This window comes from Prionailurus viverrinus, chromosome F1, assembly GCF_022837055.1.
Source record: "Prionailurus viverrinus isolate Anna chromosome F1, UM_Priviv_1.0, whole genome shotgun sequence".
Taxonomy (NCBI): Eukaryota; Metazoa; Chordata; class Mammalia; order Carnivora; family Felidae; genus Prionailurus; species Prionailurus viverrinus.
The window spans coordinates 41,434,460-41,490,942 of record NC_062577.1 but is presented as its reverse complement, the minus strand read 5'-3'; the positions used below and the strand labels follow the sequence as shown (position 1 = coordinate 41,490,942).

The following is a 56,483-nucleotide window of genomic DNA, read 5'->3' as shown; positions in this document are numbered from 1 at the left end:
TCTCTCTCTCAAAAATAAATTAAAAAGGGGCACCTGGGTGGCTCAGTCGGTTAAGCGGCTGACTTCGGCTCAGGTCATGATCTTGCACTCCGTGAGTTCAAGCCCCGTGTCGGGCTCTGTGCTGAGAGCCCGGAGCCTGCTTCGGATTCTGTGTCTCCCTCTCTCTCTGCCCCACCCCCGCTCATGCTCTGTCTCTCCCTGTCTCAAAAATAAAAATTTAAAATTTAAAAAAAAAAAAAATTAATTAATTAATTAAAAAAAAAAAAAGCTCTCACACTGGTTTGTCACTATAAAGCACTGCACTTACCGGAATATGCCCTGTGGGTGCCTGGCTGACTCAGTCAGAGGAGCGTGACCCTTGATCTTGGGATTGTGAGTTCAAGCCCCACTTTGGGTGCAGAGATTAAATAAAACTTAAAAAAAAAAAAAGAATATGCCCTGTAACTGGAGTTCATGAAGGTGACTTCCTTCGGGCTAACTTTAAGAGGACAGTGTGTGATGAAAAATCAAACAGGAAAGATAATTTCTGCCAGACGGAAAGCGTTGGTGTCGAGGAGGTTTTTGGAACGTCACAGTCGATGTTATGATTCCCATGTGCTTTTCAAAGCATCATTGACAGAAACCCCACTCTTGTCAAGGCCACCTTCCATGTTGCCCAGTCCAGTGGTCGATGTTCAGTCCTCATCAGAATTCATGGCAGCATTGGTTACTTCCTCCTCCTTGAGATACTCTTCATGGTGCCTTCCAGGAAACCGCAGTCTCTCCTGAACTTCCTCCTCCTTCCGTGGCTTCTCTCATTTGCTCTGCTGGACCATATATATATTTTTTAAACCACTGTTGAAGAACCCCAGGGCTCAACCTTCTAGTCATATGTTCTCTCTCTAGGTGGTCGTCTTCAGTCCCACAGCTTTAAGCTCTATAGGTATGTGACCATGAAATTTATATCTTTGGGCTTGACGTTGAAGCTCTGTGCATTTATACTTACTAGCCTTCTTCACATCCGAGATACCATCATGAAATGAACATGTGCAAGACAATTGTGGAGCACCTCCTTCATCCTCCAGTGTTCACTGGCCTCGTCATCTAGCCAGTAACTCAAGTCAATGCCTTGGGGTCATCCTAGATTCCTGTTTTTCTCACACCCATACATACCCACTCCAGCAGCAAATTCTATCCATTCGACTTTCGAAATAGAGCTTGAATCCAATCGCGTTCACTACTTCGGATGCTACCAACATTGTCCAAGCCACCAACGTCTCTTGCGTAGTTTAGGCAGTGGTGCCCTCGCCAGTGTCCCGGTTTCATTCCTGCCCCCCAGTTTCTCCTCCTCACAACAAGCAGAGTGTTACTTTTAGAAGTGTAAATGAGACCACGTGCCCTGCCTGCTCGCAGCTCCCAACGATTTCACATAAAAACAACAGAATCATTTCACATAAAAACAACAGAATCCGTGCTCCCGCCATGGCAAGTAGGATCTGGCCCCTCGCTGCCACTCCCGCCTGCTTCCTGCTCCTGTCACCACCTTGCTCACTGCATTTAAGCCTCACTGGCCAGCTTGCTGCCTCTCAGGGACGGCACACGAATGCTGGCCGATGCCTGTGCACTCACCCCTTCCCCTGCCTCCTACGAGCCTTCCCTGGGACTTGGAGTCACTGCTCCCGCCCATCATCTGGTGCCAGCACAGACGGCACCTCCTTACGAAGGCTTCCAGGAGCATCTGTTGCCAATCCCTCTTCCCACTCCCCTGCTTTATGTTCCTCTGTGGCACTCAAGTATCCTTCATCTCCTGGCGTGGTCCTTTCCTGTCTTTCTGTCTTCAACTGCAGTGTAATCTGAGGCAGATGCTTCTATCTCATTCTCTGCCGATTCTCTGCACCTAATCGGTGCCTTGGACATAACAGGTGGCTCAATAAATCTTTTTTTTTTTTTTTTTTGCTAAAGATTTTATTCTTAATCTCTGCACCCAGCGTGGGGCTCAAACTTACAACTCGGAGATTAAGAGTCACATGTGCTTCTCGACTGAGCCAGCCGGGCACCCCCTAAATCTTTTAAAAACGAATAAATGAATCAATCCTCTAAAAGACCGCTCGGTCAGTCTGTCTTCCTTTAGTGAATCTGGCGTACAGATGGATTAGATTCCTGCCTCCAAGCAGCAGACGGACATCTGGGAACAGGGTAATCCCGTTGCACTCTGAAATGTCACACTCTTCAAAGGAGATCAGGTAAAAAGCCCCACTTGCTCTGGAACTGATTTTGAAGTGGGGTTTCAAAACCTCTGCCTTCCCTTATTCTGATTATACGAACGAGGGAAATAGTGATTCTCAGTCGAACAGTTTTGTTTCTTCTAAAATATCAGCCATGTGAACCTACACTTTGAGAGAGACCTCTCTTTGGAAAATATTTGGTCATTTGTTTCTGAGCTGCATATAAAAGGCTCGATCGTCCATAACGGATAACACACTTGTTAAATTTAAAATATTTTATTTCAGGAAAGGTACACTTAGATTTGCTTCAATCTTGTTTTCTATATTCTCAAATTAATCATGATCATCTTAGATAAAGCCATTGATCCTTCTTTGTAAATCTGTATAAAAAGGATGCGGGTTTTGTTTGTTTGTTTGTTTTGAAAAACCACGAGAAAAATACAGCTACTTTCTTTTTGTCCAGGTCAGTCACTCCAGTTAGATTGCACATTGAAGTCCGGCAGCCATCAGCTATTTTTAAGTATTTACAGGCATAGTTAAAACTACACCCTTAGACCATCAGCCTTCAAAAAAATTGAGATCTGTTTGACTTAACAATAATTGTGTACCAAACATACGAACAATTTCGAATCTGCTTATGAAGAGGTTTTAAAAATTGCTAGCATTTATGAAGCAGTTTCTAGGTCAGGCATACAATAATTGCTTTAAACAAAGCCACTTCATTCTTTCAGGATTCCTTTGAGGTAGGGTAAGTTCTTTTAGAAATGTCACTTCGATTTAACAAGAACAAGCAAGGCTGGAAGACCATCAGTGAGGGACCCGCCCAGGGCCGCACAGCTAGAGAGCGAGGCCAGCGCCCGCTCTCCGGCCAGGGCCCCGTCACCACACAGGATATGCTGGCAGACGCAGCCGGCTGACTTGACAAGGCCACCGATCTGGGGTACGCTGCTCAGTGTGGGGTCTGCGGCTCAGGCTACAGAGAACCTCGATCCCCTTTTTATAGCCACGCATGCACGTTCGTACATAACGCAGAGAAGCTTCAGGTAAGCGCACGGACGGTCACCGTCACGGCCATTTTACTACTTACAGACGCCTCCGTGGTCTCACCCTTTCCAAGTGGCAGGCTCTGTGCCCTCTCGGTTACTAGGGGATCTGCTCGGTCGGGAGAGTACCCTCCTCCACACTGCTTTCGGTGTGCTGCTCCCCCCGCATCGCTCGGCAGTCCCAGCTTTTTGTTAAGGAAACCCACCTGACGTGGTACAAAGAGCTGTTTTCCTTGACAAAAGATGTAAAGTTTAAATCAGGTATTTTTGAGAATTCCTCAGTGCTGTGCCTACACTTCGCATAAGCGCGGTCAAGTAAAAGAAAACCGGAACCTTCATCCCATTCTCCCAGACGGCTTCTGAGCCCGTTTGCACTGATCGTTAGCAGTGGGGTACTTGCGGGTAGATGTTTAACAACTGGCTCTCCGGGGGGAAGAGAAAGGGGAGGATGTGTAGCCTCTGCCAGTTTCTATGGGGTGAATCCTCCCACGTGGCTGATCTCGAGCCACCAGACACGTTACCACTGAAAGCGCATCTGGGAAGAGATGGACAGAGCCACACCTCCGTATCCTATTTCCCCTGTACAGGTACAATACGCTTAGATACCTTCAAGGAAGTGATGAGTTTTGAGTGGTTCTTTCCCTTGTCTTTAACGGAATTGTTAACTTTCTATAAAATCTCATGTTTAATACTGGCCGAGTTTTAACAACTAGCTCTCAAAAGGAAATGTTAACGACCGGCTTTTATCAGCTAGTACGAGCCAGCCCAGCATACCACTGAATTAGTGTCCCAAAGATAGCAAGATTCGACTTTTCCTTTCGATGTTTTAGATTTTAAACGAACTACGGATATCAGCAACGGGAATTTGAGGGACCGTGGCTTACCAAAAAGTAAAAAGCACATAAATCATTTGAGCATGCCGGGAACTAACTGGGGGTTTGTTTTGACTGATTTCAAATATATCTACAGCAAGCAGTGATCATCGAACTTTACAATTTCAACCTGTTCTTTCAAACTTCAACGAAAAGTGATATTCAAACCCAGGGGATGGTCCATGCAGGAGGTGGTCGGTGGCCAATGGAGTGAAGCATATGGCTGTCTTCTTCCTTCCCATCGGGGTATCCTGGACACCTCTTACCAAAGGTCCGAACCGGGGGAGAGGAAGGTAACTTGAATATCCATCCAGTAAACTGCTAATGATTTTCCCAGTCCGTTCAATTTCTTCTACCTAACCAAGTATTTGTGGAAAAGATCCGAGCCAAGGCGTGGAGAGATCGCCTCCAGGGCGACCCCCAATTTCTTGAACACTTTGGTCTGTGCTGGTGCTCGAGAGGCCGGCCGTCTTCGCCTGCCCCCTTCCCCCAGTTTTACCTCTGGTAGCACTCTGGGCTTTCCATTCCCAGTGCTTTGTCCTGGGTAGGAACTACAACAGAAAAAACAGGTAGCATGCGTCAGCAGCTCTGATGAGCCGCGGCAATTATTCATTCCGAGAGCTTCCCCGGGCTTTTGCTTTTCCCATCCTATGGCTCCATAGGGAGAACAAGCAGAAAGTCAGACTTACTGGTTCTGGCAAACTGTCGGTGGAGGGAGTTCGTTGAGACTCGCGTCTGGGGCTCAGGGAATATAGGTTTCTTTTGGTCTCCCACCAATAGGGAACTCATTGGGTGTTACTCATTGGATATTCACCACATAGTTCTCGAATGTGTGGCCTAAATGAAGGCTCCATGCTGAGTGCTAGGCTAGACACCAACTGGTACCGGCCACCTTGGAAGCGGGGCTACAGTTAGTGCTGACCGGGATGTGGGGCGGGGGGCGGTGGCGGGATTGCTCTCCTGGGCTTTAAACTGAGTGGTCGTCTGAGAGATTGGATTGCAGACACCCATTCCTTCAATTGTTTGGTGATCATGTTGCTTTTATGGAGAGGATGAGGGCTCCGCTCGGGCCCCTTCTCTTAAGAACTGGCTACGTGCACAGCTGATACAGTGCCTGGGACTCTGAGATCTCTGGGCAGAAAGGCTGGGAGGCTCAGGGACATGAAAATAGCCTCGGGACACCCCCTGCCTTGGGTCTCCAGGAATGAGACTATTCTTAGGAGGTGTCTCTGCCCCAAAGGAGCTTTTCTTTGCCACTTGGCCTGGAGGACCTCTTTTTGAAAAAGAAATTGGGACTAGAGTCAAAATCCCAAACTGCAAAGAGATGGCCAATTAGGCCTCTGGGCCGTGGTCCAGCCAAGGAGGCAGAGGCCGCCTTTCAGGGCCCCACACGGGCTGGAAAGGGAATCCTGGCCCGTGGTCCCACGGCATGGTGGGATGCAGGAAGCCAAGTTCACGATCCGTGCCCCTCTCCTGATGGAGAAACCATGAGTCAGCCTATCCCATTCCCTCCTGCCCTAAGAGTCCAGTGCGGACAATCGCATGGCAAAGCAGGAAGAGGGGAAAAGGAAGCTGTAGAAAAATAAACACTTCCTCGCATTTTACTTGGAACAGAACAGTATTTGTGGCGTGCTACGATCTACAGCATCTCCCACAGCCTCGCCTCACTTTGTTTTCCTCCTCTTGTGTAGCAACAGATTCTTTCCTTACCTGACGAGAGTCCAGAGTGCATCCTGTGGAAAAACAGGAGCAAGACATAGAAGGTAAAAGCCAAGCAACCAAAGATCACGCCACAGACCAGGAAGCTATAGCTGCCCTGGGCCTGGAAAATCTGCCAGAGGGGAAAACACAGAGACGCAGGCCGTCAGAGCCTCACAGGAAGGCGCACTGGAGGAAGCAGCTTTCCCCGACCCCCGGCGGGCTCCGCAGTCAGGTTGAGGCCCATCACACCGACGGGCAGGGTGGTGAGTAGGAGGGACGTCTTGGCCTCGTTTCAAGGTTATGTGTCTGGAGGAGGCAGAAATCCTGCTCGTGACCCCTGCGGTCCCTTTTCACTCTGTATCTGGAAGCTTCTGAAAATCTCTCCATCTTCCTTAAAACTCCGGTCAGACCGTGTCTATACCCACAGGGCCGAACCAGAACTCTGCAGAGGATGTGTATAGACCTGTGTCTCTCTATCATGGAAAATTTAAAACACAGGCCAAAGGAGCTTATGGAGTTCCCCTGGGCCCGTCACCCGACTAGCAATTAGCACCTCCGTGCCCCTCCACTGTCCCCTGCACTAGATCACACTGAAGCAAACCCCAGACCTCACGTCATTTCCATGCGGAGTGTTATCAGGAGGTGTAGCTCTCCTCCCGGCAGGGCACAAGATCAGGAAAGGAGGGTTGGGATTAGGGGCATCTGGGAGACCCAAAGACCTAGGTTTGAACATCCTGTCAGTTTTTAGAAGTATGACTGACCGAGGGCAAGTTGCTCATTTATCTGAGTTTCAATATCCTCCTTTGTAAAAGGGGGCGTAGCAACAGCGCTAGAAGCTTCAAACAAAGGCAGATGTATTTTTTTCCTGGTGCACCCGGGAGGACGGGTACGTCTGAAGAGACGCGGGAGGGCTGGCCCTCGATGAGGGCAGGACTTGGGCAGGAAAGCTGGGCCCTGTGTAGGGTGGCCAGAGGCTAGGGGAGCTGGGGTGGGGACGGTAGGTTGAGAAGGGGTGGGAAAAGAGCTCCCACCCGCCACTCAATCCCATCCCAGGCTCTGGGAGCTGAACGACATTCCCACAGGGCCCCGCTGGCCCCGCTCCCAGACATGACTCGTGTTTGCTTTGGACCGTACCGCACCTCCCTTCACATCTCCAGGTCTCACATGCGGAAGCAGAAACAGGTAACGGAGGGGGGGCCCTGCCTGCTGTGTGGGACCCCCAGGGGAGGGACAGCTTGGGTTCAGAAGGTGGCTGGCTACGTCTTCCCACCTGCTTGGGGGGGGGCTCCCCAAACGCTGTCCCCTGCCCCTAGGGTCTCCCACATACCGAACCAACCAGCATCTGGAGAACCATCTCGCCAATTCCTGCCCCTGTCACCAGCACCGTGGTCGCACAGCCTAACCAAAAGAGAAGGATTTGGGTTAGTAAAAGCAAGTTAAGGAGACAAGTCAGCTGGTACAATCCCGGCTATTTCTGGGGAGACCCTGGAAAATGGTGTGACTGCCTAGAGGACGAGTTCGAATTCCTAAGATTTCTCAGACCTCAGTCCTTAACTTTGCTTTGGGAATGCTTAGGTCCTGCTGTCAGTATAGTTTCACTGTTCTAGAACCTTCAATCACTCAGGGTTGTCTTCAGGGTAACTTCCAAATTGCTTAGCCTGGCATTCGGGGTCCTTCCAAATCTGACTTCCCCCTACGTTTCCGCAAAGATTCCCTGATCTCCTCAGGCCAGCCCTCTCTTCCAGGCAGACCAGTGTCCTCGCTGCCCTGGCATTGTACTGAGCAGCCACACCTCCGCTCACTCTGGCAACAGGGCACAGACCCCCTGAGCCCAAGCTTCAGAGTCAGACTCGGGTCCCAAGCCCAACTGTGTTACCTACCAGCCGTGTGACCTCAGGCAAGTTCTCCCCCTTCTGTAGGCCTTGGTTTCCTTTCTGTAAATGGGCATGGCAACACCTTCTCCGCAGGGTTGCCGTGTGGTGAATCTGATACACCACTTACTAAGTGGTAAGTACTTAGCACAGTGCTGGACACAGTGAACTCCCGAACCCCTGCCAGTTCTCTGCTTAACCCCTTCAACGCTGCCTTCAGGATAAAGTCCAAATGCTTTCATGTGGTTTGCAGGGCCTGGTCTCTGCTGAGAGCTCAGACTCCCATCATACCCGCTCACCATCCACCCTCCCGCCAGGAGGACAGTCTCGCTTCCTGCCCTGCACACTCGTGCTCACCGCCGGGTTCTGACGCTTGCGTTGCCTCCCTCCCTCCTGAGCGGTCCTCTTCCTCCTCCTCTTCGTGGGCCGAGCCCCTGTTCATCTTTGAAGTTTCTCCTTTAGACTTCCTCCAGGAAATCTCCCCCGTCCCTAACCCTGCGGTAGCTGCTCTTCGTGTCCCGCGGCCCTCCACCCTTCCCCCAGGTACCCCACTGTTTGCAGGGTAGCCTTCCCCTCTGCGCTGCGAGCCCACGAGAGAGGACTGTGCCCTGAATTGTATTCAGTGGCGTCCACTACTGCTTATTAGCCCAGTGACCAACATATGATACATACTTAATGTTGATTGATTGATTACTAAAACAGAGATTATCATTCCCTGCTTTAGGCTTCAAGTTCCTCTTTTGGTCTGGCTCACGTGTACATTAGTCTCTATGCCTTTGCTGTCACTTTGTTCACTGCCCCTGCCCCACTCTTCCTTGGAATGTCTTCCCTTTTTCCTTCTGCCTTTCCAAATCCTGGGCCAGCTCACGTCCCATCTCCTCCAGAAAGCTATGTGTGGATTCAACACTGGTCACTCCCTTCTCTGAATCCCAGTAGCACCCACTGTCTATTCCACTCATTCATTCAAAAACCCTCCAGTACTTTCTGGGCATCAGGTACCGAGCTAAACACCGAGTAGTCAGATGAATAATTAGAGTTAACGTATGTTTTGAGCACCTGTGAGTCAGTTAAGCTGCTAAGTCAAGTGTTTTACATTTTGTCAAACGCACAAACAATCCTAAAGATAGGTATTTGTGCCCTCGTTTTGCAGATGAGAAAGCTGGGGCTCAGAAAGGGGAAGAAAATTGAGAAAATGGTCTCAAGGCCAGAAAGTGTGCAGGCAAGACTCACATCCAGGTCTGCCAATGACCTCAAAGCCTATGCTCTTGCCCTCCTTCCCTGCTGGTGCCCACAGGGAGCACATTGCTGAGGAGAGGGCACAGAGAACATAGGTACAAAAGCCATGAGGGTCAAACGAGAGAGGCAGGTACAAAGGAGAGGGACACATCTTTCCAGGGGGAATCAGAGAAACTTCCGGAAGGGGTAGAGAAGGAGGTACTTGAGGAGGCAGGTAAAGGGGCCAGATGGAGTAGAGTGGGCACTCCAGGCAGAGCACAGCTTTTGTGCCATCAGGGACTAGCAAGTAATTCAGCATGGCCAGGACGCAGGCCCTGAGTACAAGAGGTGGGCAGGGGAGGCAGGTGAAAGGAGAGCACCACCGGAATATACAGAGGCCGTGACTGTGTGTTTCACGGGGACCCCTGTGCAGCAGCTTGGAGACCCGCCGCTAAGTGGTCCCACCTCGGCTGCACTTCAGAGCCTCCCAGTGGCTCCGGGCCAATTACGCCAGGTGTCATGGAAACAAAGCCCAGGCCTCTGGTTGTGTTATACGCGCTCTGGGTGATTTTAATGTGGGACCAGCACTGAGAACCGCCACCGAGGGAGGCAAATCTGAAGGGCACAGGCCAAGACCTGCGGAGGCAGCGATGGAGGTGATCAGAGACTGGAAAAAACGGGGCACCATGAAATATTCCAAGCAGGCACGTCATGGGAAAGGCCTGAACTGCGGTAGGGATGGTGGGAAATGAGAAGAGAGCAGATCTGAGTGACCACTTATTATTATTATTCTCCAACATTTGGCTTACTTAATGAACTTATTTTTAAGTAGGCTCCACACCCAATGTGGGGCTCGAACTCACGACCCCGATGTCAAGAGTCACATGCTCCGCGGACTGAGCCGGCCAGGTGCCCGTGTCGTCTAACATTTGTTGACCACTTAAAACTCTGGGATCCACCGCGTGATGTGTGATACCAACGTTAATTCACTGCTTTCGTCTACTCACTGGGGTTTGGAGATCATCCTTAGATCTCGCGGATCCAGGCCTGCCATCTCTTGTTACTGGGGATAACTGCGCTGGTTTTGGCTTTAACTGCTTCAGACCGCCCCCCCCCCCCCCCCCCCCATACACCATTTCCTCACTCCTCCCTAAAGAAATCACTCCTCCTCAGTGTTGGTTTTCCGACACCTCAGGGCACTCTAGCTACTTCTAAGGGTAATGTTAAATGTTCAAAACATAATTATTTTTAATTAACCCATTTAAAGAAAAAAAAAGGATCATTGCTCATTGCTACACGCGGTGGGGAGGCTATAGCAGGGGAGGGAGATTACTGCAGAGAATTTGAGGTTTCCGGCATCCAAGAACCCCATCAGGACAACCCCCGATCAAGTGTGGAGCCGCTGTTCTAATTCTCCGTGCTTCCAAAAACAGCCGCAAGAACAGCAGAGCAAGGAGGTACTATTAGTGATAAGTTATAAACCCCCTTCCTATGCCCTAACTTTTCCCGCGCAACTTTGCTGGTCTCTGAACTTGGGATTTCCAGCACACCCGTGTTCCACAAAATGCCAGCTGTGCCTCAGGAGGCACTGCCGTGGGAGAAAAGAAAACGGGAAAGAGAAGCTTACGGCTTCTCAGTGGCCTGAAATCACAGGACACGGGCATACTGTTGAACGGGGAACTCCAAGGGGGTCAGAACTTTGCGAACAAGTTCCCACCCGAGTCAGGAGGGCGGGGATCTGGCTGGAATACCACAGAAAAGATGGGGCGTCGGGGGGAGGAAGCCGCACCCAGCCAAGGGGGGCGCTCTTTGCGCCCCAGCACACCCACCTTTGTACTGCAGAATGTCCTCAGTGTAGGCCAGCATGCTGGGGAAGGTGCTACTGAGGAACAGGCCCAGGCTGGCTGTCCCCACGAACAGGAAGACGACGTTGTAGGAGAAAACGAGAAGCACGAGGAACGTCACCACCACGCCCACCTTTTAACAGCAGAGAAGGAGGCTATTAGGAACTGGGAAAAGCTGGGCGTCCCGCTCCTCACTTGGAGAGCTCCTCTCGGACCCCAGAGCAGCGCTGTGTGACCAGGGCGCCTCCCTGTGGACTGTGTGGGAACTGCACCTTCCCCAGCCGGGTCTCGGCCAAGGATGCCCTAGGGGATGAGCCGCCAAGACCGCTAGGCAGAGGGCGGGCCATACACACTTGAAAAGCGCTTGGTGAGGCAGTACGGCCTGTCCCTCAGGTCTTATCTCAGAGCACGGGGAATTCCAGCCACGCCACCAGCTCTCTGCCCTCCACTCCTCATGAAGAGGAGCTGCTTTTCTGGCCCTAAAAGCCATGAGTTTGCAGGCAGCAGGAGGGGCTGGCTGGGGAGGGTGTGGGTGGCTGGGTCCCCACGCTCTGGGAATCCAGGGAAACCTCCCAGACGGAGGGTCCGTGACTGTGGCCCGGTTCCTCGGTTTCACCTCAGACTCCCATGAGCAAATTCCAGCCTGTGGTTAGAGACTCTTGTGATGGATTCGGGGACCAGAGATCTTCCGGGTTCAGTAAGGGTCTCTGTCACATGGGCATATTTTTGTTAAGTGTCGCTTTTTCTGAATTCCTTAAAAAGGTTTTTATGTCAAGGGGCGCCTGGGTGGCGCAGTCGGTTGGGCGTCCGACTTCAGCCAGGTCACGATCTCGCGGTCCGGGAGTTCGAGCCCCGCGTCGGGCTCTGGGCTGATGGCTCAGAGCCTGGAGCCTGTTTCCCATTCTGTGTCTCCCTCTCTCTCTGCCCCTCCCCCGTTCGTGCTCTGTCTCTCTCTGTCCCAAAAATAAATAAAAAACGTTGAAAAAAAATTAAAAAAAAAAGGTTTTTATGTCAATATTGAAAAATTTCTAGGCAAAATGCCTCTGGGAGGAAACTTAGGCAGCCCGGGTCTGGAGGCAAAAGACCGAGTCTGGGGCTTTGACGTCCTTGTTCTCTCTAGCCTCCTAGTCCACGAAATGGGTTACAAAATACATGGAAGAGTCGTGGGAAAATGATGGCATCGCAGGGTCTCCTCAAGTGTGACTCTTGCGACAAATATCAGTCTTAGTGTTTGTGTGTGCGCCCTCCCTGATGTCTCCAGACACAAGGATCTTGCACAGAAAACCGTGGTTTTCAGGTGAGCGTCTCCTGGGTGAGTACCTCTGTTTCCAGAAAAAAGGAAGATAAAATTGCATAGCAGAGGGCTAGAAGGTGTGTAAGAAACCACATCCACCCCCACCCCCACCCCGGCCGCTTTACAGATGACCTGAGCGTGCCGAGGGAAGGGACGGTCACACTCACAGGCAGATGCCGGGGACTTGCTCCAGCTGGAAGAACCAAGCCAGTGGTCGCAACCCGTGAGCCCCCTCCCTTTACGCTTCTCTACCAGCCCTTCCGTCTCTGCTGCAAGATCTCTTGGTCCGAGACCTGAGACCTAGCGAAAGACTTGCTGCCCCGGAGGGGGGTGTACCACAAATGGCGGCTGAGGGGCAGACACCCTCTTCACAATGGAGAAGCAGCGGGAAAGACTTCTTTCACGCAGTACAAACGCGACAGAGGCGGACATATCCAAGGTTCCAAGTATAATGTATTTCTTTGGCACAGAAAATGGCCCCACAGCTTCACTGCTCTTTCTTCCTCCTCTGCTCAATCTTTAAATGTTGGCACGGCCCCAGACCCTTCTGGCTCTTTGTCTGTGTTCCCTGTTGGTCCGGCGCCATGGTTTCAAATATCTCTACGCCCAGCCGCTTAAATCCATCCCTCTGGCCATGACCTGTGTCCAGAACTCCACTGGACGACTGACAACCTGGCCAAGACAGAGCCCGGCCTTGCCTCCAGCAAACACACTTCCCCGCATCGGTGAAGGGCATCCCCATCCGCCCCGTGGTCAGGCCCTGTCGTGAAGGTATGTATGTCCTTGATCTTGTTTCCTCCTTCTTTCTACCTTCAGGCCAAGGGCAAGTCCTGTCAACTCCGCCCCCAAAACGCTGTGCACCTTTGTACCTCTCCACACCCATCCCGGACCACTCTCTTGTGCCTGGACTATGGGAGTGGCTCTTCATTGTCTCCCTTCTAGATCTATCCACGGTCATACAGCACAGGGCAGCGTGCTTCAAAGCAGATCTGTGCTCGCTTCGGCAGCACATATACTAAAATACAAAGCAGATCAGGGGCGCCTGGGTGGCTCAGTCGGTTAAGCAACCGACTTCAGCTCAGGTCATGATCTCACTGCTTGTGAGTTCGAGACCCACGTCGGGCTCTGTGCTGACAGCTGGGAGCCTGGAGCCTGCTTTAGATTCTGTCTTTGTTTCTCTCTGCCCCTCCCCTGCTCACACTCTCTCTCTCTCTCTCTCTCTCTCTCTCTCCAATATAAACATAAAAAAAATTTAAAATAAAATACAGAGCAGATCATGTCCATTCCCTGCCTAACACCTTCTAAAGGCCTGCTTTTCTCCCACTTGGAATAAAACCCCAAACCTGGCTTACAAGACCTTCCAGGCTCTAGCCCATGTCTGCTTCCCCAACCTGCTCCCTCTCTGCTCCCCACCACAGACCCTGCCCCACCACGCTCTCACCCAGTGAGCTCCCCTCTTGGGCCTTGCAACCAGCAGTGCCATCAGCCAGGAACCCCGACTCCTCTGCCGTTCACACCGCTGGCACCTTCTCAGTAGTCAGCTCTCAACTTAGACGTCGGGGGCAGAGCCGGCGAAGATTCTGCTTTTGCTCCCCTCCTGCTGCCTTGGCACCCCCTTTACACACCACACGTTTGCAGGCGGGCCTTGATGAGCCACCCTGAAAATCTCCAGACTTGGGCGAGCTTTAAAAACACCTCTTATTTTAGCCGGGGTGACCTAAGACGGAGCGCGCATGCCCAGGGCGAACTAGCCCCTCCTCCCACTCCTCCCACTCCTCTCGGCTCCCCCCACCCACCCCCCACCTGCTTCTCACCTGCTAACCACGTGCCTGCTGACCGGGCCTGCAGGGCACGCTCCGAGACCCCTCCCCTCCCCTCCCCTGCCCTGCCCCTCTTCTTCCCCAGCCCCCTAGCCAACCATAAGCTCCCCGAGGCAGAGCCCCGCCTTGTACAACTTGGTACCCCTGCACTTGCCCACAGGCCCTGCACAAAGTGCCTGTTCCTTCACCAGGAAGTGGTTGTCGAGACCCAGGAGAACAGAGAGCAGGGTGACTGTTAGTTTAAAACCGAGAGGAGTGAATCGGCAGCATGAGGGGAACTTGCTCGCGGCTGTTTACCTGTAATCCTGCCAGGGTGCCCGCCAAAAGCACCTGAAAAGGTCTGAAAACAATCCAGGCGCCAAGGCCCCTCTCCACACCCCGAGTCACAGTCTCCGGGGGAGGGGCCCGGGAATCCGTATCTTCCCAAACCACCACTAATGTATTTGGGAGTCACTTGTTCTAGGACACTGTTTTCCCAAATCTGCTTGGTGACATGAACCCCAAGCAGTTGGGGTGTTGGTTAAATATACAGATCGCTAGGTACCTCCCCTGGACCTTCCAGTTTGTGAGGTCTGGGTTGGGCCCAGGAATCTGAGTTTCCTTTTAGAACCCAGCAGTCCAGGGGCGCCTGGGTGGCTCAGGTCATGATCTCACGGTTGGGGGGTTTGAGCCCTCCGTCGGGCTCTGTGCTGACAACTGGGAGCCTGGAGCCTGCTTGGATTCTGTCTCTCTCTCTCTCTCTCTCTCTGTCCCTTCCCTGTCCATGCTCTGTGTCTCTCCTGCGCGCTCTCAAAAATAAACATAAAAAAAATTTAAAAAGTAAAAAACAAAACCCAACGGTCCGGGTGAGTTTTTCTCATCCGCGCCTGTCATGTGGGTGCTTCAGATGCTTTTCTTCCTCCAAACTCAGAGTCCCGCCCCACCCTCCTCTGTCTAAGCAGCTGCCCTCGGGTCCTGCAGAGGCCCCCAGTAGTGCACGTACCCGGAGCCTTCTGCACCCCAGGACTCGTGCAGACTTGCTCCTTCCCGGCAGTATCATGTTGGCCCTCTTCTTCACTGAGATGACACTCCCTTCTCCACTGCTCTTCATCCCCTCTTCCCTTTGCGGGGGGGGCCCTGCTCTCTGACAATGGGACCCCTCCCTCCAGCCTCCCTCCTTTTCTCCTCGGCCTCCAAACAGGCTCCTGTCAGACAAAACTCCCTCCAGCTCAGGACCATTTGCAACGGTCACACCTCTGCTTCCTGTCCGGCCCTCAACCTCTTGAGTTCGGCTTCCACTCACACCACCCCCCCCTCTATGTCGAACAGAAATTTCTTTCAGGGGCATGGGTGGCTCTGTTGGTTGAGCATCCGACTTTGGGTCAGGTCACGAGCTCACTCTCTCTCTCTCTCTCAAAATAAATAAAGAGGGGCGCCTGGGTGGCTCAGTCGGTTAAGCGTCCGACTTGGGCTCAGGTCACGATCTCACTGTCCGTGAGTTCGAGCCCCGCATCGGGCTCTGTGCTGACTGCTCAGAACCTGGAGCCTGTTTCAGATTCTGTGTCTCCCTCTCTCTCTGACCCTCCCCCGTTCATGCTCTGTTTCTCCCTGTCTCAAAAATAAATAAAACGTTAAAAAAAATTAAAAAGAAAGAAAGAAAGAAAGAAAAAGAAAAAGAAAAACTGAAAAAAAAAAGTAATTTCTTTCTTAAAAGTCATCAACCAGCACAAGGTCAGATATAAAGGCTTTTCTTGGCGCTCACGATCTTTGGTGTCTGTAGCCCCAACATTATTTCCGAACCCCCTTGCCGCTAGAAACTTGACTCAGGGAAGTACTTTCTGGCAGTGGATCGGGCTGCCTGGAAAGGGAGTGAGTTCCCAGTCACTGGAGGTTGTTAAACAGACTGTGGACTCCCTGGAGGGGATGTTACAGAGGTGATTTGAGCCCTGGAGGGAGGCTGGGCTAGACGACCCTAATCTGTAATCTGGACGCTTTGTCATAGATAGTGACATGGACCCACGTCAGGTCGAAAGTCTGACCCCATCGCTTGGGCCTGGAACCCCTGCCTTCTGGGCAGACCAGTTCCCTGAATAACATCCTACATTCCAGCCTGGTACTTGAGAATCATTTGGCAGAGTTTCAAAATGCAGATTCCTAGGCTCCAGCCCAGACACGGTGATTTCTGAAGGCCAGGGGATGCCTGGCCTCCGCTGGCCATGGGGTTCTGACCAGCTGGGCGTCAAGGTCACACAGGAGGACCAAGGCCAGCACCCGCTTCACTTGTACTCTTGGCAGACTGTCAGCTGAGATCTGCTCCACGCATGGCAGTAACCACCTCCTACGGCCCCTTTCTCTGATGGGTACAAAATCAGAGGCCCAGAGAGGGAAAGGGATTTTTCCAAGGTCACACAGATAGGCTCCACCTTCTTGATTCCCCCCCTTCCTCATGGCATCTCTCTCCCTGCTGCTTTCCTCCCTCTACTCCTGCATTCCCTCCCTGTCCAGTCCCGAGCAAATGTCCTGGGGCAGTGGTAGGGCCAGGAGTGGATGGTCCTCCTGCGTCTCCAAGAAGTGAAAGGAGGCCACTTACCACATTGACGAACACCATGGTGGCTGGCTTCACTTTGGAGGAGATGGGAATGGAGATGAGCCGACCCAGGGTGATGAAGCCCCAGAAGAGGCTGGGGAGGTAACCAGCCACCTTGTGCCCCACAGACAGCGGCTTCTCCACTGCATAGCTGTATACAAAGGCTGAGTACTCCCCCTGTGGAGAGACGGGCCCTGCTGAGCACACCTGTGGCACAGCTGAGCCCTCAGAGAAGGAAGACCAGGTCGGGGCAGGTGTGCTGAGGGCTGAGGGAGGACTGGTCCTGCCTCTAGAAGCTCAAAGGTGGGCCTAGGGCCAACATCACACAACACTCGCGGCCCGAGCAGAGGACAGACCCTGGGGAGCTAGAGCTTACAGATTCCACCGGCCCAGAGGCCCAGGCCTGGGGACACAGGGAGAGGGGTGTCTCCGGGTCTCCACAGGGGGTCTTGAGAGGTCTGGGCCGCTCCCCCCTCCCCACCAGAGCAGAACACAACCACACATCTCATTTATGAGGATTCCACGGATGGTTTCTTGTCGAAGGAAGGGCACCACAGCTGAAAACAAGGTGGGCACACGTGTCGCGTCTCGTTCTACGGAGGAGGGGGCGGAGAGAAGTGACTCGCCCAAGGTCACACTGAGAGTTGGGAGTCAACCAGTACTGTCACCAATATTTCCCACTGGGTCACCTGTTTTAGGGCCTTCTCTTCGGAGAGGCCCCAGCATGGCAGTCGGTTAATCAATCAGCCATTCAAAAGTATCCCGATCTAATCCTACGAGATTTCTGGAAAAAGGCACTAAACAGTATTAACAGAGGCCACTAGTAGAATAAATAGCTGGGCCCAAATCTTGACTGTAGCTTGTTTACAACATGGCTTGAGAAGCTGAGGTTTGGAACGCGTTCCGGGAAGCAGCGTGCCCTCGCGTTTACACGGCATGACCTCTATCTGGAGGAACAGACCTCTGCCTCTCAAGAAACGTGGGTAGCTTGCACTTGGTAACAAACCAGAGGGGCCCCTGCCCACAGAGTTAAGGAGAATAAAAACAGCTGGCTGGGACAGAAGACCATAGTACCCAGGGGCTGCGAACGATTCTTCAGACAGTCCCCGCCCCCTAGGACTTTTATTTAGTTTAAATGTATGAGTTGACTGCACAACAGGTGAGCCCTCTAGGACACCTTGAAGCTCCCCTCTTTCTCCTGCCGCCCCAGCTTGAGCGTCGGGGAGGCGGGCAGGCTCACCGTCATCCCGTCGGTCATGAACAGGACCAGGGCGGCTGTGATGTGGATGGCGAAGAAGGAGTAAGGGGCTCCTTTGAAGTTCTTCCTCTGCCAGCAGCCGAACAGGTCCTCGTGCCCTGGACGAGACACGAGAACAGGGCTGAGTCTCAGCTTCTGCTCCTTCCCCTCTGCAGGCCCGGGGTAAGCGGCTGCCAGATGGGCGAGCCTGGCAGGTTGGGGACCAGTTACTGCCGCCCACCTTCCTTAACTTCCAGCCAGCTGTCAGGGACAGCTCCTGTCCACCTCAGTCCTGGCGGAAGCGAGGCTCAGGGAGATCAAGTCACTTGCCCAAGGCCACACAGGCAGGCTGAGGCAGAGTGCAGGCTGGAGTCAGAAGCCTGCCTGCCCCACTCCTGCGGCCAGGCTGGTCCGTGTCTTGCCAAACGGGACCATGGGTGCCCGGGGTTTGCTTCCAACCATCATCGCCTGTGATCTACGTTCACCCTCCGGGGGATGGGGTCACTAGGGAAGCCTCAGTGTGGGGCCGTGAGCGTGAAAGTTCATTAGAGCCCCCACCTGGGTGTGGCTGAAACTTTGGGGGCAGTGAGGAGGCGTCTTCCTTCTCTGGAGGCTGCGTCTCAAGGGCCAGCTCATCTGCGGACAGGAGCAGGGGCCTCCTCTGAGGGCAGCAGGCCAGCAGCCGCTCTTTGGATAGCAGAAACAGCACAGCCATGGGCACCGGGAGCTGGGGGGTGGGGCAGAGGGTCAGGAGAGCCCTGTTCCCATCAGGCTCTCCCCTTCCCGTGCCTCACCTGCACACACCACCACGGGGTCGACCGGCACGGGTCCACACAGTCCTGAGAGAAGATGGTTCTTTTCTAAGGGTGTCCACCTAAAGGCCATCCCCAGCAAATGCCGCCAGGTGTATTGACTGTCCAACCTTAACCACATCCGTTTTTCTGAAGACAGCTCCTTGTCACATGCAAATGTTGGACTCACACCAGGCCTCCCCGCTGGCACAGGAGAGATGTCAGAGATAAAGTTGTTTCTAAGGTCCTTATTCTGAACGGTGGCGAAGCGGGCCCCCCCCCCCCACTCCTTCATGCTGGGAGATCACATGACACCTCACGAAGAAGGTCTGCTTTGGTTCGTTATCCCCATTTTCCAGATGGGGCGACCTGAGGCTCAAAACTGTCACTTAGTCATCACCCGTTACAACTGGAAGAGACCAGATCGGTAAGCGAGAGACCAGAGAGTGTTAGTGCCTGGTCACTGGCTGACGGGGGAGGGAAGGGCAGAGCTGGACTGGAGCCCGGGGCACCCTGATTCTGTCTGGTCAGACCCCACCTCAGGGCTTGTGTGGGTGATGTTATACCCGAGGAGGTAGAGGGCCTGTCCCCAGAGGCTCGCTGTCTAAACAGGAAAGCCGGGACACGGACTCCTTTGCTGGAAAGATGCACGGTCTGGGCAACACCCGCGCCCACGAGCCCGGTGTTGTGTGCGTTGCTATTTTGCATCAAGCCACTTGGGTTTAGCGAACTCCTCAGGGCGATGAGAAATAGCTCCTGCCCCTGCGGTTGCCTGGAGAAGCCTCCACCGCCTCCCTCAGGTGCCCTGCCTGCGTCTCACCGCCCTCACTGCCAGGAAGCTCCCCATCAAGTCTGCCCTCTGCCCTCCCTGCTGCACCGTAAATCGAGTTCCTTTTGCTTAGGACAGAGAGGAAGCCCAGGGAGCTGTGCAAGTTGCCCAGAGCCCGCCGGGCATCTCTGCGCTGACAGAGATGGGAGGCAGCTGGGCTGGTGCTGCTCTGAGGCGGTCTCTCCCTCCCTGGAGGCAGACTGATGCCCCGGGGTGGGGGGTGGCATTTTCCCAGGGCTCCCACCCCCCCGAGGGCACCTTGGGAGCCTCCCTCCACACTCAAAGATAACAAGTCACACGCCCCGCAAATCAGGCCTCGGTGGGAGGAGACGACCCCTGCCCTCGGGAGTCCCAGGTCTGACGGGGGAGAGTCAAACCCTCCCTCCAGTCTGATGGGGGAAACAGGAAACCCACACACAGAGGCCTGCGGTGGCAGAATGCCTGGGTGAAGGCCGAGGGGAAACAGCTGTGAAAGAGCCCGGTCACTCCAGCGGGGCTTTCCAGGGAGGTGGGCGGTAGGAAGGGCTTCACAGAGGACTGGCTGGGGTTGCCTGGTAAGAACACAGCCTGTCTTTATAAGCAGCCCATTCAGAGAAGGCAAAGGCTCCACCTGGAGAGTCCAAGAGTTCTGGGGAGGCTGCCTGTGTGTGTGTGTGTGTGTGTGTGCGTGCGCCCACAAGCATGCGCAGCCCCATTCTCTTCTGTGGTGGACTGTTTATCTTCAGAAACAAACCAACAAAAAAGTCCGGACATCCTGCCACAAACAAAGTGCCTCCAGGCTGCACCTCGTGGGGCGAGAGAAAACAGGGCTCGGGCTGACACTGGACCTTCCGGCTTCCTGGTCCTGGCGTCTCAGCTTTGACACGGTACTGATGGCGACGCTTCCCCTTACAGGTGCCCCCTGGAGGGCACAGGCCCGAAGCTGGGTTGTTTCCAAAGCAGTGACAGGCATGGGCAGAAAACGGAAAGGGCGAGAGAGGGGCGTGTGTGAGCCCCCGGTGAAGATTCTGGTACAAGGAAAGGAAAGTCACGAAGAAAGGAAAAACGAGCACTTGCTATGGGGCAGCAGGAAGGAGGCTGGTGCTGGCAGTCGGGGTGAGAGCCTGGCCAGCGTCTTGCTAGCCACTCATCGGGCCCTTGTGCCAGGGACGGCATGACGCCCCCTGCTGTGCTGCTCAGGGGGACTGGGTGATCTCGAAGACCCCTTTCAGTGCTACGTGCACGGCATCGCAGCTGGGCAGCCACTGCAGAGCGGTGACAAGTGGGCCCAGAGCAAACCCAGGCCCTTCGTCACGACAGGCCATATGTTGCCTCCATCCCGCAGCAGGGCCATTGGCCACCTGGAATATTCCACACCCGTAGCCCAGGCCGGGCCGAGCCAGGGGGCCAGGGATGCTCCTGCTGTTCCACACGGTACTTCCCAAGCTGGAGAGAGGGTAGGGGCGTCTCCCCACCTGTCCCTCTGGCCCCAGCCTGGGCTACTGGCAGGGAATCTGTCTTGGGTTAAAGACCACCAGAGGTTTCCGGCCAGGGACAGAGTCAGTGCTGACAGGGAGGATGAGAGCCGGGGTGCAGAGGGGCCTCAGTACCTGACCCAGTACAGGCAGGTGGTCTCTCTACCCTGCTCCCACCATGGCAGCCATGGTGTGGTCATTTTGTTCATCCCTTGACCCCCACGGGAGCCCACCTCACAGCAGGACACAGGGGAATCCCACCGGCGATGAGGGAGCCTGGGGAAGAGCCCCAAAAAGCCTGGGGTGCTCTGTCCCAGAGCCCCTTCATCTGGCCTTGGAGGGAGAGAGCTGGTTTCCCATGGAGTCTCGGATGGCTTGAAAGTTGACCCTGATTCCGTTGTGCTAAACCTGCTCATGGCTTTACCTCCCTGGAGAATCGCAATCATGGATTGTGACAACTGAGGACCTTCAAGATGATCTCCTGCGACCCCGTTTGTATTCAGATGCATCCCTGGGTGGGGGGGTTAGTCTTCCCGCCCCCTTGCCTTCCTGAGGGCACGCTTGAGCCCAGCACACTGCTTGGAATCATAAGAATCTACACTGGGAGCTTCTATGGACTGACACGTGTGACGGTCCACTTGTCCCCCCCCCCCCCCCCCGGCCCTGCCCCGGTGGCACTCACATTGATCAGGGACATGATCCAGAAGGCATACGACACACGGGTCCCTGCCCGGTCCTGCGCAGGCAGCCCGGAGAGCGAGTGGTTGGACCAACGCCACGCCTCGGTGTGGTGCTGGCCTAGGACCCTGGAGGCGTGGAACAGGTGGCTTCCAGAGGTGGCATTGGCCGTGCCGTTGGCAGGCAAGCAGTTGGCCTCAGACAGGAAGGGGTCGGCAATGAGGGGGCTCAGCAGGGCGCCAAAGCCCACAAAGAAATGGAGAACCTGGAGGGGGGAGGAGAAGTGGTGTGGGTGGGGGAATGGCTCAGGCTTCATACCCTCCCCCCCACTTTGTGTTCCATCTGGGGAGTGCCTGCCTGGCCCCAGAGTGGGGAGCGATGGGGACACAGGAGAGATGAGGACAGAAGTTCCTCTCAGTCACCTTCTTGTCCGGGGATAACTGGGTGACAGTGGCCAATTCCCTCCCTCCCGCTTCCTTCTTTCCCAGATCTTAAGTCCGGCTGGGGGCTGTTCCCATGATAACACCTACCAGCTAACACCCCAAAGGGAAGGGAGCTTGATAGAGGGAAGGGCTGGATGGGAAGAGAAATACAGAGACGGGCAAGGAGCTGAGAAAACAGCAAGCCCTCCCATCACGGCACACTCCGATTCACAAAGAACCTCTTCTCTGGAGCACCTGGGTCCCTGGGACCACCCTGCACGCAGGGAGCATGACCCTACTTTAGAGCTGAGGAGGCCCGAGTCCAGAGATAGTGGCCCAGGGTGGCCCAGCTGGAGGTGGCCACATAAAACCAAGACCCCGGTGCTCTTTTTTCTTTTTGCATTACCACCTGGCCTCCAGTAAAAGACACCTCACCCCAGGGAGGGGGCTGGGAGAGGTGGACAGGTTCCCGGGAGCTCCCCGTGACCACCCAGCCCCGTGGCTGCGTGCGGGCTCACCTGGAGGAAGATGGCCGAGTCCTTCTGGTAGACCCTCACCAGCTGCATGTTGGCCACGGTGTCGATGCAGCCCATGGCTAGGCCCGCCAGCGCCATGACAGAGGCCAGCACCTTCACATCTCGACAGAAGGGGATGATGGCAAACACCAGGGAGATGGCCAGGGATGAGGTGAAGAGGGCCCATAACGACTGGGCCAGGCTACGGTAGCAGAGGGGTGAGGTCAGGGGAGGGGCCTGGGGCCTTCAAATAAAGAGCCCCCTCCTTGTCCCCCGCTGGCTGGGCAGCCTCAGGGGAAGCTTCTGGTAGAGGGGGGAGGGGGCTGCTGAAGAAGCTCTGTCACTTATTAGCTAGGGGTTCACAGGCGAGATGTTTCTTGTGCCCCAGTCTTCTCGGGTAACAAGCCCTACCTCATAGGGCGGCCGTAAGAACTCAAGAAACGGTGTGAAGCGGCACGCGATGGCACTTAGCAAAGTGCACCTGCTATGACTTTACTTACAAGCGAGTTTCAACTTCAAATTGTTTGCGGATAGGGGCGCCTGCCTGGCTCAGCCAGTAGAGCGTACGACTCTTGATCTCGGGGTTGTGGATTTGAGCCCCACACTGAGATTACTTAAAAATAAAACCTTTAGGGCGCTTGAGTGGCTCAGCCGGTTGAGCAACCCACTTCAGCTCGGCTCGGGATCTGAGTTTGAGCCCCACATCTGGCTCGCCGCTATCAGCGCGGAGCCTGCTTGGGATCCTCTGTCCGCCCCCACCCCGCCCCGCCCCTGCCCCGCCCCCACCCCGCCCCACCCCTGCCCCGCTCTCTGCCTCTCAGAAATAAACGTCTAAAGATAAATATTTTAAAAAGCTTATAAATAAATCAATGGCTTACTTAGAAAAGATTACATACAAAGATATTTCTGCTCCTCTCATGGATGTACAGGAGGAGCCTGCTTCGAGCGTCTCATGGGTACGGTGCCGAACGCAATGAAACTGGAGGTGGGACCCGGGGTGGGACCCGATTTCCAAAACATCCCCTCCCACCCCCCAGCGGGGCTGCAATGCGCTCTTCCCACACAGGAATGGCAAGACGGCCAGGCCCTTTGTAGGCGCCAAGCTAAGCCACCTGAACCAAAGCCCACAGCCGAGGTCTTTGGGTAATTTGGTGCCTCCCCACCTTGGACAGAGATCTTGACTCTCCAAGGGTCTGGAAGGGAGGCCCGGTGGCTGTCCTCACTGAGAGGTGTCTGGGAGGTGACCTTCCCCCAGAGGAGCCCACAGCAGGCAGGCTGAGGGCCTGTCCCCCCATGAGTGAGTAAATGGAATGTCTAGGGCTCTCTCAAGATCTTTTTGGTACCCCCTACCTAATAAGCAGACTCTGAGCAAGGAAGGATGCCTTGTATTTTCTGGAACCAGGCTGAAAGGCTAATGTGAGTGAAGGAGGTTGGGCAGCAAGAAGGTTCTGGGGACGCCTGGCCGGCTCAGTTGGCAGAAGATACTACTCTTGATCTCAGGGTTGGGAGTTCAAGCCCCATGTTGGCCATGAAACCTACTTAAAAAAAAAAAAAAAAAAAGGTTCTGGAAGACAGAGGCTATAAAGGAAATTTCTCAGATTATGAACAGCTGTTCTGGCAGCTGGACCTGGAGAGGTGGGCGGGAGGAGGGGTGTGTGGCCAGAAGACATATGTGAGTTTCCAGCACATTAAGGAAAAGAAGGGGGCCCCCAGGAGAGCCCTCGGGCTGCGTCCTTCACCAGAAGTGCTTGCCTCTGACCCCCGGGGCCCTCAGCTTCTCCTTCTGGCCCATCTTCGATTAAATCCTTTATCAGAAGGGCTCTGCTGATAGCATCAGTTATTTTCTCTTTTCTTGTTTCCGGGCTGATCTGCTGGGCAGATAACTGATCACGATCCCTGCCTGATCCCAACCCTGCGTGAGCAGGGAGAGGGGACTCCCTTCACCTCGGCCACTAGGAGGAGGACAGGGAGGGCTGTGTTGTGGGGAGGCCTGTTGAGGTCTTTCCCGGGTTCCCTCCACCATCCTGTTCCCTCTAGCATCCTCCCCCCCCCTGCTCTGCAGGTCCCCGGTGCTGACAGCCTGGACTGCTCACTGAGGTTCATGCACTTCCGCCTCCTGCAACCTGGCCTCCGAATCTCCCTTTCCTCCCCGGTGCCCAGCACAGAGGCGATGCCCACTTCTCCACAGGCGATGAACACAGCAAGCTTCTCATTATAGCTCTCTCTCTCTCTCTCTCTCTCTCTCTCTTTCCCTTTCCTCTGCCTGCACAAGGATCTCAGGGTTGGGAGTTCAAGCCCCATGTTGGGCATGGAACCAGCCTCATCCTGGCTGGCCTCACTTCAGGGATGGCAAGAGGGTCCCCTGTCTCCCCTTCAGATATTCTCCCCATTGAGCTGGCACACGGGATGGCTTGCCCTTTCCACCACCTCACTCACCACTTTACGGTAACGCATGGAGGTCCCACGTCAAGGGCACACACTCTCTTAAAGAATTAACGCGTTATCATTATTGCCCTGAGAAACCTAGACGAACGTGGTTAATGATCAGCCCTGTAGCAAAGTCCCAGGATCAGGAAACTGAGAGGGAAGGAAGGCTGCGAGACAAGAAAATGACAACTAACGTGCTTACGGTGCCGGAGACATTTGGTGCACACGACAGTGCCCGCGGGTAGGCTTTGCAGTTGTACCTCTTTGACCCCCCAGTAAACTGAGGCAGAGAAAGACTGCAAAAGCCGCTGACAGTCTGGACTCAAACCCAGATCATCTTGATAACCCCTATGCCATGCTGCTTTTCCATGGAGGAGAGAGAGAGAGAGACAGCGGCAGAGACAGAGACAGAGCTTGCCCGTGTGTGTAAAAGGGCTGCTGCTGGGCCACAGACTCAGCAGGGCTGGGGAGAGGGGCGGCCAGAAGAGAGCAGGGGCCAGAGTCAGCAGAGCCTCGTTTGGCAGGCTTAGAGGCAATGGGGGAACAGCTGTTCACCGGAACATGAGCCCCCAGGGGTCCCTCTGCTGGTGTCATGGCAGCTCCAGACCCTTCGTGTTCTAACCGCTGGCCCCACTGCAGGCCTCCCAAGGCATCCGCTGCAGCCGTTAGTGCAGAGGCCCCCATGCCTGGCACCTTGCTCGGCCCTGAGAAGGTGCGCCCTCCGGGGCTGCTGGATGTTGCTGGTCAAATGAGAAACGTGCTTGCGGAAGCTCGTCTTGTGACCCCACACAGGACGGCCTGGAGACTTGGGAGGCTGATGTGGGAGTTGTACGGGGTGACACTCAGACGGAGTCAGAGACAGAGACCGAGAGACAGAGGCAAGAGACGAAGACTCAAGTAGGGCCCGGATGCCAGTGGAGCAGCAGGAGGCTGGGGAGATGGGAGGGGGATGTGGAGGGCTGGGGTCATGGTGGGCTGCCCGTCTAGGCCTCTCCTCTCCCCTATTGTACCCTCTCACCTCGTCATTTCTGAGAAGGACACTTGATGCCCATGGCCGGGGTGGGGGGGAGGGATTTTTGTTCCCAGGCCCAGCGACAGGCAGGAAAGGATAAGGAGAAAACAGAAAGGAGAGGCTGGAGGAAAACTGGCCGGGGGAGGCCCCTTCCTGCATCTGCTACCAGCCCCTGAGCCATGATCTGAACCTGCCGCCTACCAGCCGGGGCTGCAGAGGGCTAAGCCCATACCCGGCCTGCGGTTCCCGGGCCCTGGGAAATGGAGACGTGTCCCCAGTAAGCGGGAGCAGCCGTAGCACAAGAAAGCCTGTGTTTCAATCCCGGGCTGCCCGCCCTCCCCAGTCTCTCGGGCAGGGCTGTGCCTGGGCATTCCAAAACCCAGCCTGAACAAATTTCTTTAGATCGGAACATTGCTGCCAAGAGAAAAGAAGTCCCAGATACACCCCAGAGCCAGACTGAAATATACTAATTGGCTTGGTCACTTAATGGTTTAGTCAAAGGCCCCTTCTAGGAATGTGGGTAATTTCAAAATTATGGAATAATAATGTCAAAACAGCTTTGGCAGCACGGATGTAGTGGGATTTGTAGTCAGACTGGTCCTCGTGTAGACAAATGTCAAATCGCTATGTTGTACACTTGGAACGATATAATATGTATGTCAACTATACTTCAATAGGAAATTTTTAGAAAAGGGGGCACCTGGGTGGCTCAGTCGGTCAAGCGTCCGACTCCGGATCAGGTCGTGATCTCACGGCTCTTGAGTTCGAGCCCCGCATCGGACTCCGTGCTGACAGCTCAGAGCCTGGAGCCTGCCTCAGATTCTGTGTCCCCCCCCCCCTCTCTCTCTGCCCCTCCCCTGTTTGTACTCTGTCTCTCTCCCCTTCAAAACTAAACATTTTTAAAAGATTTTTAAAAAAGGAAAAGAAAATTGAAAAAAAGACTGGTCCTAGACCTACCTCTGTCACTTCCCGGCAGGCGGCTCCGGACGAGGCACTGACACATCGCTCCTTAGAGCCTCAGTTTTCTCCATGATAAAATGGGGCCAGTAAGCTCTGTCTCCTGAGGCTGCCGTGTGGAGTCAGTGTGATGCTACAGTCCTTGGCTCACTCGCTGGGATTTGGCCCTGGCCACTGGCAGTCCCCCTCCTCGGTGCTCACCCCCTCCCTGCCAGCAGCCAGGCCCAGGGAAGTCCGCTCAGCAGAGATGGGTGCCAGCTCCTGGATTCTCTGTTCCCACTGCAGCGCCCTCTGGGGTGACCCTGGGAGGCTGGTGCGGGAACTGCTGGAGTGGCAGCAAGGACCTAAGAATCCTACCCCTCACTGTATAGATCAGGAGCCAGGCCCAGACAGGGGAAGAGAGTCAGGATCCAGTTTTTGGACTCCCATTCCAGGCTAAAGCCAGCATCATGTTATTGATCTTTCCTCCCCTGATCTCGAACTCAGAGGTTAATTCAGACCAGTTAAAGTGTGGGGGGGGGAGCAATCCCCCAAGGCCTGGGGAGATGTAGGAACAGCTTAGACCGTCGAGGGAACCCTTCCTCAGGAAGCCTGCGAAATGTCCAAGTTACTCATTGACGGCTCCAAGTGGCAGGTGAAACGGGGGAGAGAGAGCAGGTCCTCCCCCAGCCTGGTGGTGGCTCTGCAGGAGGTGCCCGCCCCACCAGTTTGCTGTGTGACCTTGAACACGCTGCTGACCCTGTCAGCCCAGGTGCTCTGCTTTACCCAGAGGGCACACGTGATCACCTTGACCTGGCATTGCCAGGAGTGGCGGCTCTGGCCCTCCTGGTTCTGTGATAAGGGGCGGGGGGGCTGCCTGGCTCCAAACCAGAGGAAGGGCATAAACAGTAAGATGCCAGCCAGCCCGTCCTGCCCTCCACGTCCCAGGGGTGGGTAAAAATGCTGCTGACGACCGCTCCATGCCACCTCCATGGGAGTGACTCCAGCATGGGCACTGACATTCTCACACCCTTGCCTCAAGGCGTCCCCCTGTCCACCCTGATAATCTTCCTGGAGGGACCAGGGAAGAGAAGTGCCCAGAACCCAGGAAGCGGCAGCGGCAGCCTGAGCCTCTCTCCAGCCCAAAAGGAGCCGGCAGCCTCCAAGAGAGGAGTCGGGGTCTGGGACAAGAAACCAGGAGTCAAGGCCACACCCTGGGAGCTAGGGCAGGCTGGAGAACAGTTTGAGCCGGCCAAGAGGGAAGGGGCAACTTTTGCCTTCTCGTGGCTCCCCTCTAACTGGCCGCTCCCATACTGACACCCCAGCTTGGTCAGGGCCCTGTGTTAAGGCTGGGGACACCCAGAGGGAGGAACAAGAAAGACTGCCTTTGGGGAGATCCCAGCCCAAGGCAGGGCTCAGGCCCTATTAGGCTCAGGTTGGGGGGTACACCCTGTGTGTGACGACCTGCCTGGTGCGCTGGGGTGCTGGCCTTGCAAGAATGGTCTAGCGGCTCTGTCCGCCTGGAACCCCTCCCCTGCAGCTCTTTGCATGCATGGCTCTCTCCTGTCATTGACATGTCAGCTCTACTGTCCCCTCCTCAGAGGAGCTTTCCCTGTCCACCTGGTGAAAGAAACCCCCCCCCCCCAACACTATTTACTCTCCATCCTCGTCCTGCTTTGTTTCTTTCATTTCACTACAACGGTCCTCCAGAGCACAAGCTCCTTGAGAGCAGGGACCTTGTCTATCGTATTCTCCCCTAAACCGGGGTTTGGCTCGAAAGATGCTTGTTGGACAAGTGAATGAAGGGGTGGGATGAGTTTTGAGATTTTGTTTTCATTTAAAAAATTGAGATAGGGGCAGTGGAGCGTGCGACTCTCGATCTCGGGGTTGTGGGTTCGGGCCCCACGTTGGGTATAGAGATTACTTAAAAAAATAAAAATCTTAAAAAAAAATAAGGTATAATTTACATACCATAAAACTCATCTGTTCAAAGTGTATAATTCAGTGGTTTTTAGTATGTTCAGAGCTGTGAACCCGTCACCAGAACCTAAATTTAGGGCATCCCCCCCCCTCACCCCTATACCCAGAGAGAAACCCTATACCCATCGGCAGCCACTCCCCATTCCTCTCCACATCCTAGAAACCTACTGCTCTACTATATTTTCCCATTCCGGACTCTCATGCAAATGAAACCACACAGCCTGTGGTCTTTTGTACCTGGCTCCTTGCACTTAGCATGACGTTTTCGAAGTTCCTCCATGTTGTAGCATCTATCAGGACCTCATTCCTTTTTCCGGCTAAATACTACTCCACCGTACGGGTGAACCACATTTCATTTGTCCATCCATCCATCGATGAACATTTGGTTTGCTTCCACTTCTTGGCTATTAGGAATAATGCTGCTTGGGGCGCCTGCGTGGCTCAGTCAAGTAAGCCTCTACCTTCAGCTCAAGTCATGATCTCGCAATTCGTGGGTTCAAGCCCCGCGACGGGCTCTGTGCTGACAGCTCAGAGCCTGGAGCCTGCTTCAGATTCTGAGTCTCCTTCTCTCTCTGCCCCTTCCCAGCTCGTACTCTATTTGTCTCAAAAATAAATAATATCTTTTTAAAAACCGGATAATGCTGCTATAAACATTCCTGTACAAGGTTTTGTGTTGACAGGTCTTAATATACCTAACAGTGGCATTGCTGGGTCTTATGGTAATTCCCACACTGAGATGAGTTTTTAAAGCAAGAACGGTGTCTGGGGCCAGACCCCAAGTAGGCTTTCAGCCCAGGTTTTCTGCGTGCTGAAAGGGAGACAAACTGCTGGAGGGAGAGGCAGAGGCTTTTTAGACGGGAGACCGACCAGGGGCCCAGCTCAGGGGAAGACACTGGCTTTTGTACTGTGTTCCAGAAACTTCAGGGGGCCAGCATCTTGGGGAAGCAGGGCTGATGGTGGCCTGGGAAACCTTGCAGGAAAGACTAGGTTTCATGCAACGGGCAGGAGGGAGTCAGAGCTGGGTCTTGGGCAGGGCAGGACTTGTAGGTATTTGGGGAAAATGATAGGTAGAGAAGGAGGCAGTGAATAGGGTAGAGGGGAAGAGCCCAAGCCTTCAATTAAGAGGGTGCATGCAGGGCAGAGGCCAAGGTGAGGCTGGGAGAAGGCTGGGTAAGGTCTGAAAGCCATTTATCCACCCTGATGCCTTTGAGATAAAGGGGTCTCCCAAACTGCCCAGGGTGGTTAGACAGGTCCCCAAGAAACCAAGAAAACAAAAACCCTAATCTTTTTATCTAAATACGGCTTTCTCTTTCCTGTCTGACAAAGCACATACCTATACACCCTGCCAACCAGGTGGCTTTGCAGTTTTCTCTTCTCTGAATGGTTCCCTGCTCTCGATACGCAAGATATTTCTAAGGAAGGTCTAGTCCAGATTCTTCTGACTCTAATTGTACCCGTCTCCCTCTTGGCCTGCACATGGTAGCTTCCCTCAAGATCTGTCTGTGCTAGAAGCTGGGGGTGGGGCCGGGGGCGGGAGGGGGGGTCGGTAACTGATCCTGAGCAGAGAGCTCCTGTGCTGTCCTGTCCGGTCCCACTCTAACGCCCGAGGCTGTCCACACGCAGACCCTCCAATGCGTGCCCCCACGGAGGCATCCAGAAACCCTCTCCAGCCCTGGTCCTCAGTCTGGGCCCAGCAGCAGGCAGGACTGGGGCTGTCCCGAGCCCCTCGCCTCTCCCGTGTGTCTGTCTGTACCGGCTGGCTCTTGCCATTTGTTAAACCAACCCCCATCCCCCTCACAAGTAACAGCCTGGCCACACTGCTCTCGCGGGTAATCACTTAAGCTGAAAAGCACTTGGTGTGGGGGTGGGGGGGTATTAGCATTTGAATTTGTGGTCAGGCCCCAAGCAATCAAGCTTTAGTGGCCGCTTTTAGGGCTACTGGCGGTTCTGTCTGTTTTGAGAAATGGGGGACTGTGATGAGTCGTCCGGACCTAGCTAGGTTGTCACTTTCCTTTATGCATAGGCCACCCCTGTGACAAATCCTGCATTCCTCCCGAAGTCCACTTCGCTCCTAGCCAAAGGAAAGGGTTCTTTATGACATTTTGTTTGGGGGCTGGGAGGACTGAGGTCCAGGACTTAAATGTGAGCCTGAACTGATAGGACTCAGGCCCTCCACCTGACCCCTCAGATCCCTCCTTCCCAGAGGCGTCAGCTCAGGAATACTCAGCCCCATGCCTTTGCCTGGTGAGGACAGGGTATAACTTGTACCCTATGCAGTTCGAGAGGACTACTCAGAAAGCAAGAGCCATTTCCCGGGTATCTGGTTCCAGAGACAAATGCCTGGGTTCAAAACCTGACTCAATAGCTGTATGATGCGACCTGGGGCAAGTTTCTTTTTTTTTTTTTTTAATTTTTTAAAATGTTTATTTATTTATTTTGACAGAGAGAGGAGGAGAGGAGGGGCAGAGAGAGAGGAAGACAGAATCCTAAGCAGGCTCCGCACAGTCAGCACGGAGCCCGATGCGGGGCTCAAGTCCATGAACCGGAGCGATCATGACCTGAGCCAAAATCCGGAGTGGGATGCTCAACCGACTGAGCCACCCAGGGGCCCTCGGGGCAAGTTTCTTAACCTCTCTGTGCCTCAGCTTCCTTAGGCACAAAATAGAAACAACAGTACTACTCTGTAGGGTTGTCGTGAAGTTTAAACGAGTTGCTACGAACAGTGAGGAGCTAAGAACAGTGCCTGGCATTGAGAAAGAGCTCTCCGAAGTTAGTTTTATTATTAGCATTATTTTTCTTCTCTGTGATCCGGTTTCCTGCCCCACGACCCTTTCCACTGCCTGCTCAGAGCTCCTTGTTGAGTAAGGAGCCCCGAGGGAGGTGCACAGCAAGCAAGGAAGAGATGGCCCCTTTGGGTGTGTGTCTGTTTCTGTTGTTGCTTTCACCGAACCTGGCCCGCCAACCTGCCCTTTCAAATTACTCCCATTCCCCTTCCTGTTCTGTGCACTACACATGTTCCTAAAAAGTGCCAGGTAAGGGATGTTTTGTAAGGCAAAACACGCTTTTAAAGGAAGGAGAGAAAACAGAAAAACACCCTGATAGATTTCTAATTAAACCTCTAGGCAGAATCAAAAAGCGTCCTGAGCTTTCTCTTAAGATTTGCGGAATCCCCCATGCATCCAACCTTGCACAAAGCCCAAAGAAAAACCAGAGTCCACGAGACTTGCCTCTCAAGAGAATTCTTCCGTTTACAAAAGAATTTGATAATGGGGATAATCACTCCCTAATTGGGAATGTTTTGTCAGTTGGGCGTCCTAAAGTGGGATCTGTCTGTATGATGCCTGTGTTCTCTCCATCAGCTCAGGGATACCTCTAGGAGCCAGCCCAGGGTGAGAGCACCTGGCTGGGCATGCCCCCCACCCCCGTTTCTCTGGGATAGCCCAACCGGGGTTTTGTTCCTGGGCCTTCCGCTTGCTTGAGTCCATGCAGCCCAGAAAACCACCCAGCCAGGAACCAGAACCAGGGAAATCTCCAGCAGCCTCCAGTTTGCAAGCCATCTATCCCCTGCTTTTGGGTCTGTTTTCCCAGCTGCTCTAGGCGAGCAATCCTGCTGCCTTTCCGGAGGGCTCCGCGGGGGCGGCCCTGTCCAACGAAAGCCCGGGGGAGAAGGAGGCTTTGCGATGGTATCCAAAGGGGGCATCTTTCGCGGCCATGGCAGGCCGAGTCCCGAGCAGAGGCCAAGGAAGAGTAACATGGCGTGGGAGAAGTGGAGGGGGACCCTGGCCCCAGAGTTGGAGGGTCAACTGACCCAAGCTGTGCGTGGGACAGCCCACCCCTCCCCTACGTGGCCCTAGTAATTTGGTGCTGAGCGTCTCCCAGGCAGAAGGGCTTGGCCTCCGGAGGCCGATGCAGGAACCCTGACTCCCTCTGAAGCAGGGACACACAGGACCCAGCAGCCCCGCAGCCCCGGGGGGGAAGGGACAGCGTGTGTCAGCTGAACCGGAGCTGATGGTCTGAGTGGAGCCCGCCCCAGGGCGCTCTGTCAAGCCGCAGCCAGCCCTGGCACCTGGCACGGCCCCTGAGGTGACACTCCCACTCTCCTTCCACCTCACTTCCAATTCCGCCCCCGGCAGCAGGGGCTACTGACAAACCTGAGACCCGCGGTGCGGGAGGGAGACGCCGTCCCACCGCCCCCGGTTCCATCCCCCCTCGGCCCGTGGCGCGTGGGTGGGGGAGCGGGTGAGGGCCGGGTTTAACCCCCTGGCGGGGGTGAGCGAAGGCAAATAAATAATCCAGAAGTCACCTTCAGTCTCTGGAGAGACTTTTCCGGGGAGAGCCGGGGTGGGGGAGGGAGGCAGTCCGGCTAAGGCGGGGCGCGGCTGGCGGCGCTGGGAGAGGTGGTCGCCGCCCGCCAGAAGGCGAGGGCGCCCCGCGGCCCCAGCCCCGCGGGGGCAGGGACGCGGGCGGCGGGAAGGGAAGGGATGCAAGGGAAGGAGAGGAAGGAAGGGAAAGGAAGGGAAGGGAAGGGTCGGCGCGGCCGTGCGGAGGAGCGGCGGGGGCTGGGGGCTGGGGGCTGCGGGGCTCCCGCGCGGGCCCGGCACTCACGTCCTCTTGAAGACGCCCCCGAGGGCGCTGCCCAGCAGGAGGCAGAGCTGCTGCGAGAAGAAGACCCAGGAGATCTGGGGCAGCGAGCTGTGCGTCTGGCAGCGCAGGTCCAGCAGCGTGGGCCCCAGGAAGGCGATGCACAGGCCGAAGCTGAAGAAGACGCTCCAGTAGGTGAGCGTGGGCTGCAGGTTGCGGCGGAGCAGCCCCGACACGCGGCCGTCGCAGCCCATGGCCCCGGCTGGCGGGCTCGGCGGCTGCTGGCTCCGCGCGCCGGTGCCCGAGTGCCGCGCCGCCCGCGGGAGGGCCGGCCGGGCAGGGGAGGCCGGCGGCCGGGAGGGAGGGGCGGGGAGGGGCGGCCCGGCGAGGGGCCCCGCCCTCGGGCCCGGGGAGCAGCGGGGGCGCCTCTGCGGCCGCCTGGCACCGCGTCGGGGCCCGCGCCCTCCTCGCGCGCGGCCGGGCGCCGGCCTCCCCCTGCTTCCCGAACGCACGCTCACCCTCCCCGGCTGCAGGAGACCGACCGCCTGCAGCGCTTCGCCCCCACCCCCTCTCCAGCTGTCCGTCCCACCCGCGTCCGTGCACAGCCCCGCGGGGGCGGAGGGGCCCGCGCGCCCATTGCAGAGCTGGGCAAACTGAGCCCGAGAGACGTCCCGGACGCTCGGAGAGGCTGGAGAGCGGGACCTTCCAGCGCTTCGCCTAGGCTTGGGGAGCTACAATCCCCACCCTCACCCCCCAACCTGGCCTGGGCTTTGCGGTGGAGGAACCCCCCCCCCCCCCCCGCAGCACAGCGCCCCCCTACACCTAGGTGCTTCACAGATGCACTTCAAGGGTCTGACAGCGCCCCCATCGGCCCCCAGAATAGAAGATAAAATCTCCTACATACATTTTTTTTTTTCCTTTGGGAGAGTGTTCATGGCTTTCATTGGACCCTCGAGAGGATAAGCATTTTAGACAGAAAACCTTGGAACTATCCGATCTGCACCCTAAGCTCCGCCTGAGAGCTGGTCTTCCCCGGCCGCATCTCTGCGCGCTGGACAGGTGCAGGAAGGAGGAAGATGAAGGTGTTCTCTCCAAACTCCACTTCTCGCCTTCTTCCTAGTGGGGGGCGGGGGTGGGCAGCGGTCTGGAGGAGTCCCAAGAGGAGTTGGGAAGTAATCCTCCAGGGGTAAAAAGGGTCCTGGGGGAGAATTCCTTTTTTGCTGGAAAAAAACGGATGGGGGAGTGGGGTGAGAGGTGTCACTCTCCAGACCAGTAGTCCTTGGAGGAACCTGCGGCTGGGCTGACACAGGCTGTCCCTCCCCCCAGGTGGCTATAGAACTGGCGAGTCCTGTGTGGTCCTGCTTCTGAGGGAGCCAGGGTTCCTGCATTGGCCCCCGGAGGCGGAGCAGTAAGGTCCAGCGTGTCACTTCTGCTGGTGGTGGCAGGAACCACGACATCATGCCCACTTGGCCCTCCAGGGGGACCAGAGCTGAAAGGGCTGAGGAGGTTGGGGGGTGGGGAGGGAGTGCTCTCCTGACAACCTGGCCGGAGGAGGGGGCAATCCACTTTTCTTGCAGGGCTGGCTTCATCTCACAGAGGCACCATCCCTCCTCTCCTCTGAGCACATGGGAGCAGAGCCCCAGGGCCTCTCTGGCTCAGTGGGTTGGTAGGTAGTAAGAGTTATTTATTCAGTAGTGATAATGGAGGGTCTACACAGTATTTGTGGTTCAGTAAAAAGTTCTCCTCTAGGAAAAAAAAAGAAATGAATCATAACCACAAGCATTTGGTTGGGTCCTCTCTGCCATTTTCACAGAATTCCAGAACCACAGAAGCTCCGAGTTGGAAAGAACAATCTCCAAATCGCGTCCCCTATCCTCTCCCCATAGTTGCTGATAAATGCTCGTCGGTCCTGTTCTTGGCTGATACCTCTTACTGTTGAGGACCTTACCTATCATCTCCTGTGGGTCTGCTTCCAACGTGGGTCAGCTCCAGTTAGGAAGGGTTTCATGCCCCACTGAAATGCCCCTCCCGGTGACTCCCCACCACCACCCACGGGACAAGTCTAATTGCTCCGCGCATGTTAGCCCTTCACACACACCACCTCGCCCCAGCACTTGGCTTCTCCAGCCCAAACACCTAAAATTCTGTCATAATTTCTATAGATGGTACTCCCCAGATCTATCACCCTACTGGGGCAGCTTCTCCAGCCACAGTAGCCGTGACCCTGGTACAGTGCACCGTGAGGCAGCCCATAGTGTCTGGGGTGCCAGAGGCATTCTATAGCTTGATCCGGGTGGTGATTACACAGCTATAAACATATGTAAATATTCATTCTTGTACAAACATACGCATGCTTACGATTTGTGTCTTTTACTGTAAGTTACAGTTGGACAAAATAGTGGAAAGTAAAAATAAGTAAACAAATGCAAAGTGAGGCACTTTACTGTGAATACCCAACCCCCTTAGAGTCAAGCCTTCCTTCCTTCCTTTATTTCGCCCTTTCTTTCTTTTTTTAAATTTTTTAAAGTTTATTATTTATTTTGAGGGAGAGAGAGAGAGAGAGCACACAGGGGAGAAGCAGATAGAGAGGAAGAGAGGGAATCCCAAGCAGGCTCTGTGCCAACTTGGGGCTCAGCATCATCCCACAAAACGCACTGTGAGATCGTGACCTGAGCTGAAGCCAAGAATCTGACACTTCACCGGCTGAGCCACCCGGGTGTCCCTCTCTTTCTTTCTTTCGGGCAGAGCCCTGGAGCTGGGACTAGCAGGCAGGCAAACAGGTGAAGCAACGGGGCTCTGTTATGGGGATGCTTCGAGAGCCTGGGGCAGTATCCCATTTTGCCCGGGGAGGGCTTCATTACTGAACTAAGTGTGGAAGGATGGGTGTGTGAAAAGCTTTTTCTTCTTCTCTCTTCTTTTTCTTCTCTGTCTCCTGTTTTCCAGTATCATCACGCTGTCCACCTCCTTCAGGAACCTTTTCTGGACAAATTCTATCCAACCCCTAAATTCTAGCCAGCCCCTGATTGACTTCTTGCCCCTACAATCTTCACAGCTGTATCCATGGATTGCTAGGTTCCTCTTCCTGTCACCCAGCCTCCCTTGCAGCCAGTGGAACGGTGAGTTCTTAAGGGCCTGGGACATATTTACCTATATTTTTGACTCTCCCCACCTCCACCCAGGTGCCTCACTGAATGCCTTTCAGATAGCGAGTCCTGGATAAACAGCTGGGGAGCTGAGTTATTTGCACGTTGCCTTTAACAATTATTTTTGGCTTTTCATTTACATATCTTATCTCCCAGCGATAACAAGTTCCCCAAGGGCAGAGGCTGTCCTATATTTCCCCGAGTCGAGTATTCAAGTATCTAACCCTAGCTGGGCACCCTGTGGTCACTCTTAAATTTTACAGAGAAACCTTGGATGGTCCCTTAGCCACTGTCTGATTTCCCTCCTTGTAAATTGGAAGGGAATTATCCCTGTCCCTCACTAGCTCTGGAAAGCAGTTTGAGACGCTAAAAAATGGAAAAACTGACTGCATTGGCAGAAAAGATCTGTAGGAGTGAAGGGTCCTCAGGCTCTTGCTGACTGAAACCTATTTCTTTGCCTCAAGGGTCGCCTCCTCTGGAAAGCTTTCCCTGACCTTCCTAGGGCCCCAAACTACATCATTGCTGATCACCTGTCTACTGCCTCTCCTCCAAGGCAAGGGCCACGGGGTTTGTTAGTCACTGAGTTGCCAGGACTGGCTCTGTGGTGAGAGATGTTTGCCCTACAGTGACTCCCACTTAGTCCTTGAAGTTGATAAACAATAAATCAATTGTATATTTTGGACCATCAACAGTGATCTACATCCGGGAAACATTCAGGGAGAAAGCAAACAAGATGATATAACAGAGAGTGAAATAAAAGCCATGTACTCTCACTACCAACCTTTCACGTACGTGGGAGCTGCCCAAATTCCTTAGTGCACAGAATCGCGATTGTATTTTGTCTTTGTTACTGTTTCTGTTAGGATTGAAAACCTTAGGGGCGCCTGGGTGCCTCGGTTGGTTAAGCGTGCGACTCTTGATCTCGGCTCAGGTCATGATCTCGTGTTTGTGGGATCAAGCCCCGAACTGAACTCTGCTCTGGAAGTGTGCAGCCAGCCTGCTTGGGATTCTCTCTCTCTCTCTCTCCCTCCCTCTCTCTGCTCCACTCATGTGCTCTTTCTCTCTCTCTCTCTCTCTCAAAATAAATAAGTAAACATTTATTTTTTATTTATTTTTTATTTTTTTTAATTTTTGGGACAGAGAGAGACAGAGCATGAACGGGGGAGGGGCAGAGAGAGAGGGAGACACAGAATCGGAAACAGGCTCCAGGCTCCGAGCCATCAGCCCAGAGCCCGACGCGGGGCTCGAACTCACGGACCGCGAGATCGTGACCTGGCTGAAGTCGGACGCTTAACCGACTGCGCCACCCAGGCGCCCCGAACGTTTTTTAAAAAGAATTGAAAACCTTGAATATTAAAACATGTGCAAAGAGAAAAGTTTTGATTATCACAGCCTAGAGGAGGTCACTTAGACTTGGGCCTGATTTCATGTTGGGCGGAATCCGCTAAGTGACCGTGGGCCTGCTCTCGGTCCCCAGGACCCTCTGGTCTCTGCTTCCCAGACCCTGAGGAGGCAAGGCGGGTGCAGTAGAGTGAAGTCTCTGGTTCAAGGTCATTAAGCACATCTGCAGTTCCTTTGGCCATTCTAGGGAATGAGGCCGCCCCTCCCCCACGTCCGGATTTTATCCTCACAGCCCTGGCGTCATTGCTTTGCCGGTCACAGTGTGGAGAGCGGATTGGCAAGCTCTGTCTGGGGTTGGCATGGGGTGGGTGGCAGACAACTTGGTGCCAAGGACTGTACCCAGATGCCCCAGCCCCCCTACCCCACATAAATGCTGACAGCAGAGATGGGTATGTGTACAAAAAGCCTCCTTTGCCAAATACCTGGGCGAACCGAGTTCTCAGCCTGTGTGGAGAAGTGGGGGGGGTGGTGGTGGTGACTGCAGGTTCCAAGAAGGATAGAAGAGGTGGGAGCCGGTAAGATGGCCCAGAGGCATCTTAAGAGTTAGACCGGTGGCCGCATGCATCCTGGAGAGAATATAGCATAGCAGTTAGCTGCTGCTGAATGCATGTTAGTGCTTAAAAGGGCTCGTTAAAGCCAGTCTCGCTTTGAGGGTTGGAAAGACCTCTGAAATTATCCTTCCACTCAGAAATGGAATTCTATTCATGGCATTGCTCAGCCTAAGCTTTAGCACGTCCAGGCTTGGGGTCGAGTGTGAGATGTGTGTGAAAACTGAGCCTTGGTTTCCTCCTCTCTAAAATGGGGAGAACAGGGGCGCCCTGCTGGCTCGGCCGGTAGAGCATGGGACTCTTGACCTCAGAGCCGTGTGTTCAAGCCCCATGTTGGGTGTAGAGATTACTTAAGAAAATAAATAAATAAATAAAGCAGGAAGAATCGTGTCTCCCTTACTGTGAGAAAATGTAGACGGAGTGCAACACAGGAGGTGTAGATATTAAGAATCTGGTATACCAGATTCTCAATAAGTTCTCCTCCTCCTCCTTCCTCACTGCAACAGCACAAACTGCTCTATGGTTTTTTACACGAATACAGTGGCTAGCAAAATATGACCAGCAGCACCAGTATGTCCTGGGAAGCTGCTAGACGCGAAGATTCTCTAGGGGCGCCTGGCTGACCCAGTTGGCAGAGCATGTGACTCTTGATCTCGGGGTTGTAAGTTTGAGCTCCCCGTTGGGGTGCGAGATTACTTAAGAGCAAAATCTTAAAGAAACGGAAAGGCAGATTCTCACTCCTGCTCCAGACTGGATCAGAAAGTCTGGGGGTGCGGCTCAGTCATCTGTTTTAATAACTCCCCCCCCCCCCCCGGGTATTCAGATGTGGCTACGGTCTGAGAATTAGTGCTCTCGAGTCACAGAGGAAGAGTCTAATTCCTGTTCTACGGCGAGCCATTCACTATTGAAGACATCCTTCACGTTCTTCCTAAGTTTCACTGTCCCCAGCAACATCCCCTCAACTTCCTTCAGCCATCGGTCGTTGGCCATGTTATTCCAGACCCCTCGCCAGGCTTCTCTCCCATCATGCCATGCTCTGATTGTTAGTGACCCTCATAAAAATGGGGGCTTGTTGCACTACACGCAGGGCTCCCGCATGGTCTCAGCTGCACACAGCGCGACGGGTTTGCCGCCTCCTCCTCTCTAGAAACTTTGACAGCAATATATTGAGTGCCCACTCTGTGCCAAGCACGTGACATATAATAACTTGTTGTTTACTCTTTTTAAAGTCGGCTCTAGGCCCGAAGTGGGGCTCAAACTCATGGCTCTGAGATCAGAGTCCCGTGCTCTACCCACTGAGCCAGCCAGGCACCCCTTGTTTACTTTTTTTTTTTTTTTATTGAGGTTAAACTTACGTACATTAAAATGCACAAGTCTTTTTTTTTTTAAGTTTATTTATTTTGAGGGAGGAGAGGGGCCGAGAGAGAGACAGGGAGAGAGAGAGAGAATCCCAAGCAGTCTCCGTGCTGTCAGCTCAGACGTGAGATCGTGTGCTCAGACGTGAGATCGTGTGATCAGACATGAGATCAACTGTGACATCGTGACCAGAGCCAAAATCAGGAGTCACAGGCTTAACTGACTGAGTCACCCAGGCACCCCTAAAATGCACAAGCCTTAAGTGAACAGAGTGAATTTTTTTTTTAATTTTTTTTTAACGTTTTATTTATTTTTGAGACAGAGAGAGACAGAGCATGAATGGGGGAGGGGCAGAGAGAGAGGGAGACACAGAATCGGAAGCAGGCTCCAGGCTCTGAGCCATCAGCCCAGAGCCCGACGAGGGGCTTGAACTCACGGACCGCGAGATCGTGACCTGAGTTGAAGTCGGCCGCTTAACCGACTGAGCCACCCAGGCGCCCGCAGAGTGAATTTTTATATGTGTACATACTTTGGGGACCACTACCCAGATCGAGATATAGAATATTTCCAGCACTCACCCCAGAAACAATAGCGTGCTTGCTCAATATTGTGTCTGTGAGAGCCTAAGTTCGTTATTGTTCTTTCTTTAAAAAAAAATTTTTTTTTAATGTTTATTTTTGAGAGAGAGTGTGAGCAGGGGAGGGGCAGACAAAGAGAGAGGGAGACAGAATCCAAAGCAGGCTCCAGGCCCTGAGCTGGCAGCACAGAGCCTGACGCGGGGCTCAATCCACGGGCTATGAGATCATGACCTGAGCCGAAGTCAGACGCTTAACTGACTGAGCCCCGCCGGCACCCCTATGTGCGGCTGGTTTACTGAAGTCCTATACAGTACAGCACACATGGAATAAAGGGAACGTGGGAGCAGGACAGACCTGCACTGGGTTCTGGCCCTGCCCTCGACGGTGTCGGCTCAGGGCTCGACATTATAAGCCTGATTTTCTTCAACTGTAACGTATCACGTTCTTGCTGGGTTGTGGCGGAACCACATGAGAACACATTCGGGCCTCTGGTAGATCACCGAGGCCGGCGCTGTCTACACCTCCCGGTTGCCTTCCTCTACCCTGAGTCTCATGTGCTTTCAGTGTGGGTTCCTCTTCCCTGCGGGCACACTTTGGGTCCCAACTCAGTCATTCAGCGGAAGGGCAATCCCTCCAGCTGTTCCGGGGTAAGGATGACACCTCACATTCACTCATAAAGTGTGGTTACTAATTGTCATCCAAATCACTGAGAGACATCCTGAGCGCTGACCGCCCCCCGCCCCGCTAATTCACCTTTCGTTTCGGAGCTCAGGCGAGCTGCTTATCCCGCGGGGAGCTCCCCACCCACCCACTGCTACCCCGGGGACCTGTGTTCTCTCCATCTCCACTTACCACCCTTCCTGTGATCACCAGCTGGGGTGTCCTTAACGCGGATCAACTGTCAGCTCCCCGAGGACGGAGGCTGGGTCACACATGAACCCTTCTGTTCTCAGGGGCACAGCACAGCACCTGCCTGGTACACAGCAGACATTCAGAAAATGCCAGTACACGAATTTAAAGTTTACGATAAGCTTGACTTCATGAATAAACTCTGAGGCAAGCGATCACGTTCCTGGGGGATTTCATGAGGGATGTACCATTCATCTACTTAATTAGCAATTCTCAGACTTGTCTATATATTGGAATCACCTGGAAGCCGAAGAAAGTCGGACTCTCTTGCGGGTGGAGTCCCGGGTTGGTATTTTGCAAAAGCTCCCCAGGGCTTTCTAAGGTGCAGCCAAGGTCGGAAACCACTGCTCTCCGGAGAATCTACATTTTACCACCAAAGGCTTGTCTGCATATCCTGGCACACCTTTTAGGCCCCTCATTAAAGTGGCCTCATTGAATTGTGTTTGGGCTTTATGCCTCGCTTGAGGGCCCTCAGGATATGTTGTTAATGGAGTTATGTTTGGTAGGGATGTTGTTGCCGACGGAGCCCTAGATGCAGATGCACAGGAGAGAGTTCTGCTGGGCGTCAGCACCAAGAAAAGCTGTGATTCACCCGAACATTCAGTTCTTTTTTATCGTACGGATGCTGGGAGTCATTTAATTAACACTAGTTCTAAGCTGGTAGTAGCTGCTGGAAAGCTCATGGCCAAGGGCATGGTCCACCTCTGTCACCTATACAGAATTTTATTGTATATGTATTGTGTACTGACCTCGTTCCTTTTTATTGTCCGTCCTTTTATTCTCCTTTCCCCATTTTTTCCATGTTTTTTTTTTAGTTGAGATATAATTCCCATACCATAAAATTCACTCTTAATTTTAAAAAAAATTTTTTTTTCAACGTTTATTTATTTTTGGGACAGAGAGAGACACAGCATGAACGGGGGAGGGGCAGAGAGAGAGGGAGACACAGAATCGGAAACAGGCTCCAGGCTCTGAGCCATCAGCCCAGAGCCCGACGCGGGGCTCGAACTCACGGACCGCGAGATCGTGACCTGGCCGAAGTCGGACGCTTAACCGACTGCGCCACCCAGGCGCCCCTAAAATTCACTCTTAAAGCGTATGAGTCAGTGGTTTTTAGTATATTCACAAGACTGTGTGACCTACACCACTACCTAATTCCAGAATGTTTTCATCATCTCAGAAAGAAACTCTATCCCCGTTAGCAGTCACTCTCCCTTCCCCCTGTTCTCAGCCTTTGGCAACCAGTGTCTACCTTCTTTCCTTATAGATTTACTTCTTCTGGACAATTCGTATAAACGAAATCATATAACGTGTGGCCTTTGTGTTTAGCTTCATTCATTTAGCGTGCGTTCCAGGCTCTTCCATGCTGTGACGTGCCTCAGTACCCAGCCCGTTTTGTGGCTGAGCAGTATTCCATTGTACGGATACACCACATTTTGCTTTTCCGTTCATCGGTTGATGGACATTTGGGTTTCCACTTTTGGGGTATCATGGATAATGCCGCTACGAACATTCAGGTACAAGTTTCTATGTGATTCTACTTCGGTTCTCTCGGGCGTCTACCTACCAGTGCATTTGCTGGGCTCACATAGCAACGCTCTGGTTAACTGCTTGAGAATCTTTTCTCACATAATTTTTTTTTTTTTAATCTTGTTGTACTGTATACGTCTCTGTAAGCCTTTACAAATCCTCCCTTTTGGAACGAGGCAGAGTACAAATAAATAAATAAATCCCAAAGCACTCCCAAGCCATCTGTTTAATAATCTGTGCTAGAATTCTGCCAGGATTCTATACTGAGCCGTTTGGTCTATGGTTTCCAGAAATACCTTCTGGCTCTTTGTGAAAATCAGAACGCTTTCTCGTCTCCAACGTCGTCGACGTTTCTCCTGGTCATTTTTCAGTCCTACCTGCAAGGTACTTCATGACGCAGGTGTCTAATTCCCTTGAATCTGGCCTCCGGCACTCGTGTGCTGGCACACAAGCTCTCAGTGCCTGCCTTCTCATTTATCCCGTGATGCAATTAAATTTTTATATCCAAGTACTTCATGCGTAGGGTTGAAAACACAGTTGAACAGAGGAGCCTACGGTGCACAGCCCTACCTCATCCCTCCTCCCCCCTAACTTCGCCCCCCAGAGGCGACCACTTCTACCTCTGCTGTTCTGGGAGTGATTTCCATGTCTCTAAATAATACGCCTCTGCTGCTGTTTCTGGATTTCTCCATTTGAGATATCCTCTGTTGATTTGTACCTAGGAAGGATAGGGAGGTAGTTCACATATATCATCCATACAACCCTCTTCCCTGCCTCCTCCCAACAGGGCTAGACAGCTGTTTTTATTCAGCTCCTCTAAATAAAATGAAAATAAATCTGTCGACTACCTTTGCTGCTTCAAGTAACACATTTATTTCTCATGCCGTCGGCTATTGCCAGTTTGGACTCATTATTTTGTGGGATACGGATACCATCTCTCCCGTTTCCCCCGTGGCTCTCCTTCCCACCTTCTGTCTTCTGAGCATTTACTTGAAATGCTCAAATGTTGCTGACAGGCTATTCTAACTTTCTAGCCATAATCAGGTCTTCCTGCTTTGCCTATGGGTTGGTTTTAATGGTTTGAATCCAGTCAATGATGTGTGCATTTGTGACCATGTAAATATTGTCCGTGGCAAGGGCCAGCAATGCCTTGTAATTGCATTTCCCTTTATTTGTTTTAGTTTATCCTAGAGTCTCATATTGACTTCCTTCTTCTTCTCATTGCCCTTCTCTTCTTCTCTTCACTCAACAGGATCATTTTCTTGAGTTTGTTTTACAACTCTGAGATCACGAGTCATTTGCTCTTCTAAAGAGACAGCCAAGCGCCCCTGGGTGAATTGCTTCTCCGTCACACAGCTGTCTGTCTCTTCCCTGGGACTCCTTCCCTTCACTGATGCCCTGGCCTGGTCCCACTGGTTCCCCCTCCCTTCCACCTTCCCTCTCTTGCCTCCTCTTCTCTCTCTCTCCCTTCCTCCTTCCCTCCTTCTCTTTTTTTCTTGTTTATACACTATCATTTTCCCGTACCCCACCTTCAAGTCATTTCTTAAGAAGGGGTGATTTTCTGAGTCCCTCATTTCTACAAGTAGCCTGGCTCCGCCCTCACACTTGAACGGTAATTTGGATTGATATAGACTTCTGCATTAAGAATTGCTTTTTTTCAGGCACCTGAGTGGCTCAGTCGGTTGAGCGCCAGACTCTTGGTTTTGACTCAGGTCATGATCTCACTGTTCATGGGATCGAGCCCTTAGATGGGACTCTGTGCTGACAGTGAAGAACCTGTGCGGGAGTCTCTCACTTCCTCTCTCTGCCTCCCCTCAAAATAAATAAACTCAAAAAAGAAAAAAAAGAATTGTTTTTTCACACGATGTTGAGGGCATTGTTGTAGCCTTAGTTAATGGGAATCCTGAAGCTAGTCTGATTCTTTTTTTTTCAACATTTATTTTTAAGGGCTGCTTGGGTGGCTCAGTCAGTTAAACATCTGACTTTGGCTTAGGTCGTGGTTCGTGAGTTCGAGTCCCGTGTCTGCCTCTTGTTCTGACAGCTCAGAGCCTGGAGCCTGCTTCGGATTCTGTATCTCCCTCTCTCTGTCTTCCCCTACTCACACACTGTCTCTCTCTCTCTCTCTCTCTCAAAAATAAATACATATTTTAAAAAATAGATTTATTTTTAAGTACTTTCTATACCCAATGTGAGGCTCGAACTTACAACCCCGAGATCAAGAGTCACATGCTCTACCTATGAGCCAGCCAGGCACCCTTAATTCTTGTATTTTTAGAGACGAACTTTTTCCCCCTCTAGGGAAACTTTTAGGATCTTGTGTTTGTCGTTGCTATTTTAAAATTTCACCATGACAGATATGTGGATGTCTTATTCATTTGTGATTCTTGGTGTCCCCTTTACATTTGAAAATTCTTTGGTTTTGGGGAATTACTTTGTTTTTTTTTTTCTTTTTTTTTTCTAAGTAGGCTCCTTGCCCAATGTGGGGCTTGAACTCATGACCCTGAGATCAAGAGTTAGATACTCTAGGGGTGCCTGGGTGGCTCAGTTGGTTAAGTGTCCGATTTGGCTCAGATCATGATCTCACAGTTCGTGGGTCTGAGCTCTACATTGGGCTCTGTGCTGACAGCTCGGAGCCTGGAGCCTGCTTCAGATTCCGTGTCTCTCGCTGTTTCTACCCCTCCCCCACTAATGCTCTGTCTCTGTCCCAAAAAATAAATAAACATTAAATAAAAAGTTGGATACTCTACCGACTGAGCCAACCAAGCGCCCTGTTTTGTTTTCTTATTTGAGAATTTTTTTCCTTTCCATCTTCTTTGTACTTTTTTTCTGGATAGACTTTTATCCAGATATAAGAGTAATTCTCTAATTTTCTACCTTCCAACACCTTTTACTGAAATATTTATTTCCATAATCCTATTTTTATTTTTTTAATGTTTATTTCTTTATTTTGAGGGGGAGGGGAGAACGTGAGCAGGGGAGGGGCAGAAAGAGAGGGAGAGAGAGAATCCCAAGCAGGCTCCTCACTGTCAGAGCAAAGCCCAATGAGGGGCTCAAACTCACGAACCTCAAGATCATGACCTGAGTTGAAGTCAGAAGTCAGATGCTTAACCGACTGAGCCACCCAGACACCCCTCCATAATCCTATCTTTAATTTCTAGTAGCTCACGTTTATTTTCTGGTTGCTTCTTTCATAGCATCTTGTCCTTGTTTAGGGACGCAACAGGTCCTCAAATCCACTTGAAAATACCTGTCAGTTATTGAAAGCTTTCTTGTGTTTCTGTTTCCCAAGTTACTTCTCTTTCTTATGGAGCATCCTCCCTGCCCCTAATTATTTACTTTTGTTTCCTTTTCATATCTGAGCCTTTTGTCAAATGTCTGATGATCTTTGTCTTTCCGTATTTAAGAGTGAGGCTCGGCTGGCCAGTTGGCAGGTTTCCTTTCCTTTGGGAAGGGAGCCTGGGTCACACGGGGGGATTCCAAGTAGCAGAAGAGGAAGGCCCTCCTTTGCAGTCACTGAACCTTCCAGTTGGGGATGGAACCCTGCTGCCCTATGTGTTGCTTAGGAATCGGGTCTTCCTAGACTGTTGGCCAATCCTTCTCTTTTCAGCCATGGCTGGGTCTCCTGACTCCCCTGGGCCGTCCAACCCCATGGCCTCTCTGAGGCCTGAACTCCCCTGTCGTCCTGCTAGGACGATGTGGGGCCTTCTCAGCCGCCTCCCACTCTGGGCTCCCTTCCTCACCTTCATGAGCAACCACTCATCTCCCGGTCCGCTCCCCTACACTCCCTGAGAACGTTCACCTGTGCTGGCCTTCCTCCTGTTCTCTTCCTCATTAGGAGAATGTGCTTTTCGTCACTGCTTTATTGTCCTTTTGGTGGGGGGGGGGGTCACAGGAGGGACAACACACATGTGTGGCCAGTAGTCTGTCTTTAAACAGAAATCTTCAATTCCCTCTTTTTCCCTTTTTGCTTATTTATTTTTTTAAAGTAAACTCTTACCCCCAATGTGGGGCTTGAACTCATGACCCTGAGATCAAGAGTCACATGCTCCACCAACTGAGCCAGTCAGGCCCCCCTTCAATTCTCTCTTAATGTGTCTGTTTTATGGTTTTCAGACTGAGGGTCACTCTCTCTTTTTAAAAAAAAAAATTTAAAAATGTTTATTTATTCTTGAGAGAGAGAGAGATAGAGAATGAGTGGTGGAGGGGCAGAGAGAGAGAGAGAGAGAGAGAGAGAGAGAGAGGAAGACACAGAATCTGAAGCAGACTCCAGTCTCCAAGCCGTCGGCACAGAGCCCGACGCAGGGCTCGAACTCACGAACCTCGAGATCGTGACCTGAGCAAAAGTCAGATACTTAACCGATTGAGCCATCAGGTGCCCCTAGAGAGGTGTTCTTATGCAAAATGGCACACGTGCAAAGTTATTTATCGCAGCACTGTTTACTTAGGCAAAACATGGTGGAAAGCCCAAATGACTGAGTAGAGACATAAATTAGAGACAGCCATATAATGGAATATCATGTAGTCACAAACATGAGAACACTTTATGTATTGATAGGAAATGGTATCTAAGCTATATTTAGTAAAAACTGGGGGAGGCAGAATAAGTGGCTAACACTCTTGTGACATTTGTGTAAAGGGGAAAAAATAAGATGTGTTTGTGTTGTCTATGAATAAAGTCCCTTGAGGTTTATAGCAACAATCACATCTCCAAGGAGGGGAACTAGCTGCTGGGAGATGGGGTGAAAGGGACAGTTTCTTTTACAAATTTTTTTTATTATCATTTAAAACAAAATTTTTTTTCAACGTTTATTTATTTTTGGGACAGAGAGATACAGAGCATGAACGGGGGAGGGGCAGAGAGAGAGGGAGACACAGAATCGGAAACAGGCTCCAGGCTCTGAGCCATCATCCCAGAGCCCGACGCGGGGCTCGAACTCACGGACCGCGAGATCGTGACCTGGCTGAAGTCGGACGCTTAACCGACTGCGCCACCCAGGCGCGCCTTTATTATCATTTTTAATGTGTATTTATTTTTGAGAGAGAGAAAGACAGAGACAGAACATGAGTGAGGGAGGGGCAGAGAGGGAGGCAAACACAGAATCTGACACAGGGCTCGAACCCATGAACCATGAGATCATGACCTGAGCTGAAGTCGGACACTCAGCCGACTGAGCCGCCCAGGGGACACTTTCACTATAAATGCTCTTGGACCTTTTAAATTATGGAGCACACAGATGTGTTGTCTATTAAATATAAATAAATTAAATTTAAAACTCCCCTTTGTACCATCTCAATTTAGTTTTTTAAAAAGCACACATACAAAATTATTATAAAATAATTGTTAATCTATATTCTCTGAATTCAGATTATGTTCTAATATAACATAACCCTTTAATATGAAATATGTATTTTGCTATATAATATGCCTGTATATTACATATTGTATTTATCATACTTATCCTCTTTTTAAAGTTCTCTTTATAAAAAAAGAATCTGAAGGGAAAACATCAACATGTTAACAGTGGTTATTTCCGGGTAGCTGGCAGATGAGTGATTTTAATTTTCTTCTCTCTTCTTTTTCTGTTTCTCCCCCCACTTATTTTAAATTTTTAAAAATTTATTTATTTTGAGGGGTGCCTGGGTGGCTCAGTCGGTTGAGTATCCTACTTCAGCTCAGGTCATGATCTCCCAGCTCGTGGGTTTGAGCCCCGCGTCAGGATCTGTGCTGACAGCTCAGAGCCTGGATCCTGCTTCGGATTCTGTGTCTCCCTCTCTCTCTCCCCTTAACCCACTTCTATTCTGTCTCTGTCTCTCTCAAAAATAAACATAAAATTTTTTTTAATTAATTTATTTTTGAGAGAGACAGAGACAGCAAGAGTGGGGGAAGGGCAGAGAGAGAGAGAGAGAGAGAGAGAGAGAGAATCCCAAGCAGGCTCCGTGCTGCCAGTGCTGAGCCCGACGCAGGGCTCAATCTCAAGAACCTTGAGATCATGACCTGCGCTGAAACCGAGAATCGGGCACTTAACTGAGCCACCCGGGGGCCCCTCCCCCAATTTTTAATGATAAAGATATATTGCTTCTAATGATCAGGAGAAAGCTATGTATGTTCCCCCTCCCCACTGTTTGCAGGAATCCCTTCAATGTGCACGTCGAGGCCCCTGTTGCGTTTGCATCCTCCTCTGTGGTTCCCCGTCCCTCCCCTCCACCCTGCACCCCTGGGAGGGTTTATGGCCCGTGAACACGGCCCCTTGGCTGTTCTCCCCTGTCCTGCAGTAATGCAACCCAGTCTGTCCAGCTCAAATATCCCCCTCCCAGATAGAATCAGGGGCGCCCTCCTTTGTGGCCGGGTAACCCACCATCCCCCTCTGGACCGGATTCTTCATGTGTGTGCCCCCTGTCTTATGAGTCACCGTGCTTCCTGGTGCAGCGCAGGCCCTGACTCACCCCGAGTGCCAGGAAAGTGTGGGCCTAACGGCTGTTCCCTCATGGCTTCTTCCACCTTCTGCAAGATGGAAGTACTGAGAGAATTACTATTGGCCACAGTCTCTGCTTTGGTGTCTCCTTTCTGCGTGTCAGAGTTTCTAGGGTGTGAACTTGGTGTTCTGCCTGACCTGGCCGCAGTCTTTGTTCCCCTCCTCGTGGGGCCCTCTACCTAAGTGGCATTCTTCAAACGGGGGCGCATCTTCCAAACCAACAAGGGGTGCTGGACCCCCTCTCAGTGGTCCGGTGTGAGGAGACAGGGCCCTCCCGGGGTGGCTCGTCTGAGGAAGTAGAGGAGTCCCCTTCTTCATGTCCCTGGAGAACACGGGGCTGGGAGACAAGGTGACATTTGCGGCAGAGACTTGTCCACGGACCCCCCCCCCCCCCCCAGCCCTCCAGGAGTCTTCCAGTCTTCCTGCCCGCCCCTATCTGGAGGGATGCTGGCCAGAAGGGACGGGGTGGGAGCCGGAGGGGTGACTGGAGCAGGGCCCTGCTGCCCGTCTCCCTGCCTGGAGGACTGAATTGTCTTTCCGTTTTGCAGAAGAAAGTTGCTGCCAGAGAATCTCACTCCTTCCCGGTTTCCCAGAGTCCAGAGACCCAATGGTTCATAAACTGCGCCCCCGCCCCTGTGCCCCCCATCTCTCACCAAGCCCTGCCCCCAGTTCACAGGGGAGCTGAACCTAAAGGAATGACAGCGGAGAAGATGTCAAGTTCCTCTCCCGTCCATTTTTGCCCTGGCTTCAGGGATGCTATTTGAGACCTTGCCCCTAATCTGGCCACTGTTGTTCTCACCCTTCTTCCCCAGATTTCCCAAGAGGCCGAGTCTCGGCCTGAGAGTCTGGACACTGGCTCCCTTTGCAGCATCGCCCTCGGATGAGAGCGCCACGAAGGCTGGAGGCGGGGCGCACATGGCCCTGGGTGGACACGGGCAGTTACTGATGGAGCCCAGACCATTAACGGTCTCCCGTGTCCGAAACCCTTCCATTAATAAGCGCTAATGGCTGATATTTACCGAGGACCTGGTATGTCCCAGACATGTTCTGAGTGCTCTCTTGCGTTAAGGAAATGGATTCGTTGACCACATCTCTGTTTTGCATACAAGGCAACTGAGGCACAGAGAGGTAAAGCAGGTGACCCAAGGTGAATGGTCTAGCCAGGATCTGAACCCTTTGGCTCCAGAGCCTGTGCCCTTAACTGCAAGGCCAAGCTGCCAGGGGAGAGGCCGTCTGCCAGCCCTGCTCTGCCTCCTTCCTGCAGCTTCTTGTAAAGCGCACACGTTCCCGGCGAGGGCCCAGGGACGCCTCGTCCACCTCCTGGGTGTGAATTAGTTTAGCAGGTCCTTCCCCCCCCCCGAAAGAGTTGGCTGCAGGCCTAAGGATAGCCCTGGGCTTCTCGCGGGGTGGGTGGGGAATGGAGCCTCAAAAGAGGGCATGCGGGTCAAGGAAGAGCGGGCAGCGTCCTCAGAGCCGCTGAGGGTGGCGGAGAGGGGGAACGGTTAGGTCCCCCAGCTCGGTAGGGACAACAGCAGGGAGACAAGAGGAGGAACAGTGAGGGTAGAGTGAGGAAGGGCCTGAGCTGGCCCCTCAGAGCCAATGCTTTTAGTGTGACCTCCCGGAGAGGAGCAAAGGGGCTTGGAGGCGGATGGACAGGGGAGTGGACAGACAGACAGGGCAGTGGAGGGGTGGCAACAGCCCTCGAGGCCTGATCTGGGTGTCAGGGTCCTGCGGGCCATAGCCTGAGCCCTGACCCTCCAAGGATGCCCCGGGCCACTCCATCAGAGTCCAGAGTCATGATTCTGAATTTGAACCCCCCACACCCAGCCCAGCTCTTGGCTCCCCAGGGGCATGAAGTGTGTCTGTGCCAGCTAGAGGCCAGATGCTGCCAGGATCCTTCTGTTGGAATTGCCTAAAAACCTAGAATAAACCCGTGCTGTGGACCATTCAGGGCCTACAGCATGCCCCCTGGTCTTCATGGTGATGCGGGGAGGTGGCCCAGACTATCCTCATCTAGCCTGTGAGCACTTGCGCTCAGGGAGGTTGCCGCTCACTCGGGATTCAAACCCAGAATTGCACACACCGAGCGTGACGCTCCTTCCACTAACCCACAGCTGCCCCCCTGGGGCTCCCAGCCAATGCTGTAGTTGTGGGGCCTTCCTGGGATCCCCGCAGGAGTTCCTTGCCTTCCAGACCCTTTGCGCACTGCTTCCCAAACCTCTGTTTGCTTCCGAATCGCCCGGGGAGGGTATTTAAGAGGCAGATTTCCAGAGTTCACCCGGCCCCGAGATTCTGACTGTGGCGTCTGGGTTGGGGCCCAGGGTTCTGAATTCGCAGCACACAGCAAATAATTCTAAAGCAGGAGGTTCCTGGAGGCACCCAGCTCTGAGAAACCTGTACTATTTGCCAGCTCAGGATCTCAGCTGTCTGTCCCAAACCCTTTCCCATGGCAGAGGTCCATAAACATCCAAGGGATGAACGAGGACCCCTTTATCCCTGATTTTGTCACTCAGGTTTCTCTTGTGGGCTTAACATGTTGTAAAGGGCGACGGGAGACTTTTCTAGGCTGCAGATTGGTCGTCCTCATAGGCTCCAGGCTGCTTCTCCTGGGTTTCACTCCTCAGGCAAGGGACATGTGCGTGAGGTGAGGCCACCATGAGGTCGTGGCAGGGGCATCGGGCTGCACCCGCATTTTCAGACCGGGTTGGTGCTCTCTTTGGCTAAAGTCACAGAAGGCAGCCCAGACCCCAAGGCAGTGTTTCTCTGATTGTGCCCCAGCAACTTCAGAGTCACCTGTGTTGTCTGGCAAAAAATGCAGATTCCAGTCACCTAACCTTGTTCTGTTGAGGGGTGGGGTGGGGGACGGGGCCCAGAACTCTGCATTCTTAGCTAACACCCCAACCAATTCTTATGGACGCGAACGGTTGAGAAATCCTGCTGTAGAACGTGGATTTTGCAGTGTCACAGACCTGGGTTCAAAGCTCAGCTCTGCCACGAAATAGCTGTGTGTGTGTGGTCTGAAACTAATTCCTTAACCTTTGTGAGACGGTTTCCTCATCTGTAGGAAGCGGGTTACTATGCCGGCCTCTTGAGGATTAAATCAAACTGTGGGAAAATCGATACACAACACCCGACATCGGGGAACCTCTCCGGGGGCACACCCAGCCACGTGGTAAAGGGGGGCGGTGCACAAGTTAAATGCCTTCCCTGGGAGGGAAGAGCTGGGCGTACACCCAGCATTACTCATCCATGGCAAACGCCGAACTGTTTTAACACATTTCTGACCCGCGTTTCCTGTAGGATGAGCTCCATGAGCTTTCCAAGGTGACCAGATCTGGTTCCCGTCCTCAGGTGAGAGCCGTCCCAAGTTGGAGTCAGGTGATGTAAACAGAATAACCGTTCAATTTGGCCCCTCGTAGGCAAGTCCTCCATCCCACCCTCGCCCCCAACCCCTTTCCCCTCCGCTTCACATTCCCAAACCCCTCTCGCTGTGGGACTAGGCCCTCTCTGCAAACCACAGGTCAGCCAAGGTCCCTGGGACCTTTAGTCTGGTAGCCGGCTGCCAGGAGTGGGGAGTCTGGGAGTCTTCCTTGCCCTGGCTCCCCGAGTCTGGCCCATCCAAAGAAATGCCAACACTTGTGAGAAGCTTCCATCATTCATAACGGGTCAGTTCCCTCCGGAAATGTTCCCCAGCTCTGCTGAAAGCCTGCCAGGCGACTCGGTGACGTCCAGCTCTCAGCCCACACAATGGGCATGGGCAGAACAATGTGGAGTCGGAAAAACATCCCGCCTGTCCTTAGGCTCACATCCTCCTGGGAGCCCACCCCACGCCCATCCCAAGGCTCCCAGAGCTAGTGGGAAAGGGTGGGGGGAGAAGGAGGGGTGCAGAGAGGGGCCCGGAGCAGCTGTGGAAGAGGCAAGGTGAAGAGTGGCTGTCTTCCGAACCAGCTGGGCGAGTCAGATTAGAAGTCAAATTAGGAGCCAAAATTCTGGCTCCCCTGCCAGGTCTAGGGGCCAAGGGCTCAACAGCTCCATACTGGAACGGATTAAAATCGGAGCTGGCAAAAAACTAGCTCAGTGAGGCAAATAGGTGTACCTGATAGGAGACCTTGCTTTGTCACTTAACTAACCGTGTGCAAGGTGTTAAACCTCCCAGGGCCTCAGTTTCCACATCCGTGAAATGGGGTAATCGTGCCTGCCCCTGTCTACCCCACAGGATGTTTTCAGAGCAAAATGGGCTAGTGTGCATGAGAGTGCCTCAGTCATTGCAAACAAATTCACCACCTGGTGTTGTTCGCCTAACAAAGCAGTTAGGGTTGGGGTGGCAGTGAAGACCGCCCAGTTTACAATCTGAACCCTAGGAAGACACTCAAACCCGAGTACAGAACGCAGGCTGTTAGAATTTCTAGATAGTGAGGCTTGGGGGTACGACTGGTTGGAGGTGGAGGGTGTTGGATGACTTACCTCGAGGTCACGTTACCCTATCAAGCTCTGGTTTTACTCAGGTTGTGTGTATTTGGGTGACGTTTGGGTGATGGGGGTTATGAGAGGCTGAGACCCCCTGAAGCCCTAGTGTCAGCACTTTGGTGCCGGCAGAACTGAGCACACAGAAAATATTCATGGGGTGGATCACGGAAGACTTCCTGGAGGAGGGGAGTTTGAGACGTGCTTGAAAGGAGGAGGGAGGGAAATGATTCATACAAAACACTGAAGTGGAAACAGGTTGGTGTAAAGTCTGGAGCAGAGGGGACACTCTAGGGCATCTGGGGCCCCCCTTCACTCTAGGGACAGGGGCGCTGAACTCCCAGCAAGGGGAAGCACCTGTCCAAGGCCCAGTGAGTCTGACTGAGCCGGAGCTGCTGAGGGAGGTGGAAGAAGTCCAGGCAGAGGGAACACGGACAGATGGACTCTGGAGGTGCAGAGGCTTGAGAGAGGAAGCCCCTTCTGGGAAGGGTGGGTCCTTGGCCCAGCGGCACGAGTGTAGATGGTCACACTACAGAGTGGATGGTCAGACACAGGTGGAGAAAGAGGCTCAGAGGCTGGGGAACATAGGGCTTGGGAACCTTGCGAAGATGCCGGTAGGACCATCAGTGGGAAGATTCCTGATGGATCAGACGTTTCATTTTTATATTAATTCATATTTCTTCACGACCCTGACTCGAACCTAGAGTGTAAAGGTGCAACTCACTTTATGAGGCTTGTAACACTCACAGGTACTGCGGGGGCTGAGGAAGGGGAGGGGAGGGAGGCTCACGGCGGGCAGGCCACTCCCACCCTCTGGGATTATCACCTGGGCATCTGTGAGGAGCAGATAAACGCAGCCCACTTCGAAGCCATTATTATTATTCCTGCAATCGGCTTATCTCTCCCTGACCAGACGAGTTCCTTGAGGAGAGAGCACTGTTTACTTATTTCTAAATCTTTAGTGTTTCACAGGGTTGCTTGGGCCAAGGAGATGTTTAATAAATGTCTGTTGAAGTAAACAAAGGACATTTTTTTAAATTTAGTCAATTTGTTAAATTCACAGCACTCTGCCTGGAACATAGATGTTCCATAAGGGACGTCGGAATTCTCCAGCTCTGATGGCAGTTCGGGAGGAAGAGTGGCTCCCCTAGGACAGAAGCGGTTTTATTCATCCCTGGACTCCCCCCCCCCCCGCCCCCGCCACAGTACTTCCTCCCTCTAGTGCTCCCTCACGGCACTCACCGGGAAAACAGAGGGTGAGTGATGTCTGCTTCTATCCTGGGAGACAGGTAACAACGCTAACACTTAATGTGGTGCTTTCTATGTGGCCAATAAATTCTGAGTGCTTTCCGTGTATGAACTCGTTAAAATTTTTTTTGATGTTTATTCATTCCCGAGAGAGAGAGAGAGAGAGAGAGCACAAGTGGAGGAGGGGCAGAGAGAGAGAGAGAGGGAGACACAGAATCCGAAGCAGGTTCAGGCTCCGAGGTGTCCGCACAGAGCCCGACGTGGGGCTCGAACTTGGGAACGGTGAGATAATGACCTAGGCCGAAGTCGGATGCTTAACCAACCGAGCCACCCAGGCACCCCTGTGTATTAACTCGTTTAATCTCCACATTAATCCTAGGCTCACCCTATTTTACAGATGGGGAAACTGAGGCACAGAGAGCCATGTTATGTGGTCCCACAACCAGGAAGTGGTGGAACAGGATTCAAGTCGAGGCAGCCAGGCACTAGAGAGAGCTCTGCTCTCGACCTCTGTCCTGCTTGTGAATCCTGACCTTCCCCGCTACCTTGTATGGTGAAGCTGGGCTGTCCTTTCCATTACCAGGTGGAACTCTCGGCCAGAGGCATACAGTCACAGGTGGTTGAGGATCACCTCTCTAACCCCTGGCCCCATCCCCTCTTCCCCAAGGCAGCCTTCCCACCCTTAACAGCTCCAGCTTCTGGAACCCCAGGTTTGTTCATTCCCACACCCCAGAGGCAGTCCCAGCTCTTGAAAAGCCAAGGTAGTCTGGTCTTAAAGCGAATGACCTGATTGGGAGGGTGGCCCAAGCCTCCTGGAGTCCAGGGGGAAGGAGGTTTGCAACCCACAGCCACGGTTTACTACATTTTTCTCGGCCACTCTGAGCAATGCTTCTCACCTGTGGGCCAGACCTTGCTCCCCCGCTTGGCAAAGTGGAGATCCAAAGAGTAGTGTCAGACCAGGTACGGATCCGGCCGACCCAGATGGCCCCTTCCTCTGCCAGCCGGTAGCACTTAGGAGAGGCAGTGCACGCCCCCAGAGCTCCCAACAGGTGCTCCCCCAGCCCCTGCCACAGTGCTTCTAGGGACAGAGCACTGGCTACCTCAGAAGGCAGCTGACCCACTTTGAGTGACACCTTGACCCAATGCTTTTATTGTAAACTTTTCCATGCTTCCTTCCCCAGCTCTGTGGAGACAATACTCTGGGCTGAGGTCATCTTAAAGGCTTGCAAAATCCTTGAGATGGAAGGTGCCTAATACATTGTTGAAAACAACAGATCTTATCAAGGGTGAAGAAAGCAAGAAACGAAAAAGCGGCCAATTCTAATGCCAGGATTGGGATCCCGGGGGGTGGGGGGAAGGAGGGGGCTGGAATCCCTGCTGCTGGGGACCAGGGTGGGCATGCGCAGCGTACCCATGCCACCGTTTACCGAGCACTGGGTGCCAGCCCCGGGGTTCTCATGAACCCTCACAATCCTGTGAAAAAGGGTGATGCCACAGAGAAGGAAACTGAGGCACAGAGGGGTGTAACATGCCCAAGGTGG

General features: G+C 53.1%; 1 protein-coding gene across 4 annotated transcripts; it reads right to left on the bottom strand.

Annotated features, from left to right (window-relative positions):
• Window positions 1-2,464: 2,464 nt before the first annotated feature.
• On the bottom strand, window positions 2,465-33,625 carry MFSD4A (major facilitator superfamily domain containing 4A). Of its 4 annotated transcripts, none has more exons than XM_047841050.1 (10): window positions 33,317-33,624; window positions 22,360-22,558; window positions 21,424-21,684; window positions 18,226-18,394; window positions 17,671-17,786; window positions 16,434-16,607; window positions 10,736-10,883; window positions 7,148-7,218; window positions 5,830-5,852; window positions 2,465-4,670 (listed from the first exon to the last, which is right to left on the bottom strand). In XM_047841050.1, exons 1-10 carry the CDS (start codon window positions 33,544-33,546, stop codon window positions 4,472-4,474), a joined length of 1,590 nt encoding a protein of 529 aa, XP_047697006.1. In that variant the 5' UTR covers window positions 33,547-33,624; the 3' UTR covers window positions 2,465-4,471. The 4 variants fall into 4 exon arrangements, with proteins under 4 accessions (XP_047697006.1, XP_047697008.1, XP_047697010.1 ...); XM_047841054.1 differs by having other exon boundaries at window positions 4,472-4,670; window positions 5,830-5,950; XM_047841052.1 differs by lacking the exon at window positions 5,830-5,852.
• Window positions 33,626-56,483: the final 22,858 nt, after the last annotated feature.

What these genes read in the sequence shown, in the direction of transcription:
- MFSD4A (XM_047841050.1), bottom strand. Translation starts at nt 33,546, where the DNA reads ATGGGCTGCGACGGCCGCGTGTCGGGGCTGCTCCGCCGCAACCTGCAG. An exon ending in TCCAGATGCTGGTTGGTTCG is followed by an intron (nt 5,853 to 7,147) that starts GTATGTGGGAGA and finishes GTTTTTCCACAG; the next exon opens with GATGCACTCTGGACTCTCGT. An exon ending in GCACTCTGGACTCTCGTCAG is followed by an intron (nt 4,671 to 5,829) that starts GTAAGGAAAGAA and finishes TTTCTGTTGTAG; the next exon opens with TTCCTACCCAGGACAAAGCA.